At 41.7% G+C, this 68310-nt stretch overlaps 8 protein-coding genes across 19 annotated transcripts in view; 4 read left to right on the top strand and 4 right to left on the bottom strand.

The window, feature by feature from the left end:
• Nucleotides 1–1302, top strand: part of LOC119221852 (F-box only protein 6-like) — a 2247-nt gene extending 945 nt beyond the window's left edge. The window contains 3 exon segments of the mRNA XM_062565829.1: nucleotides 73–168; nucleotides 423–558; nucleotides 633–1302. Of these exon segments, the coding sequence (XP_062421813.1) occupies nucleotides 73–168; nucleotides 423–558; nucleotides 633–779 (379 nt within the window). The 3' untranslated portion in view covers nucleotides 780–1302.
• On the bottom strand, nucleotides 1196–5459 carry LOC119221854 (cell division control protein 42 homolog). 2 transcript variants are annotated; one of them, XM_037477990.2, is made up of 6 exons: nucleotides 5317–5459; nucleotides 4589–4730; nucleotides 4401–4473; nucleotides 4217–4326; nucleotides 3371–3568; nucleotides 1196–2556 (listed from the first exon to the last, which is right to left on the bottom strand). In XM_037477990.2, the coding sequence occupies exons 2-6, from the start codon at nucleotides 4691–4693 to the stop codon at nucleotides 2467–2469; spliced, it is 576 nt and encodes a 191-aa protein (XP_037333887.1). In that variant the 5' UTR covers nucleotides 4694–4730; nucleotides 5317–5459; the 3' UTR covers nucleotides 1196–2466. The 2 variants fall into 2 exon arrangements, with proteins under 2 accessions (XP_037333887.1, XP_037333886.1); XM_037477989.2 differs by having other exon boundaries at nucleotides 1196–3210.
• Nucleotides 5460–6061: 602 nt separating this feature from the next.
• On the bottom strand, nucleotides 6062–8684 carry LOC119223477 (CMRF35-like molecule 3). Of its 2 annotated transcripts, XM_037480805.2 has the most exons (4): nucleotides 8615–8684; nucleotides 8177–8536; nucleotides 7578–7614; nucleotides 6062–7438 (listed from the first exon to the last, which is right to left on the bottom strand). In XM_037480805.2, the coding sequence occupies exons 1-4, from the start codon at nucleotides 8643–8645 to the stop codon at nucleotides 7282–7284; spliced, it is 585 nt and encodes a 194-aa protein (XP_037336702.2). In that variant the 5' UTR covers nucleotides 8646–8684; the 3' UTR covers nucleotides 6062–7281. The 2 variants fall into 2 exon arrangements, with proteins under 2 accessions (XP_037336702.2, XP_062420186.1); XM_062564202.1 differs by lacking the exon at nucleotides 6062–7438 and having other exon boundaries at nucleotides 7568–7614.
• A 2107-nt stretch (nucleotides 8685–10791) lies between these two features.
• LOC119221851 (acidic mammalian chitinase-like) lies at nucleotides 10792–13513 on the top strand. The gene is made up of 11 exons (XM_037477986.2): nucleotides 10792–10884; nucleotides 11060–11089; nucleotides 11181–11382; nucleotides 11508–11564; nucleotides 11654–11819; nucleotides 11976–12100; nucleotides 12249–12372; nucleotides 12464–12649; nucleotides 12738–12857; nucleotides 12985–13126; nucleotides 13203–13513. Exons 1-11 carry the CDS (start codon nucleotides 10836–10838, stop codon nucleotides 13481–13483), a joined length of 1482 nt encoding a protein of 493 aa, XP_037333883.2. The 5' UTR covers nucleotides 10792–10835; the 3' UTR covers nucleotides 13484–13513.
• Nucleotides 13428–16879, bottom strand: LOC119221849 (major facilitator superfamily domain-containing protein 4B). The gene is made up of 10 exons (XM_037477984.2): nucleotides 16623–16879; nucleotides 16323–16512; nucleotides 15900–16142; nucleotides 15659–15821; nucleotides 15429–15544; nucleotides 15146–15319; nucleotides 14896–15043; nucleotides 14735–14805; nucleotides 14483–14603; nucleotides 13428–14379 (listed from the first exon to the last, which is right to left on the bottom strand). Exons 1-10 carry the CDS (start codon nucleotides 16850–16852, stop codon nucleotides 14165–14167), a joined length of 1671 nt encoding a protein of 556 aa, XP_037333881.2. The 5' UTR covers nucleotides 16853–16879; the 3' UTR covers nucleotides 13428–14164.
• Nucleotides 16880–20676: 3797 nt separating this feature from the next.
• Nucleotides 20677–31103, top strand: lemd1 (LEM domain containing 1). 10 transcript variants are annotated; one of them, XM_062566119.1, is made up of 13 exons: nucleotides 20677–21212; nucleotides 21815–21935; nucleotides 26382–26506; nucleotides 27924–28020; nucleotides 28134–28280; nucleotides 28680–28720; nucleotides 28978–29025; nucleotides 29130–29273; nucleotides 29456–29554; nucleotides 29672–29779; nucleotides 29884–29973; nucleotides 30181–30239; nucleotides 30447–31103. In XM_062566119.1, exons 4-13 carry the CDS (start codon nucleotides 27939–27941, stop codon nucleotides 30712–30714), a joined length of 1086 nt encoding a protein of 361 aa, XP_062422103.1. In that variant the 5' UTR covers nucleotides 20677–21212; nucleotides 21815–21935; nucleotides 26382–26506; nucleotides 27924–27938; the 3' UTR covers nucleotides 30715–31103. The 10 variants fall into 10 exon arrangements, with proteins under 10 accessions (XP_062422103.1, XP_062422107.1, XP_062422108.1 ...); XM_062566123.1 differs by having other exon boundaries at nucleotides 21876–21935; XM_062566124.1 differs by lacking the exons at nucleotides 20677–21212; nucleotides 21815–21935 and adding an exon at nucleotides 24212–24902.
• A 72-nt stretch (nucleotides 31104–31175) lies between these two features.
• Nucleotides 31176–35612, top strand: pm20d1.2 (peptidase M20 domain containing 1, tandem duplicate 2). The gene is made up of 13 exons (XM_037480902.2): nucleotides 31176–31498; nucleotides 31670–31756; nucleotides 32652–32887; nucleotides 32972–33058; nucleotides 33149–33282; nucleotides 33418–33537; nucleotides 33683–33758; nucleotides 33838–33899; nucleotides 33980–34058; nucleotides 34127–34198; nucleotides 34279–34444; nucleotides 34534–34633; nucleotides 34962–35612. Exons 1-13 carry the CDS (start codon nucleotides 31279–31281, stop codon nucleotides 35089–35091), a joined length of 1569 nt encoding a protein of 522 aa, XP_037336799.2. The 5' UTR covers nucleotides 31176–31278; the 3' UTR covers nucleotides 35092–35612.
• A 2623-nt stretch (nucleotides 35613–38235) lies between these two features.
• LOC119223730 (oviduct-specific glycoprotein-like) lies at nucleotides 38236–55685 on the bottom strand. Its single transcript, XM_062566171.1, has 26 exons — nucleotides 55626–55685; nucleotides 53470–53501; nucleotides 53233–53259; nucleotides 52930–53134; nucleotides 52783–52839; nucleotides 51927–52092; nucleotides 51695–51819; nucleotides 51483–51606; nucleotides 51207–51389; nucleotides 50961–51077; nucleotides 50714–50846; nucleotides 49966–50014; nucleotides 48819–49716; nucleotides 47172–47300; nucleotides 43787–43899; nucleotides 42763–42794; nucleotides 42526–42552; nucleotides 42223–42427; nucleotides 42076–42132; nucleotides 41219–41384; nucleotides 40987–41111; nucleotides 40775–40898; nucleotides 40499–40681; nucleotides 40253–40369; nucleotides 40006–40138; nucleotides 38236–39306 (listed from the first exon to the last, which is right to left on the bottom strand). Exons 1-26 carry the CDS (start codon nucleotides 55646–55648, stop codon nucleotides 38726–38728), a joined length of 4131 nt encoding a protein of 1376 aa, XP_062422155.1. The 5' UTR covers nucleotides 55649–55685; the 3' UTR covers nucleotides 38236–38725.
• Between the last annotated feature and the right edge of the window lie 12625 nt (nucleotides 55686–68310).

The following is a 68310-nucleotide window of genomic DNA, read 5'->3' on the forward strand; positions in this document are numbered from 1 at the left end:
CTCCAGAATGCAGATGTCTGTTCTGTTACATTTGGATTGAAATGACATTACATTTCAGTCCGTTCTCTGCAGGATGTGCATGAAGTCTTAGCTGATTGATTTGGAGGAGGAAGGTTACAACCCATCGTTCATGGATCGGTTTCAGCCAGAAATCAGAATTTCTGATTGGTGAGAAGAACACACATGAAGAACTCTCCCTCTCCTCATCATGGCACCTGCAAAGCCTGAATACATATGATCTTTATGCATCTAATACACTTGCATGAGTCATTTTTTCCAAGCAAGGATTGACAAAAGATCCTTTAATTGTTATTCCGTAATCCCTATTAACAGCAATAAACACATTTAAGACTAAATGTGTTTCTACTTTTTTCCCTAATTGCAAATTCCTGATCTCTCTGCGCATGCTCTTTTTTAATTAGGTATGCCCCACGACGGGATTGCGGCAGTAAATATGAGATCTGTGTAGAGTTAATGAATATAAAAAAGAAGCCCGTCAAGACGTTTGCTCCTGAGACCATTTACTTCGATACGTGGGACAGTCGCAATTGGACCCAGGTACGTGCAAAGCATGATGCATTCATTAGGAAGTAAAAGGACAATCATAGGACTTCCTATTATCTGTTTGTCAGATGACCCATAGATTCCAGAACTACGGGCCAGGAGTGAGGTTCATCAGTTACACCCACGGAGGCAGGGACAAGCAGCACTGGGGACGATGGTTTGGAATTCATGTCACTGACAGCTGTGTTGAAATATGTTCTGCGATGGATCCATAGAACCCAGACATACACGGACCACCTCCTTCCTACGGAACATTTTCAAAAACGGAACCTTTTTCGTCACATCCGTTGTCAACATTGAGTCTGTTTTTAAATCCTTCCAATAACCCTTCTCTTTGTGGTGGACAGCGGGGGCTCAGCGGCTCTTGGAGACGTCGTTGTAGTCTCGTAACACAATAACACCACAAAACTTTTATGCAGGTGCCCACGAGGCCAGAATAAATGCCCTGTTAAAGTATCTTTGATCTTGTAAATATTTAAACTACAACACTATTAGCAACCAGCCATAAGGTCATTTCTATTAATATTGTCCTTATATGTACATGTTTGACTTATATTTAAAAAACAATTCAGTGGAAAATGTATACATTTTTGGACCTTTTTTTTCATGGAACATAAAGTCAGACAATATGTAGCATTTGAAGTTAAGTTTATTCATAATACTGTTTTATTGTGGTGCTTTATCAGAAGATCGATACAACTTTAATGTCCAATTAAATAAAAAAACAAAGAAAACTGATTTCAGTGTCACCTTGTTTCCTTCAAATCACTATTTTTAATGCACACATTGTTTTCAGTCAATAAGTTATTCTATATTTACAAATCAAATTCCAGCCCGTCACAATTCAGGCGTTTGTACTAAAAGACCAATGTAAATCGAGCCGGTCCAGTAACTCTAAGACCTTCACGGGTTTCCAAACTATAAGATTTCAGTTTTATGAGAACAAGTATGTTCAGTTTATAAAACATTTCATTAGCCTGTGGTTACGGGCTGGAATTCTCCCGAGTTCATCTACCGAAACCTTTAAGTATTCAAGACACACATCATATTCTTGTTAATTCACTTGTCACAAAAGGTAAATGTCTTGGAAATTGTGCTCCAACTTCTTGCATATAGTTTGTTAAATTGACATTTGTAACATCCATTTCTCACTTGTTATTCGGCTTCTGCACATCTCTCCTCTGACAGGCGTCGACTTATGACGTTAGATTTTGGCAAACCAGAAATACGGCCTAGAAATGTCATTATGTCAAATGTTTCTTAGATTTGCTCCAAGGCTATGTTGACTTTCAACGTAAAATTATGTATATATAAAAAAAGTAAACTACGGCACATTTTACATTAAGAAGCGAATCAGTCTTTAAGAATTTTCTGACAATGCCATGTTACCAAATGCAGTGTTGTGCGACAGTGGTGAACATGTGATACAAATAAACTTTAAGGAAATTGCATTAAAATAATAGATATAGCACAGACTCATACATAATTGGAGCAGTTCACTAACCCAACATTCTCAGCTCTTACTGGGCCGTCCAAACAGTTTCTCTATTCAAATTACCTATAGTGTTTTCTTTTGGGATTGCATTTCTACAAAATGTTGTCAAAGTGAAACAGCATTTAATGATGTCACCAACAGCTTGTTGACGTAGCTGAAGTATTCAGTGTTCCCGTCACGTACGACCATCTATTGGCATCAAATCGCCCCCAAACAGCATCAGCTGTCACTCTATCTAAACACCATGCTCAACACATTAAGTACGTCTTTAGCTCAGGCCAAGTCAGTCAGAAGGCAAATATTTCACAATATCTTAACTCATGTTGGAATGTGCTTGTGCAACAAACCCTCTTCAGTACTGTTAACCTAGATTTGGAGAGTGGTGTGGAGAAGGCTTGCGACGAAACCTAGAGCAGAACACATTTACGCCTTTTCTTAGGTTCAGGAGGCTCCAGGGCCGCCAGTATTGCCTCATCAAACACATTCTTTAATCCTTTCTGTGGAAATAAAATATTAATATTCAAAACAGGGCTGTGCTCCAATTAAATATTATCATCTTCAGGGAACTAATTGCAAAAGAAGGCTGGGTAGAAATGGAGCAGGGCAATCAAAAGTTTATTCAAATAACATTATACAAGACTCCTTTGTGATCAAGTTGTCTGAGTAAAGACAAAAGCCCATGGGAAATTTCTGATGCTGCAGTAGAAAAAAAAATTAAATAAAGTTTTTCACTGTCTAAGATTGCAGCATAAATGCTGCGCAGGTAAAATCGATGCTGAATAACAAACAAATGCAGTCATGTCCAGTTTCACAGACTTACACCCAGGTTGCAAACAACAGAAAAGAAGAGCTAAAGATTGGCACCATTGTTAAATCAGGCAGCATGGATAGTTGTGATTAGGCCGAGTTGAAAAGAAAGCACGCATGAACAGGAGGAAAAAGTTAATGGGCACAAAGTCTTGTAAGATTAAAAGAGCGTTGTAGTTATTCTAGTGACACACATCTCTTTACAATGAGTAAGCAGCAGACAATCGAGAGGCAAAGCTAGACGCACAAAGACATCAGAACAAACAGCACTTTCTCTTTCTCTGAGTCTCAGGGGGCTCTAAAGCAGCTAGGATAGCCTCGTCAAATACGTTCTTCAGTCCCCGCTACAAAATGAGGAAAAGAAAGGAGAGAGACAGGCAACACACAGTTAGATGACGTTTTTAGCCAAATGCTGTTAGCAAGAGACGAGGCAACGCACGCCGCCACAGCTAGGACACCGACATTCGTGCACATGCTCGGGCGCTGTTTAACCAAAGATCTTACCTGCGTGAGGGCTGAACACTCGACGTATTTGACAGCCTTAAGGTCCCGAGCCAACTTTTCTGCTGTCTCAGGGGTGATTGGCTTCTGTTTGTTCTTGGCTAGCTTCTCCACTGTGGAGGGGTCATCGCGCAGGTCGATCTGAGTGCCTACCAACAGGAACGGGGTCTTAGGACAGTGGTGAGTTATTTCAGGAACCCACTGGAGGGGAAAAAAGGGAAGGAAAGAACACATGCTAACTCATCTCGAAAAGGAAGACATACTTCTTCACAGGAGATTCTACATGTAGGTTGTTAAGCATGAAAATACGATGAATTAAATGACACAGTGACGGCTGTAGTTTGAGGACAGGGGCTATTGGTAGATAGAGTGACAGGGCTTCTAAATTTCAGGATGGAAGAAAAACCGAAGTTTTACATTAGTAGAAAAACACAACTTTACACTACCACAACATGAAATGATAACTAAAATTCCTATGGGCCAGGCAGAGATGCACCAATACTGATCCATTGCTGTCTTCGATGGGGTATCAAACCCGTAAATAGGCAATATTTCCAAGTTAAAAAAAGTAGTGACAGAAGCAGTAAGGATACTTAACTGTGCTGCATTTAGAGTCTAAACAAATATAGATTTAACTTCAGTACTTTGTCTGCTCGTCTCAACAAGAAGCAGATTAACCATTAAGTACAGCTAATCAATTAAGTCTACCGTGTTTTAAACAGCATGTGGTCGCTTCCTTTAGAATCAGTCTATCTGTACTCTACTTTGCAAGCAGTTTAATTTCAAACACGTGTACAGAAATATTACGTATGTGGGCGAGCAACCATCTGGTAAACAAGTTGTACTCACCTTTTCTTTAACATTCTCAAACGAGGAGGGTGAAACTACTGAGAAACAGACTAAGAAGACGTCTGTCTGTGGGTAGCTTAGTGGCCGTAACCTGTCATAATCCTCCTGACCTATAAAGAGACCACACTGCATATTAGGGTTATCTCCAAACGATTAAACTACGAGTAGAAAAAAAAGATCTTACCCGCTGTATCAAATAATCCAAGGGTGTAGGGTTCACCCCCAATCATTACAGTTACAGCATAGTTGTCAAAAACCTGTGATACAAGGTGCGAATGGCATGTTATGGTCCGTTCATGAGCACTTTTCACACGTTTAACCAAAAGGTGTCCGTCGGTTTGCATCGGACTCAACACATCAACACTGACTTACTGTAGGTACGTATTCAGACGGGAATTTGTTAGTGGTGTAGGAAATCAACAGGCAGGTTTTTCCCACGGCTCCATCACCCACCACCACACATTTGATAGTCTGCATCTCTTAGCTTTTTCGATACTGCAGGGAATGCACTTAGCTGTGGGGAGAGGTAAAGACTCGTTAGGACGTTTAATGAGTTTGGGTTGTTGTTGTTACATTAGCCCTGAATCCATTAACTTATCTCAGTGTCCCCACTTATCGACATATAACGACAGCTTTGATTAAGCTAGGGGGTCCAAGGCTAAAGGCTTTGTAGCCGCAGCATTAGGTTAGCTAGCGCTGGTTAAATGTCACACCCCATCAACAGAAATGTCTGGATGCTAACGTCAAGAATTGACAACGTTAACTCACTTGCATTAACAATTTCCACCCCAGCCCCAGTTCATTAAGTAGCACTTTTAAATAAGATTATAGACGAATCACACAATATCTCACTACCCATCTTATTAACGCAGAATGAGGGTGAGAACGTATTTGTTATCGGTTACCAAACTAAGCTAACGAAGGGCTAGCTATCAACTGACAATACTAAGCTAGTTAGCTAGCTTAGCTAACATTAGCTTGTAAATGAAGGCTAGATGCTTGCTGTATCTCAGTCCCGGCTTACAAATCGAAGTATGGGAACCATATCCGAACTTCTATGCATATTCGACATCGGTCGGGTAATTGTTTTCGTTACGTACCAAAGTCCCTCCACTAGCTAACGTTAGCTGTCTATTTCGCCGGGCGTTGGCACCAGCGATCAGCGGCAACTTGCTACAGAAGCTAAGTGAGATACTAAGTCCAGACCTCGACTACGACTGTCAAGGTGGAAAGGATAACACCGGATATCACTTTCAAATTAAAAGAATTAGCATTCAGCGAAATGTTAGCTTTTTATTATTACTATTATTATTAATATTGTACGAAGTCGAGAAACAAACTACAAATAACCTTTGTTTTGTATTCAACTGTATTTACACAAGACTAATATCCCAAATCACGAATTTACATCAAAGGGATTCACAAATTGTCGGCTACGACATTCATTGTCCTTTTATTTTGAAAGCCAACGTTCTCTGGTTATGGCGGCTGTCTTTACGAGAGTCCGTGCCTGGGGTTCCTGCAGCAGAACTGATGACATCACCTCCTAAATCACTCACACTTCCTCATCCTCCTCTGAATCTACACGCTGAATGCCATTCGGTATCTTAACAAGAAGATTGATAATTTTATATTTGATTCATATATTTCAATTATTTGAGTATAAAACAAATGTTTTTGTATGTGCATTATATTGTATGTTTTCAGCTTCGCTGGTAAAAACCTACAGAAAAAAACCCCATGTAGAATAAAATATAAATGACCTTACACGAATATGCTTTACTGTTGTGATCCTTTGCTGTTGTTTGTACATTGAAACAATGCTGATATTGACATGTAATTTAATGTAATGTATTTGAGACATTTTTGCAGTTATTAGAAAATGCGCAGATTAGAACTAATAGAATGACAGATAGCGAAATTCCTTTATTGCATGCTGGCTCACTGTCACACTGATTGCTTTACTGGGGCACATGAAGAGAACAAAGTCATAGTTAATGGTATTTGTAACAACTGTGAAGAAGACCTCAAAGGCGTTTCTCATTTACATTCATGAGGCTGACAGAACAACAACAACAACAACCTATAATGCAGTCTACAGCACCGCCACAGACTAAATACTGTGAACATTACATTCTTTGCAAAAGCTAGATTAATTACATTCGATTGTACATTTTGTCTAATAAAACTGTGAATATATGCGGTTGTATGTGCCATTGTCTGAAAGCACAGACCAGCAGACACAATTATCCAATATCTTGCCGCTACAACCAGCAAGGTAATGAAATCTGCTCGACAAGGTTCACAAATCAACATGGCACCTTTGAGGGAATAACTTGCATTTTAACATAATTTAGATTTGTTGGTGTCTATTGAATAGTAATCAGTTACATGTGCCCGCCCCAGGCCCAATAAACCCCATGTTGTGGCTCTTGGTGTCTTTGGCCTGTTGTTTAAAGTGCAAATGCAGCTTATTTTACAGATCAAATCCTTCTATCTTTCTATCTGTTGCACTGCATATTGTGTTTCTCATGGTGTAGACCCAGTCTGAGAGCCGGGCTGCGAGAAGGGAGAAATATTCCATCTCAGCTGTAGGTATCCCATAAGATTTTCTAAGGAAATATCATCTACCTCAGTAATCCTCTCTCGTTTAGGAAGAGGTGGTCCTTCATTTCTGTGATATTATTCTGCAACTTTTCAGATCTTTGGAGGACTACATCGCTGACAGATTTGATTAAAAAAAACAGATAAACTGGTGGTTAAAAATATAATTTAAATAAAAAAATGTAATGTAAATATACCCATCTCTATTATGGTCCATATAAGAAATACAAATATGTTGAATGAAAGCCAATAGCCTCACTTCTCTAGAGGCAGCAATTGTAAGATAATTTGATATTCAAAAGTCTGGACTAAAGTGATCTTGGGTCCTTGCACCAAAATTTACTACGGTTTCAATAATTTATAATAAGACACGTAGTTTAATTCACCCACTGATAGAATGTCCACTGAAGAAATATTTTTGTAGACTGAGCATAAAACACCCAATAAATCAGAGACAACTTTCAAATATAGGTGTTTGACTCTAGATGTTGAAATTGTTGAGGGGGTTGTTGCCGCTGTTTTTCTCTCACGGCCGTTTTCCTCCACGCAGCAATGTGTGTTGATACCCAACAACACAACATTAGAATAAAGGTGATCCAACGCAGCGTCATCCACCAACTGCTTCAAACCAACAAAATCATTTACTTTTGTTTGTGGCACGTACCCTTCAAATGTTTATTAATGTGGGCTTTTCATCAATATGCCATTGACAGGTAGTTGTAAACTTATGTAAATGATCCTAGTGGACTCCTCTCACCTTACATCCGGCTGCTGAGTTGTTGGCGTTGTCATCACTGTGGAAATTAACAAAAATTCCTTTTATTGACTAATCAATCCTCCCTCCAACTCTAACGTCACCATGACAAACAAACAAAAAAATTCTTATAAAGTTATAAAATCTTTGTTTTGTAAATGACTTATATTCCAGAACTTCTGTTCCATTGAGAAGTCAGACTGCTGTCATACAAATTTGATTTTTAAATTATATTTATAATTTATTATATAATATATTTTCTAAATGCTGTTTCAAATGTGTTTACGTCATGCAGAGATATGATGGGTCTCATAACTCATATTTTAGTTTTCTGGGAGTGAAGAATACAGCAATCTTGCTAGTTGATGCAGAAACTTTTTGTCCATAATGTGGAAAATTGTCTTTTACTTCACAACTTATTTTAAGAAAAAAGATATTATCTCAGTTGCAAAATACAACATATTTCACAAGTTATTTTAAGAAAAAAGCTATTTGAGTTACAATACACACTTTTAGTCAAGTTCAGTGCCCCTCAAGATGTAGTTAGTTTAAACTTTTGTGATTTCCACGGTGAGTAAAACCTAATGAAGGTATATACTCACTTGTGTGGGCGACGCGGAGCCTGACGCCGGTGTGGATGTTCCTTCCATAACCGCCAATGACACACCAGTACATCCCGTCATCGGCCCTTGTGAGGGAACTCATGGTTACAGTGAAGACTCCGGCCTCCTTATCATCCACGATGGAGCCCCTGTCTTCTGGTCGCCTGCGGGGTGTCTTCGCCACTATTTGACACAGATCATAGATCCATCCTTTGCACCAGTATTTTGTGTTGTCTCTGAAGTTACTGCCGTAGAGGCAAGGGACAGCCACGGACCCCCCGCAGGCGCCTGTCACCTCCTCTGGGGCCGACAACTGGCCCGAGGCGCGCTGCGTTAGCCAGAGGAGACAGAGAAGTGGAGCTGTGAAAGGCAAAAGAACACAGGTGAGTTTCTCTCCAACCGTTAAACAACAACAGTATTTTTAACACTCGCTCTAACCGGTGAAGAGAGACATCCCAGACGTCTTCATGATGAAAATAATAAGCAACAATGAGAAGCAGAAGACCAGCGAGCAACACTTACTTCCTCTTATGTGTCCTCTGTGGTGAGGTTACGCAACAATGTGATTCATTTCGTTTATTTGAGTCGGCTCTGTGTTCTGTTGAGAAATCTCACAGACCGTTCTCTTGTTGTGTGTCTTGTCCATCTCGTGTGGGGTACCGTAGAGTGGGAACTGTCCAGTCCAGATGATCTACTTTTAACAGCAGGTGGCACCAAAGACCATCAGAGGCTCCATCGTCCTCGGCCTGTTTCTTTTGTGTATTTTTTAGAGGAAAAAAGATTAATGAAGAAAATCCAAAGACTGCTCCTGTTTAGTCGCAGAGTTGCACCACAGCGGTGTTGCTGTTGTTAAGCAGAAGTTGCTGCTGGTCGTATTTCATCAGGCTTGCCTGCTTTCTTCTGCTTATCTCATGTATTATCATAAAAGAATGATGTTTTTCAGATTTATCTCCAGAGGCCTTTTTATTCTATGTGCATATCATATATACAGCGCCCGACTGTTCTCTGAGATGCAACTCCGTCAAATGTTAAATTATGCAACAGTCCATTTAATGTCAGTCAATTATTTGCATTATTTTAGTTGACAGCTAATATTGAGCTTTATATAATAAGAATGAATCGTGTTGTTGGAGTCCGTTGGAACAACGCAGTTCACATTTCGCAACCGAGAATATGCTGAAGTTCATGCACCATATATTTAAAACGTTACGTTTAAATACCATCTAGGACAATGTACAGTCAATTTATTGCATTCATATTTAATAATTTAAAGCAACAAAGATTCTCTGAGTTTATGAAGAAGCAGGAACGACGCTGATGGGTCCTGAGAGGTTAAGCCACATGTAGACGTGAGCCGAGTAACCATGAAGGTTAACACACACGTGGACTAATCAGTTTTTGAAAGCTTCCTTCATAACTTCTGCTTATTAAACCTATCAAAAACCTGTATGTAATGGATAGTTTTATTTGAAACAAATAGCCTCTACCACTTATTCTGAAACTCATTTCAAGTTTTGGCTGCTGTTTGATGAGGTCACAGGGACTGAATTCTTGTCTTTTCAACTGAGCAGATGTATAATTCAAGGACATTCATGATATGTGACTGAGGGAAAACAGTCTGAAGCGCTAAACTTTTCTGAGATGATGGAACAACCTTGGTCAAAAGTTAAATTGGATTTTTTTTCTCGCACTAAGTGAGAAAATCAGTCAGTAAATGAACCACTTTCAGTCTCCACAACATTTGTTTAGCGCTTTTTAAAACATGTGCCACGCCATGAAAGCAGATTGGTTTGTTTTGGAAAAGCAAATGTCTTTACTTATGTCTTTAACTTTGGCTTTGCCAAGGTGTTTTCTCGCTGACACCAGCATATCTTTTTTAAATATTACCTAAACTGTTGAAAGCTGACCTTGTAATGGAAGTGAAACGATAAGATTAGTTGTCCATTTTCTTTTTGAATGCTTTTGATAACAATGCAAACCCCTGTTCATGACATATCACCATCCCCCTCTTCAGCGTGATTGAAGTTGTCAAACATATTTATCATCACATATCTGCAGTCTGAATAGTTTTCCAAAAGCAATTTCGCCCCGTTGTTAAGGCGAGCCGATGTCGAACGCTTGATGTCATCCCTGAACACAGATGGTAAATTTACTGCGTGACATGAAAGGCGTATTTGATATGATGTCATACATTCATGCTCAGTGGTGAAATAAATAAAAACACTCTTGTCGAGCTGCTAATGCATTTTATAATCCACTGACAACATTTAAATGTTTATCTTTTGGACATGAGTTCAGAATATTTAATGTCCAGTCCAACAGAATTGATGAAATTGGAGATATGCAATTGCAAAAAACATCAATGACACCTTTTTCAATGTTCTTTGGTTGTTTGGGCAACTCTAAAAAACACCACAACCCTGTATTCTTTATTATATGACTTTTCTTTGGCTTATGCATGAATTAGTCCTTCACACAAGGAGAAAGTGGGCCCGTGGTAAACATGTCTGGTAGTGTGATAAGTAATCGCGTATCACTCTTAAGGGGAGCACATTTGATAATCTTCTCTGAAACAATCTTTTGCTAATGAAAGCCTTTGTGGCATGCGTCCCAATTTGGTTTGAGGCCACAGGCAGCGTATAAAAGCGAGTGCACTTAGATGACCTGCTTGTACAAGGCAATCATGGGCAAAGTACTGTTTGTGACGGGTAAGTCGCTGCGTTCTGAAACATTGTTCTCTGGTATGTGAGCATGGTCTTCTGATAATTGATTGTACCAGGATTTTGATGTATGGTTCATTGCAGCCATTTGGGGGGGCGATTTTGACGACTATTATGAAATGCCTTATTACTAAAAGACAACATGCGACTTTTCATTTGACAGCTCTGGCGCTGCTGCTGCACGCGCAGCTTGGTAAGGCCTCCGGGAACACCGTGGGACACAGTGTGCATGTTTCATTTTGCATTTGTTGGTGTAATAATAATGAGATTCCTTTGAACCGAAGGCTCATCCTTCATACTGTCATGCTACTTCACCAACTGGGCACAGTACAGACCCCCTCCAACCATATTCATGCCCAACGACATCGACCCATGCCTGTGCACCCATCTTCTGTATGCCTTCGCCACCATTAAGAACAACCAACTGGCCACCTACGAGTGGAACGATGTGGAGCTTTACAGCCAGTTCAATGCCCTAAAGAACGAGTGAGTCACAGAAACTGGTCTTGTGTAAAAGAAAAACACAGAAGTTCCATGAATAAAGCACGGTTAGGTAAGAGAGTGTGATGTTAGTTACGATTGCGCTGTAAATGGCCTGTTTTTTTTTTCAGAAACGGCAACCTGAAGACGCTGCTGTCTGTTGGAGGATGGAACTTCGGCTCTACAGGGTGAGATGATCCACAGATTTCGGCAGACCTGCCTCTCTAAATGCGGGAGACCTTCTGATTCGACACATTCATCTCCGTTCCCACATCAGATTTTCGCAAATGGTTTTGAGCCCCACCAACCGTCAGACTTTCATCAACTCCGTCATTTCGTTCCTGAGGAAGTATGAGTTTGATGGGCTGGACATTGACTGGGAGTATCCAGCCAACAGAGGAGGCGCCCCCCAGGACAAGCAGTACTACTCTGTTTTCCTGGAGGTTGGTTCCTGCATAGTTTCCTTTTTGTTATATTCCCCTACAATTTAAATCATTCCATACCGTATAGCAAATCTGACTATTATGTTAGGAATTATGGATTCTGAATCCCGGAGTCCAGTGGATACTAAATATTTGATATGTGTTGACATTTAACAGGAGATGAGAGCGGCCTTTGAGAGTGAGGCCAAGCAGAGCAACAAGGCTCGTCTTCTGATGTCTGCTGCTGTGGCGGCTGGAAAGAGCAACATTGATTCTGCTTATCAGATTCCCCAGATGGGCCAGTGAGCATTTACAGCAACACAGCATTAGTTGTGGGTCCCATCTGGTCCACAGTAAAATTAAAGACTCACAGTGGAACAAACAATTAAACTAATCCTGAAACCTTTTAAATTCAAATCATCAATGTAAGCTCATTGATGTTGCCTACAGGGCCCTGGATATGATCAACGTCATGACATATGACTTCCATGGCTCCTGGGATCCCATGACCGGTGAGTGCAGTCCCCTGTTTCGAAGCCCAGACGACCAGGGTGGTTTCATTTATTTCAATGTGGTGAGTACTTTAACGAAATATCGATAGTGTTTTCTGCAGCTACCGTTTCCACTTCCAGAGCCACGCTTATTCGCCTCTTCCTTTGTTTTAGGACTATGCCATGAACTACTGGAAGAGCCAGGGAGCCCCGGCTGAGAAGCTCATTGTTGGTTTCCCTACATATGGCAACACATTCACTCTTAGGAACCCTGCTAACAATGGTATCGGAGCATCCATTGCCGGGGCTGGAACCCCTGGAAAATACACCCAAGAGGCTGGAGAGCTCGCATACTTTGAGGTGCGTGAATGATGACAGAACAGCTTGGTTTTCCACAGCGTTAAACACTCTTGGCTGTCATTGATGCACTGCTTAATTAATATTACAGATCTGCGGCTTTTTGAAAGACGGAGCAACTGAGGTTTGGAACCAGGCCCAGGACGTGCCATATGCCTACAAGGGAAACCAGTGGGTGGGCTATGACAACATGAAGAGCTTCCAGATCAAGGTAACAGAACTGTTCTGAATCTGTTTTGCTGCAATAAATTAGTCCCCAGCTATAAATGGAACAGGAGCAAATGTGTTAAAATATGAATGTCCTTTAATCTGGCCCCCCTCCACCTGGCCGGTTGTAGGTTGACTGGCTGATAAAGAGTAACTTTGGAGGCGCCATGGTGTGGACCCTCGACATGGACGACTACATGGGCACTTTCTGTAACCAAGGAAAATATCCACTGATTAATGTTCTCAAAAAGGGCCTTAATCTGGAACAAGCATGTAAGCGCCTGGGATCAAGGTAAAACACGGATGAGGAATATATTTAATCAAGTAATTGATTCAATGCGTCCTTTAGCCTGCGCCCCTCCCGCCACCCCCCTGCCCCCGATCGCCGGTGTGAGCCCGGCAACCAGCGGCGGCTCCAGCGCCGGCTCCAGCGGCGGTAAATCCTCCGGTGGGAACTCCGGCACCAAGGGCATGGACAGCGGGTTCTGCGCTGGAAAGGCCAGTGGCATGTACCCAAACCCATCAAACAAGAACCAATTCTACAACTGCAGCAACGGCAAGGCCTACTTTGAGAATTGTGCCGCTGGTCTGGTCTTCGATGCTTCCTGTTCTTGTTGTAACTGGGCCTAAAGCTGACGTTACAGATTGACTGGTTAGCTGTGAAAACGCTGGATGACTCTTTTTTTACATTTGTTCTTCATTCTAAGAGGCCAACTTCTTTAAGTACAAAGTCCTTTCTTCAACATTTGATGTTTAACGGTGTAAGACTTGAGGCTGTCCCCTTGACTAGTTCATTCTGAGGGCAAAAAAATAAACATTTAATGGTTGCATGTGTGTTGTATGTATCTACAACGTTTCCTTTGTTCTTCATAAAATGCAAGGACAGAGTTGTCTTCATCGATCAAACCCACACTGTTCACTTTATCAGTATAAATGTTTAATAAACATTTTATATAGGAATCCACGTGCCATGTGCAAAAACACATGAAACAGCATAAAAACAAAATGACAATCAAAACAACACATAACATAATTCAAATAGAAAAAGCATTCAAAAGTACAGTTACTCCCTGAACAAATATGAAACAAAACCAAAATCCTCAATTTGACAAACACTGACTTTGATTTACAGAACAAAAGGAATCCAAGGGTATGAACTATAACAGTAGCATGCTATCGGAAAACATTTTTTAATCTCCAGTGCATTAACAATCAAACAGTTCAGTTAGGTAGGCTTTAGTAAAAGACATTGTTGTAATACTTCATCCCCCACAGTAGCCACTAAAGGACAAAACAGCGCTGCTTCCCCTCTCAGCTGCTCTCTGCCTCATTTTTCTGCCCAGTTATGGCCGATCCATTGATCTCAGTTATGGCCGATCCATTGATCTCAGTTATGGCCGATCCATTGATCTCAGTTATGGCCGATCCATTGATCTCAGTTATGGCCGATCCATTGATCTCAGGTATGGCCGATCCATTGTGCTCTGTTGCTGGTTCCTCCACCATGGCCGACTTTTTTGTTGTTCCTGTTGGGATGCAGAGGGAGCGTGAGTGGGGGATGATGGGTGTGAAATAAATGAAAGCAAAACTGTTGTCAGGAGTGTGTCGGGCTTCTTGCTGATATTGCACCTGTGAGGTAATTTCTGTGCATCCGATGGAACAGCAGGAGCCCGATGAAGAAGATGAATCCAGTGCAGGCGATTATCATTCCGCACAGTAGGAAGCTGTAGCTGCCCAAGGTAGGGATAATCTGGGGATGAGGTAGCAAGAAACTACTCAACACAAACCCCAAATCTCCGATGGGCTCGTTTTCTCAATCGTAAAACTATTTCTCAACTTCTGCAATTTGTCTACAACAATGTTGATAATCATGGGACTTACTGAGCCAACCAGAACCTGCATTACCATCTCTCCCATCCCTGCACACGTCACCAGCACTGGCGTTGCACACCCTGCAAAAAGAATGGCATGGTTTAGTCCCTCTCCTTGCTTTCATTCCTATATTGTGTTATTATTGTTGTGCTGTAAAGACATCTTTATACCCTGATAATCAAGGATGTCTTCCGTATAGGCGAGCATACATGGGAATATGCTACTGAGAAAAAGCCCGCACAAACAAGTCCCGACAAAGAGAAAGGTGCTGCTGGTGTAGAAAATAAGCAGCATCAAGACAGTTACAATGGCCCCTGCCTAAAAAGGAGAGAGAGAAACATCGGTTAAACCTTTGACCTTCAAAGTTTCTTTGTGCATGTCCCATTTACAAGGCCACTCTCAAGGTTTCCTAGGCCTTACCAGGTTGAAGATGAGCAGTTTTACAGGCTGGAAACGGTATGAAAGTGGAATGGACAAAAGACGGCCGGCAGTGATCGCTGCCCAAAATATACTGGCCAGGTAACCAGCCATCTTATTTGGCAATGAAATGGGTGGTGCAACACCATAAGTGTAGACGAAGCCAGCATATGTACCCTGGAAAGAAAGGGTATATTCTGTCATCTGGTCTGCTTTGTGAGGTTTTTGTTTTGAACATAGTAAGTGAAATGCTCATTATCTTAATTATTTGCACCCCTTTACTCACCACAATGCCATCGGTCATGAACAGCACCAACCCACCGAGGATGTGAACCATGAAGAAGGATACTGGCAGCCCGCGCAGGTTACCATTCTGACAGCAGCTAAAGATGTTCCCATGACCTGTAACAGAGCGCAAGGGTCTCAAGTAACCGCTCAATGCCAGCTGAAAATACCCCAAAACATGTATGACTCATCCTGAAATGTATATATAGAGCACTTCTTCCATATCTCTACCTCCAGTCTCGTGTTCCTTCAGATCCACGTCGGAGCATGCGGCCTCCTGCTGGTCCTCCATAGCTAATTCATCTTTGTCCAGGAGACGAGGCGGGCCTTTGGGGCAACACGGGATCAATTGCTCGCAATACATCAGGAACAGGACAGCGATGGGCACGGGGAGCTGAGGGTGCAGAAATCAATTATATAATACCATAATGTCTCCTGCATGTTCTGCTGTACATCTGGCCACACATCTCACATTGATAACAGCCATGATCCAGAAGGCGGAGTGCACATTCGACTCCACTTCCCCGCCCCCGTGTGGCAGGTAGGTTTGGTTTATGTTGTGCTCTGCAATCGGACTGTGTCTCAGCATGTTTCTGAAGTGATGCATGATCTCACTCCCGTTCCCTGTGTGATTCCCACAGCCCGTCTCAGAGAGGAAAGGGTCTGCAATCAGTGGGCTCACCAGCGCTCCGAGCCCAATGAAGAAATGAAGAGCCTGGGAAAATGTAGAACAGCACAAAGAGAAACGTAAACTACTGTGTTTTCATATTGTACAATACAATTAGCATCTTGGGAAATTAAACCTACGAAAGCCTAAAAACGTTTCCATTATTATTCAATACAAATGCTATCAGACTCTTACAGATAAGACACAGGTGCCACAGGCCTTTTTTACCTGAAGGAAAACAGCCGAATCCCTCTGATAGATGGTCACCAGTTGGATGTTAGCAATGGTGTCAATGATGCCCATCGCAAAACCAGACAAGGCCATGGCGATGGCCAGCACGAGAACATTATTGCACAGAGGGATGATGGCAAATATTAGCGAGATGGTGAGAGTACAGACAAATAAGGCAGCAAGAGCACTGAAAAAAAACAAGAAAAGAGACATCAAGGTTACATAGTATTGAATTCATTCCAGATTATTCACACACCGAACACCAGCAAAAGGAGTCTGGGCGTCTCTTAAACTTACGTCTTCTTAAAGATGCCAGCGATAGAGCTGCCAATCAACAAGCAGAACTGCTGGGCAAAGAATACCCAGGTAATCTGACCAAGTGTGGAGTCTGTTTGGCATTGCAAGTCCAAAATTGTTGGTCCAAGGAAAGCAATGCAGAGTCCAAAGCTGAAGAACACGCTCCAATAGGTCAGCGTGTGATGGGCATTTCTTTTGAATAGGGTAACGATACGCTCGTCCAAACCCATCTTTGCCAAATGTCGATGTCACTCAGTGAAACAACTGGATGTGTGGCGTTGTGCGGATGTTTTTAGTGGTACAATGAGTTTCTGGATCTTTTTTAAAGCCTCAAGGGTCCTCCTCTTTGGATTGGTTAACTGAAAAGGAAGTCCTTTCAGTTAATGGGTGAAGTGGAGAATCTTCCAACAAAAATAAGACTATTTGAATGATGTCAATGATTAGCAATGGTGAGGAATATGTGTTAAATCGCTAGCAGAAAATGTGCATTCATATTTCAGGGCACTTCCAACCCTATGAATGTGTCATCAAGGAAGCGATGACACACAGGTGGTCTTTTCTCTCCCTTGACGACCTTGCAGGGATCATTGCAAAAGGAGCTTGGAGGCTAAATGTTACACAACGTGTACATCTGTGAATGAGACTTGAATTATCAGTTGTCATTAACTCTCACACACACACACACACACACACACGCCTCTTTCTTATCAACCGACCGTGTCTGTGTTTTCATTCTTCTTTCATTCAAACAACTTTATTCAGTGTATCCAACATGTTTCTAAGAGCCACTTTGGTGAAGAAGCTCTTCTGACGCCAATCAGTTATAATGCAATTTTTGGTCAAGACCGACAAAAACTATTGATTGGAAAATATCATAACATTTGGTACAGATATGCAGGGTACCCAGAGGATACATCTGATTTATGCTAGTAATTCCTAGACTTTTAATCTAATGCCATAATCACGTCAAAAACGTAAATGTTCCCAAAAAACATCCAAAGAAATTCTTATTAGTTTGTTTTTTTGGACTTGGTAAACAATCAGTGTGCTTCGATTGTCATCCTGTCTTTATATATAGTATTTGGTGATCTACTGTAGACTGATGTAACGGAATTGTATAATATTTGTCATCAAATTTGTTCTTGCATCTTCTTGTATTCTCTTTGCCAACATGTGTGTGGGTGGTTCCGTCTAAAGTTCAGGAAGGCCTCTCAACATGTGCAAAAGGACACGACAATGTTCAGCTTGTCCCCGTTTAAGACTGGATGTCGAAAAATGGCAGATACTTTGCATCACAATGCTACAGCATGATTTAAATATTTGCAATAGTTGTACTTAATTGTTCCGTGTTCAAATAAAATGTGTATCTGATAAGCGTTGTCTTACTTGGCCCTCGGTAGGATGAATAAAAGAAAGGACTTAATGCCTAATCCCTTTAATGATTGCACGGGGGAAGCAAAGCTCTACTGGTTATGGCCAAACATGGGCTTCCGGCAAGGTTGGAAGAAGGTAAACTAACGAAATCACATTAGTCTTATTTTTAAAACTGAAAAAACTTAAAACTGTAAAATGATCTGTAATACTCTGCCACCATTGAATGAGTAATATGTTGTATACATTTACATGATGATCACACTAATACTTACCTTTTAGACATGCATCCATATGTTTTTCTGCATTCTCTGTAACCAGTTATCTTAAATAAATGTCACATTCCTGGATCTTATTTGGCTACTTTGTAACTGACTGTTTCTGCATAGACAAGCATGATGCATATCCATGTTCTCTGTCTTACTCAAATACCTTGTGACACACTTTCCGGTGACTGTGTCTGTCTACACAGTGGTTCATGTGTCAGAGATCCCAATCCCAAGCTGAGCTGTGTAACTGATTTGCGTGGCGGAGATGTTGGACAGGCACTAAACCCTGAGAAATAAGTTTGTTTATACAAAAGGCATTCATTAACATCCACTTCCTCTTCTGGAGAGATAGCAACACAAGATGACTTCTCCAGGTAATTGTCAACTAACAGTCTACGAGACGTGCAAAAGCCTGAGGTCACTGAAGTAGGACATCTGTTTTTGAATGAACACATCATTTACACAAGTTAAGATGAAGAGGAACCGTGTGTGGCAAACTCTCGAACATGTGGCCACTGCATGTTCGAGAGTGAATTGATCACCTACATTTTGAGCTCAATGCTCGGAACAATCATTGGTGCTGCCCAATGAGAACGAATTAGTAACAATGAAAAATAATCTTTTCTAGTCCAATACTTTATTCTCTTTGACGATTTTGCAAATATTGCTGCTGTCAAAAGATGTTCCTCCTTTCTTGGGAACAGTGAATATATGCTCCAGAGGCTTCAACTTTCCACATTGCGCTTGGTTTGCGTTGTCTGCTGCATTTTTCTACACATAGTTTCGACACTAGATGGTGTAAAAGTCTTGCATTCGTCCACGAGTTAAGGAAAAGAAATCATCCTCGCCGCTGTGTATCTCTTAAACAGACCGAGCACCACACATCTCTGACACACGGTTTGCTGTCTGCAGCCACAAGCGTTATAGAAATCTTTGACAAGCTTTAAACCCAAACCAAACTGCCGTTGCCCTGCACCTCTTTGTGTCATCGCATCGGCTGACGTTCTGCCAAGACTCGATGAGACGGTTCCAGGACAATGTGACAGGAATTATAATCAGGTATTTCTCTCTGCTCTTCTGCTAGTATCCACTTATTCTTTCAACCAAACCTTTATTCAACATGATTAGAACATTTCTATTCCGAGAGAGCCAGGGTGGCAGCAGTGTTTAAAGCGAGATACAAAAACCTTTAAAACACATAAAAACAAACACAACTCTCCCCCCCACACCCCCCCACCCCCCACACACACACAGAGTCACATTCCCAATTCAAAACGGTAATTGGATTAGCCTCCAAACCAACGTTTTTTGCGTTCTGACTGGGACCGACCTGCATAGCTGCATGTCTGTCCGCCATAACTACCAGACTTTAGGGGCAGAGAGCTCGAAGGCCCCAAAACAGTAGGATGGTGCTACTACTACAAATAGAAATGACTGGTTTAACAAGGAGTAAAACGTGAAATATGATGAAATCATTGCAAGCGCCATGGGTTACCTGCTAATGCCGCCAAAGGCCAGTACATTTCTTCTTAAGCCTTCCGGATGTGAATATGTAACAATACATGCAAGTGTTTGAGAAGAAGGAAGTCAAAGTATGTTTGTTTAATATTTCTTGTCAAGTCGGACAGGCATACGAGATTTATTCAGTACGAACTAACACAAGGGAGGGGATTAGCTGTAGTTGACATGATACAGACTGCTCTTAGACCTGTACCTGTCACATGTCTTTTCTTCCCCAGTCAGTCCCTGGCAGCCCTGGATAGGAATGCCCTGCCGTGCGCCCCTCACACATCTCCCCAGGCCCAAAATAGAGCCCAAGGACATGTGGTATGCAAACAGACATGGCTGCAGGGCCAAGCGTGAGGCCGCAGTTAAAACACAATTAAGAGTGTCGGTAAAAGAGCAGATTAAAAAGTCATCAAATTAAGGAGTTTGAGAGAGACAGAGAAAATAAGGTGTCACTTTCTGTGAAATCATTTTTGGGGAGAGGGGAGAATTCTCTACACGGGAATGTAAATGTAACTTTGTGCCCGTTTCCATGCATGAAATGTTTTGTCAGTGCATCAGCACCAGTAATAACTTGAGCCCAGTGGATTGAATGAAAGACACATTTTGAATTCAAAACCCCACAAAGACAAACAGATGTCTGTGGTAGGGACGTGAACCTGCTTTGTTATGCTGATGATATTTCTGTGCATGCGACTCGTAATGGGCCTGTACACGCTCAACCGGACACAGAAAACAGCACTGGGGATTTATTCTCGTCTATCACGAGACGCCTCTCGCTTCTGCCTTCTTCTCCCTCTCCCCCCCCCCCCCCCCCCGTTACCCTCCCTCGGCAATGATGCGTGTCCCGGTGAAACCTGGTGAATAGTAATGAACCCAGCCTGGGTGTTTCTTTGAGAGAGAGAGAGAGAGAGAGAAGGAAGGGTTCGCAGGGAAGGAGTGAGGACGGGAAGAGGAGGAAGAGGAGGAAGAGGAGGGCGGACTGTGAGTGAAAACCAGGGCATCTCTAGCGCCGCTGCTGCAGCACAAGCAGCGCTGAGAAGGGACAGTTGTGACGGACAGGGAGACGCGTCAATCCTTCCCTCCCTACACGCCGGCGCTCGTTAAGGGCCAACAAGCTGTATCTTTTGGTCACATGGGGCTCCATCATGCAGTTGCTCGCACGGCGGCCTTTCTATCCCCCTTTCCTCGCGTAGGAAGCGGATCGAGGGGGAGAAAGCTGGAGGGGGGGGGGGTGAATGGGAGACGGGCATCTGCACCTGCTGTCTTCTTCCCATATTCATTCTGCCTGTACTAGTGGACTATTGAAAAAAACAGTCCTTCCAAAGACCAGGAGACCGTGAAGACACCAGGAACTCTTCCCATCGGGGTTGACTTGAAGGCACCCTGGTCATCATTCTGTTCATCTTTAAACCAGCCAAATTGTCAACACTTTATGTGCAAGGTGACAAATACAAACTTTGCATCATTTGTTGTCCAGATGTAAATGCAACAAAAATGCTTTTCTGCTTCTGGGGATAAGTGAGCGGAATATTCAGCAACTGGCTGCAAAGATCAACTGGAGTGCCAGGACTGAAAGGAAAGGGAACAAACACAATGGGGAGCCCCCCCCCTCAGCCCCTCTTTTATCCTTTTCCATCCAGGACCCATGGGCACTCTGCCAACTTGGAATCTTAAGAACTCATTCAGCAAAAGCAAAAGAAAGGGACTTGTTTAAAGCCAGGACCCATTCGCTCACAGTCTCTGGTTTTTCTTTACATTGCGCACGTGAAGAGGGATTTCTGGTTACTGTTTTTTTCTGACATTGCATCAGAGGGGAGGGGGGGGGGGGGTATGGAGCGGGGCGGAAGGGTCCGGGGGGGGACCATTCATGCAACGTTTCGTCAGATTTGTGGTTTTTGGAGAATTGTGAGCGAGCGATCTGCCCTCTGAGCCCCCCCCCCCCCCCCCCCCCAGCCCCTTACCTCTCTCTCTATCTCTCTCTCTCACACACACACACACACACACACAGTTTTCATCCTGCTTTTACTCCCCCTATCTCCCCAGTCTCGCTCCTGCTCACGCAGTAACTCCTCCTCCCCCCACTACCCATTGTCTCACCATACAGTATCAGGCTGAGGGGATGCTGTACTCATTCCAGCGAGGGAGGCGGGTGAGGAAGAAGGAGGTAAGAGTCGGATTTTATTCATGTGAATACGAGCAGCACTAAATGCACGTCAACGCTACTCTATAAAGTGGACAAATATAAATTTGTTCCATCCCAGAATGACAGTGATGCTCTTAGGCTTTCATGTGTTGTAGTCAGTCTCTCAGTGTGTGTGTGTTGGACGTCTTGTCCGCCGGTGCAAGGTGGGTTTGTAATAGATGAAAAAGGAGAACAGCATAAAAAATGAGGCGCCATCGTTCTATCTTTCATTTTATGATACAATATCTAAATGTCAAATTGTGTAACATCATTCACTTGCTGTACTGTTATAGCCTTACATCATTTTTTTTTTCTTAGAGAAGATATTCACACTTTGCATATTTGTCCAAAAGGCTAATAACTAATAAATCTAAATCCAATGAAAACATCTGGATACTGACTATTCCCTTAATTGGTTCCTATCAGTCAGTGGACCGTGAATGATGTTTACGGATAAAAGCTGATGGTCCCTGTGGCTGAGATTCACCTTCTTGTCAGAACGGGGCTTTCCTAATTTATGCTGAGACATGCATGAGCCTCCCTGGAGCTTAGTGGCAGTGTTTTTTTTTTCAAAACCTCCGAAAAAAGGCCAATCGAGTGAACATTTTCCTTTATTATGTCCTCTGTCAGAGCTTATGTAAATGCCAAGCATATTTGAGGCCAACGAGATACACGCGTGATAACCGCTGAATGTTTGTTTAGGCTTCCAGACTTTTTTTTAAATCACACCCAGCTTCTTTTTACAAAAAAGTTTGAGGTCTCAAGAGGAAGTTCAGACATCTCGCAACTTCAGGAATTGATAAAAAAAAGCCAACTTAACATAGCCACGCTACAAGAAAAGGACGAGCATCTTTCAAAATAAGTGCTTTCCCAATCCTGTTGCAAGAACAACTTGAAACAGGTGCATAAAAGAACGACCAGAAGTGGTTCCCAGGACTGGACAGCCGGGTACAGGAAGCTTTGTGTGTGTGTTTGGAGAAAAGAAAAAAGGAAAAAAAGTCTTCCTCAATGGGTCTTTTGTTGTTTGAGTTGGAGGCAGCAACAAGCACAAGAAACACTGACTGACAAATACCTGGCCCCTCTGGGCCTCAAATATCTCAGAGTCACACTTATACAGTGTCAACGAATGCCTCCTCTGTCCTCCATGGCAGCCCGGTCTCTGTCCACGAGCTGTTTTCACAGAGGATACTGTTTTCTGAGCAGACATGTGGCTGTGCAGATTTCGCCCGCATTGCCGGGACTGCGGAGTCTGAAGGGGTCGACCAAAAGGTGACGAACGGTCTGCTGGGTGATGTGATTTCTATTCAGCTATTAAATCAATAAGGCAGTTTTCTATGCATTACTTATGATCCACTCTTTGATTCAATATGCGTGAGTGTTGTACTGCATGGCGTCTTTGCACACTTTAGATGTCACCATAGACATAACAACACTTCCGGTGGCCACAAGTAGAATCTAAAGGCTGTTTCAGAGAGGCAGAAGGCGTTTGATTACAATTGAACCTTTTCCCCGTGAACTGGAGTTTAAAACAGAATTCTTAATGAAGGAATATTGTGTGGAACCCCCGGAGGAATTTAACAGCTTGCAGGATATTGCTGTAAAATTCAGGCGTCAGACAGGGGTCAATGTATTTGCGTCTGTGCTCTGAAAAATAGACTAACAAGACAGTTTCCTCTTAGACCCTCGGGCCTCAGATGAATACTTACAGTTTCTTTGGTTAATTATTCATGACAATGTAAGTTATAAAAACCTGGATGCTATCTGCAGACTACGCCATTTTTTTAAACTCCTTTTGCCTTCACGCGGTCAGCCTTTCTCAAACTGTACCAGTCACTGATTTTGTATTATTCTCTCCCAAATCAAGCCACATTTGTGTCTTATGGCTTTCTATTCCTATGTGAGTTGGTTCTGGCATTTCATGTAGGGTCTAAAGCCATCGGATACTCAGTGGACAGTCTAGTGGGTTTGAAAGATTTCTTTGCTATAGTTCTCTTCTAATTGCAAATGTTATGTATCCCCACTCAAACAAGAAAATTAACAAAATAATCAAGAAATGTAAAATGAATGTAATTAAAGTTTAGACTATTTCTTTAGCAGCTATTTGTGGCATCTACTTTATTATCTAATGATATCAATATAATCTGTAGTCAACAGCATCTTCCCTGACATCAAACCTTTGCAGTAGGGGTTTTTACACAGATATCCTATTTTATATACACACTGTAAAAGAAAATCCTAATTTGACAAAAAATATTTTTTTACACTAGCTTTTCTGTTTTTTTAAAGTATTTACAAAACTCTGTAAAAATAAAGATAAAGTAAATTAACAGTCCAACCGTACATTTAAGTACTATGCTAATAATATTGTGACTTAGCCGATCAATAAACAGCTTCGAGCTCTCCCCCTTTTGAACGTTTCTTTGGAGGCATTCAGGGATGTGTTTTATCACTAAAATCATTAACCAACATCACAGCCTGTTTTTGTTGTTAATTCAAGATGATTACCAACAGCAATGACATCATAGCATGTGAAAATTTAAATATTATGCAACAGCTGTGATAATCTATGGATTTTTTTTTAAATTAAATTAAATCAAGAGAAGATTCTGGCCACTCTCATTGCCTCCAACTTTTTAAACCAACACCACTTTGAAACATCCCGGTCAAAGTCACATCAAAAGTCTTTTCATTCATCTTGTCATCTTATTTTATGTTGATTTGTCAAAGAATCGGTTATTCATCATTGAACTATCATTCAAGTTCACATTCAAAATCTTTTTCTTCATCTTGTTTCCTTCGCTAGAAGATCGCACCCTGCGACCAGAACCATAAACTTTGAGCTGCATCTTCACAGGAACTTGGTGTGCATCTTAACCAGCGGAGCCCCCACAGCTATTTCATGAATCCCTCCAAATGTTGCCTCTCAAGGGTCCTACCCCCTCCCTGCAGGTATATTTAAAAAGGATTCCACGAGGATTCAAGCATTTGACTGCAATAACTCTGAATATCTCAAAGTGAACACGAGCGAGTCAGGACTCAAACCACTTGGATTTGAGACTTTAGGAGATCTCCGTCCACAGTTTTCTGTGACAGATGTTGGGTTCTGAAGGCCGAAGGGGAGACCACCTTCCCTTTGTTCTCGTCCAGGCAGGATACAGTGAATCAAAGAGTCTACTAGCTCAGGTTTTAAAAATCCAAAAGTATTTAATAACTAAACTAAGAGTAAGGCCTACAATTACAAATACAATGTGAATAGTAATATATTTCGCGAAATAGAGAATTCTCCGACCAAGTCCAAGGTGACTCATCAGAACGGCTGCAGAAAATTCTAACTGTTCTTCTCCCGGTTCAATGATTCGAAAGCTCCCGGGGGGGTTGTCTTCTGGGTGTATTTGAATGTCATTGGCTCCTTCTGCAAGTATCTCCTTCTGGTCCAGCCTTTTCACATCCACGTGTGAATCTGAAACCCCTCTCTGCCTCATCTCTCCCTCACATTCCAATGCATTCTATGTAAGAACATTTTGGCTTTATGCCTCAATGAGTGAATATAACATAGTATACATAGTTTGTCTTCATCTTATAACTAGTATACTTCAATTACAACACAACATATAAAATCACAGTACTTATCACAGTTTATCTGGTGCAATACATTGCATCCAATTGCTTAACTAATACCTGAAAAAACTCCCAACAAAAACCCTCTCTGGGGAAAGTTGGGAGAAATCTATAAAGGACGGCGATTAGCTTCTGTCCCCAAGTTTTAACATTACATCATGACAGGATGTTAATGTGACTAAAACTTGTTATTGACTATAATGCATTCACTTCGTTTAACATACAAATGTAATATCTACTATCTAACATCACACAAACTATAATTCCACACTAAACATTGAGACGTGTAACATACTTCTCACCGCTAGGGGTGCACTTCTTCTTAAATTCCTAACACACAACGCATGACTTTCAATCGACCATATAATCTGTCTCCTTTGCTTTGGAATGTTCAATACGGTTTCAAACCAACAACATTCATTGATACTCAGCAAAAGGCACAATACAAACAGAGGTAACACGCTACAGTATGTTCTGGCATGTCAGGTGCTATTTCTACGACATTGGTGTGAATCTCAAAAAGGTGTGCCAAAATTGTGAAAATACCGTTTCCTGCATTACATCGCTTTAAGTGAAAAAAGAGTTGAGTTGCACCATAAAGAAATCAAAATAAAACACCACTTTAAGTTTTGGGTTTACCGGTGTATCTTGACTGCTGATGATTTGAGGTTTTAGATAATCAAGTAGTTTATTGAACAAGGTGTTTTGTTTGGGGAAAAGTCCTCAATAGAACAATTCTGCATCTCCTGCTTAACAGACAATCACCTGAACAAGAGATTTTCTTCTATTCTTTTTATAATATGTCAACAGATGTTAGGGGGGGAACCACTGGCCTACATGGATGTCCATCGTTCCAGTAGAAAAGCCACACGGACCAGACCGACCACAACTACACCCACACCAACCACAGCCTGGGTCACACCTGAAGGTCGAAGGTACACTTTTCATTTCATAATTGAGACTTTCATTACTCCGGGGGTTCACGCAACACGTTTCGACGCGTCAGAGGGGCAAAACCTCACATGTAAATAATAAGACGGGGTTTAAGCAATTAAAACCTTGCTGCGACAGGTAATATAACCTGCATTTATAGTTGTTAGCACAATTATAAACAATATGATATTAGCAAAAATAAATAACAAACAGTAACAACAAATACATTCCGCGTTCACTCGCTGTAGCCGGAATTGTCAAATTGCTGTCAATCAGGCGGTCGGTGGCAGCTGTTCATCCGGCGAGGTCCTCAGACGCGTGGCCGAGAAGGTTCCTTCGAGGCACCGGTTTTGTGTGTGTGCGTGCGTGTGCGTGTGTGTGCGCAAATATAACCAACAGCCGCAGAAGTTGAACTAACTTTGCTTTATTTTCGCGCGTCGTGCTGTGCGGACATGTCGCTTTCTTCGGAGAACCCCGCTCACTTCTCCAAATCGAGACTAAAGTCGGATCTGGTCGCGCACAACGTGGCGCTCCCCCCCGCCAAGAGCAGAAAGGAGGTTTACGTGGAGTTGCACCTAAAACACATCCAGCGGAAAAACGCAGCGGAATTCTCCAGCGACGAGGAGGATCGAGTGGAAAACGCGGAAGTGAGTCGATCGCTGGTTTGTGTTTTTGCGGCAGGATACTTTTATGGATACGTTTTGCAATCCCAACTTTCTGCAACTTCGCCTGATGATGATGCAATCTGTTCGATCAGTGTACCTTTTTTTGGTGGGAAACCTTGCAAAGAATGCTTGTTTTTTTATAGAAGTAATAAACGGTATGAACTGAATTACACCGATGGTGTAAAGCTGTTTATGGATCTGAGGATCTGGGTCACGGCTTCCAAACGGGCCTCTCTCTCTGCTTGCTGCAGCATGTGTGCCAACAGCTGCATGCCGGCAAAGGTTAACATGAGAGGCTTCTGCAGCTTTCGCTCGTGCCACTGCAGGTCCGGTGCACGCGCTCGCTCCACCTGTCGCTGTCACACTGGTTTCTGCGCCGAGTCTCGGGTTTAGTGTGTTCGTCCAGGCTTCTTAATCAACACCACTGCACCTAATGCAGCTTTTTAGAGCTGAATGAATCTGTTGGAAGAAAATACATCTCCTCTGATTCAACTAAGCAATGCCGTCTTTTACTGGTGGCAGTTTTTACCAGTAATTTGCAGCTAAATACGTTTTAGATTGCAGGCAAGTTGACTATCTTGCCGTGTGCCTAATGTTGGTTGAAACTTTTTCTATTGATTGAAGATAATAATTGGCAGATTGGTTGATCTGTTTTTTGTGTGGCATATAGTGCCAAACCAATATGTCATCAGAGCTGCAGTCGTCTTTGCGTCTTGAACAGCTTTTTAATGTATTCCCGTTTTGGTCGGACAAGGAGGAGGATGAGCGGATGCCCGACCTGAGTGGATTGACTGATGATGACCTCAAGGCCGCCCTTCTCCGACACGGGGTCGAAGCTGGTCCCATCGTTGGTAAGTGTACACGTCGTCACCTTCTCGGCAGTGTGTTTTTTGTTCATCTACACCGTTTTGCCCCCCTGTCTCAAAATGATCCAACTGCCGTTTTTGTTTTTGTCTTTGCTAAGCCTCCACCAGAGGGGTGTATGAGAACAAGCTCAGGAAACTGCTTCAGTCTGATGGACAAGGTGTTCTGAACGGAGCAGAGCGAGGTGTGTTGTACTCTGACAGTGAAGATGAGGAGGAAACGGTGGAACAAGACGTCGAAGAGTCAAGTATGTGTTTTTTTTTTTTTTTTTTTTTAATCTTTTTTTATTTACACTAGAAAAATAAAGATACAATTTTATAATTTGACTGTAAAAGAGCCTGTGTCTTAAAAAGTAGCTTACATTAATGTTAAATATAATTTGCCTGGATCTATCAATAGTTGCCTCTGTATAAAACAGAGGCATAGTTTAGCAAACACCCAATAAAAAGAGATGCTCTGAGTAATGTTTTTCTTAGTGACTGCATTTTGAAGAGCGTAGTTTGGAAGTCTGATGGATGGAGCTCCATGATTAATAAGCCATTCAATAATATAACGTGGTGGCTTGTTGTGTGTTGATCGAAGGGATTGCTTTTGCATACAAGGCCTTTTCTTGTGGTCATGGCCTGGTTTTCTGTCACTTTCACAGGTTCCAAAAAGGGTGACCGGCCACAACAAGGGAGCAGCGAGGTGAGACAATCGTAGTTCTGGATTATTACAAATCCTGATTTAATGACCTGTACCACTTGATTTGTGTGAATTTGGGGGGGGCGCTTACACCATCGGTACCTCAGCTGTTGAATAGATTTTCCTGCGTTTTCCCATCACACGATTTTGATGATACAAACCTGCCCTGCAGTGCCACTTGGTGGTTACCGGCGGCAACTGTTCTACCTGGAGCTGTTCATTTTGTTGAGTGAGCGCTCGTATTTGTGTTGTGTTTTCAGACTCGTGGCTTTGTTTACCCGCAGTGCTTTTTGCCCCAATCAAGGCTGGTAAATACTACATTACTTTGGTACAAAATTCTGTCAAACTGGATTCTCGGGGGGGAGGCACTGATGTATATTTTTCCGTGTTTGATTGGGTTGGCCTTTTGTAGTATGTTCGTGCTTCTAGAAACGGGGAACTAAGTCCCAAGCGGAATTCAGGGAATGCGATGAACTCGCTGGAACGAAGCTCACAAATTCCGGTAGGAATTAGCAGAGCATCCCCTGTAGATCAACGCTCGGGATTAGGATCAGGGGTAGGCTGGTCTTCTTTCACTGCTTTCATTCCTCTTTTAGACTGCAAATGTATTGAGTGTCCTCCTCAAGCCACCAATGGGATATGTGTTTGTCTTACAACAACGGGTGTTGGTGTTAAGGTGGTGTGATGAAAGATGCATGCTTGTGTTTTTTGTTGATACGACAATACTCATCTTTGCAGTTTGCATCTGGATCAGTTATGCCCAATGGGGACTCGACAATTTCCTCTCAGGCCTTCAGCATCACGCAAATGGTCGAGGAGGAAAGTTTATTCTTGCATGTTTGTAAAACCACAGCTTCTGAACTTTGATAAATGACCCTGTCATCTTTATTTTAAAGGTTGTACGTCATCGCCGCCCCCAGTAATGTGTGTCGTGTCATTCACTTCGAACAACAGATGGAGAGTTCGAGGTCACACTCTGTGGACTTGGCCACTGAGAGGGATGTGAATGGGTGCAATGTGCAGCAGCAGCAGCAGCAGCAGCATTGGTCGCGGTTCAACCGGGTCAGTGGCGCTCACACGCGGTGGTCTGAAATGTTGATGTTCACTGGAAACGGGAGGAAATTGATACCATGTGAATCCCAATCTGTTGTCTTCTGTTTTTGTAGCTGGACATTCAAACCCCTAAAGGGGGCAACCTGAAGAACCAGTCGATGTACTACACTCCCAAGGAATCCACTTATGAGTCTGAAATCAAGGCATAAACATCATCATATTTTCTCATGTGCATTTGGAAATTCAATTAGAAAAAAATATAGTTAAATTATGAGTTGCTCTTTAAAAAAAAAAGTTGACCATATGTGAATCTTTATTGCCACTTGACATGCTCGGCCTCTTACTTATTTCTCTTTTCCACTGATTTACTTTGAAATGGATTTTCTGCTCTTGTTTCATGACTTTCTCAGGAGCCTGTGAAAGACACTTTCAGTCTTCCAAACACTACTGCCACACCCACAGGGATCTAGTGAGTGACACACACACACACACACACACACCATTGCAGGGTGCCACCGTTTTTTCAGTTGTTGAACGACAATGAGATTTGATAAAGTGCAAGAATTATACAGGAATTGTTGGTGGCTGACACACAAACCTCTTGCATTGTAAAACTCCAACGCAAATCGGACTGTTGTGTTTGGGTCATCACCACACGTACTCTGTTGTATTTCAGTGCCACTTGCCGGAGACCCATCAAAGGCGCCGCGGGGAGACCTGTCCAGAACACTTACCCGGTCACGCCCGCCAGTCCCACGACCCAGGCGAGGCAAGAGGTCGAGCGGCGCCTCGTGCCGGTCCAGATTCAGATTTTGTTCTTCCTCGTTGTGGTGTGCCTCATGTACCTCGTTTATGTTTGTGTTGAGGACGATTCATTTAGTCCATTTGCAACCTTGCTGGACAGTGCAGGCAGTGACGGGGGCCAGCTCTCTGAGCTGGAGTAACCCGGGGTTCTTTTAGTCGGCACCTTGACTTAAGGTTGCAAGGGTCACATTTGTTGGTGATAGGAGCCATAATGACCCTACCCTGTGAAATCTTCAGGAAGCATACATCGCATTACTATTGACTGTGTCTTTATGGGAGTAAAACTTCTAGATGGTGTTCTTATGGATGTTATCAAAGTGCTTTTGTTGTTGGAAAAAAATGTTAAACACAGAAATTTAAACTTTAAAAGATGTTATCTAATGTATAAATGATAATTTTATATTTCCTAACTCAAATTGTGTATGATGTTGGGATGCCTTTTCAAACATTGCCTCAACTCTACTTGTGTAATGTTCATGTGTCATTTTAAAAATGTTTTAACCATGTTTGAATAAAGAATTGCTTTATACTTTGTCTTGTGCAACTAATTATACCAACGAAACCGTGAGTGCATGCAGCTCCACAATCTAGTACGTTTCACTTTAAATAGATCTGAGGAAGATGACACGTGTCATGTCGATGTGCGCCAGCAGGGGGCGCTCCTTCAAACACGTTCACTCTGCACACGAGCTCCGTGCAGCACAATGACGGACTCGGGGTCGAAGTTTAAAACGCTCAAACTTCTGAAGCTTATTCTGAGTGGTTTTCTCGTTGCGGTCTCGCTGTTATTGACCATCGCGTCCATCCGGACGCTTTCACTGGACGTAAATGTCGGAATGCAGCTCGCACGTTGGGAAAAGACTAATAACGTCTCGCTCGTCATAAGCCAGCAGCAGCGCGAGGAGCTCCTCGCCAATTTTAAAGGTATTTTTATTTTATTTTATTTTGTTTTGCCTGCCTCTGGGAAGTTTAAATGCTTGTTAAACCGTATCACCGTAGCTGGAAGAACGCCCCTCTCTCTCTCTCTCTCTCCCCCCCCCCCCCCCCGGTGAGCGACGTTCATCAGCGTTAATTAATCCCTGTTTGTCCGTCCAGAGGCGGTCCGGATCCCCACGGTGTCCTTTTCAGAAGACGAGAGCAACACCACCGCGCTGCGAGAGTTTGACCGGTTCCTCCGGAAAGGTAAAGTTCAATGAATCTCTCTCTCACACACACACACACACACACACACACACACACACACACACACACACACACACACACACACACACACACAGGTGACGTTACGTGTCTTATCTTAAAACCAATGACCCGGCGTCCATTGAGCTCTTCTCTACTCGCTGAACGTTAGCAACGTTGAGATAACATGAGCTAGCTAACTTAACGTTACGTTAAGCTAACCTATGTTATAGCTCGGATTAAGCTGACTTAACGTTGACTAACATAACTTTTCAATTCTATGTAAATTCGGTTTAACTGTCAAGCTTGCGCAGTGCTCATCAGCACTATCCTCACGAAGTAATCAATATGGTGACATCACATTATTTAAATTAGCGTTACAGGTGCCTGCAGTATTTGTACGTGACATTTAACATGCACTGTTTTCATCAAGTTAAAACTAGTAGTAAAAACACCAAAAAATATATTCAGTTTGCTTTCAGACAAAAGCTGTATTTAACACAAGAAGAAACAGTCCCAGCAAATGTTTGGCTTTGTTTCTTGAGAAATTAAAAATAACTCAATGCTTTTTTTTAAACAGATCACGTGGTTTCAACGTATTGTATCATACAGTTTTACATGTAAAAAAATGGTTACTAGGATCGAAAGGGTTGGTCTAGAAATGTTGTATTTGTTACTTTTTGTGAGCTCAACATTAAAGCTACAAAGGACTTCTGGTCTGTTGTATGCGTTACGCCCTAAAGACTCTGGACCCTGCTTTTGCCATATTTTTATTTAAATGTTTCAGAACGCATGCCACACGGTCACCTTTGTTCACTCTCATTTTGGTATTAAACTACGTAAATGGTACAAACATGGTTTGCACCGTTTTAAGCTTGTGCTCTTCTTCCCGTGTCAGCTTTCCCCACAGTTTTTTCTTCAGACTTGGTTCGTCATGAATTGGTGGCAAACTACAGCCACCTGTTTTGGGTGCAAGGATCCCAGCCGGACCTGGTGCCATACCTGCTCCTGGCCCACATAGACGTAGTACCTGCCTCGGAATCGGATGGCTGGGATGCCCCACCATTTTCTGCCAAGGAGATAGATGGATTCATCTATGGGAGAGGAACCATAGATGACAAGGGCTCTTTGGTGGTGAGAGGACGTGTAACATCTTGTATGACAAATTAACTTCTCATGGGGCAACCAGACTAATCCAAAATGATTTATTTCTTCCAGGGAATTCTTCAAGCACTGGAGTACTTACTGATGAAAGGCTATGCTCCACGCAGAGGATTTTATATTGGTCTAGGTCACGATGAAGAAGTACTTCATCCAACGTTTACTCTTTGAAATTGTGAAGTTGGATACGATTCAAACTCTTATTGATGTATTTCTCCTTTTCTTTATTTACAGGTCAATGGTAAAAAGGGGGCAATGAACATAGTACGTGTTCTGAAGCAGCGTGGCGTGCGGCTTTTGTTTGTCCTGGACGAGGGCCTGGCTGTTCTTGATGGAGTCATCAGTGGCCTCCAAGGACCTGCTGCACTGTGAGAGCCTTTTATACTCTGGTAGAAACATGAGCATTGCACAAAATGACATGTCTCTCCATTAAATTGAATAATTACATATATATGACATTTTTTTGATTTTGTTGTCGTTTTTCTCTTCTACGTGTTTTATAGGATTGGGATAAGTGAAAAGGGTTCAGCGACTGTAAAGCTTAGCGTGTTTATGGCCCCTGGTCATTCCTCCATGCCCCCCAGTGAGACCAGCATCGGGGTCTTGGCTGCAGCGGTCAAAAGGTAAGAGTTTTAACCTCTTCTAATTCAGATTTCTTTTCTATGAATTGTTGTTAGTCTTTGTGTTTTTGCAGAACTACATTTTTTAAGCACTCTTCAAACAAATGGCAATATCTAATATTTGTATTGGGGCGTGCTAACGCCTCAGACTAGAGGACAACCCTATGCCAAGATTATTTGGTCATGGGCCTGAAAAGGGAACATTTGAGCATCTGGCGCTCAAGGTAAGACGAGCCAGCTACTTTGAACATTTTAGCACTTTTAATAGTATATTAAATTATTTCTGTTTTTCTTTTTTTTCAGTTTGGACTCCCAATGAAGTTCATAATGTCAAATTTGTGGCTTTTTGCGCCACTCCTGGGCAGGTAGATACACCCTAAAATTAATTTGTCAGGTTTCCTTCCGATTGAGTCTAAAAAATGGTTCGGCATGTTTTATATTCCAGGGTACTTGAAAGAAAACCAGAAACAAATGCTTTCGTAAGGACAACTACAGCAGTCACCATGTTTAATGCAGGAGTTAAGGTACAGTTATTTATTCTCTATTAGATGGCAAGTCTTTCATCACCAACCTAAATTCTCCCAACATGTAGGTGAATATCATGCCGTCCCTCGCTGAAGCTTATGTGAATCTGCGAATCCATTCAGCACAGTCTCTACAAGAGGTAGTCAGCAGTTTGCTTCTCCTTTTTTCTATATTTCTTCATATATGTATTATGAGTTAGAGGTCTGCTGTCACTTGTAGGTCCTGGACCTAGTGCAGTCCACAGTGGGGGACAAACGAGTGAAGATAGAGCTTGTTGATGGATTTGACCCCTTGCCTGTGAGCTCTATGGATGACAAGTCCTTTGGCTTCCAGATCATTAAGAGGACTGTGTTGGAAATGTTTCCAACCGTCACAGTTGCTCCAGGTAGAATTAAGCCGGACGTAAATGTATAAAAATGTGGTCGCTAAGGTCCAAATATTCAATGACTGTTTGATCATTTCTTTTATGTTCAGGTATCTGCATCGGGAACACAGACAGTCGACACTTTAAAGACCTGACGAATGATATTTATCGCTTCGCCCCTGTGTGGTTTAAAGCGGGCGATGCTCAAAGGTGATGATCCGTTTTATCTAATGATACATACAAATAGCTTAATAAAGGCTACTGCAGTCAGTATATTAAACTACGTGGCCAAAATCATTTCTGGTAAACAAGGAGGTGAACAAAAGAGTGTTTTGTTGTTAACACTTCTCTCATAGACTCATAATGTTCATAATTATGGTTGAACAACTATTAACTTTACTCCAAGTTAAATTTATGGAAATAATCCTAAGACAAGTTTGCCACTCTGCTTTAATTATTAAAAAGCTAAGTGTGCTACATGAAAAGCACAAGGAAATGTATAAGCTATAGTTATTTTTTTTCTCTTTTTCTTTCTTAGATTCCATGGAATCAATGAACGGATTTCCAAAAAGAACTATGAAGAGCTTCTAGTATTCTACTTCAGTCTTATTCAAAATTGTGACATTGTGAAGCTCCCAGAGCCTCACAGCTCTGTCCATGAGCTCTGAAGAAGAGACCACATGGGTAAAATGAAATAATCGGATCAATGTCAACGTCACTAAGCGGTTGATGTGATTCTGTATTTTAGAGCCAGACAGTATTGCTTTACATTAAAAGACTATTTTTAATCTTGTTTGATGACATACAGTATTGACCATGTTCTGATGAATGATGCTCTGTATTTGTGATAATGATTTTGTTATAATGTTGAAATGATTTTCTTTTTATTAATTTATTGATACATTTATTTTGTGGGGCTGCTAATAGGAATGTATAATAACAAACTAAGGGTACATATACAATGTATGAATACATATTGATAACTAAATAAAATCAAGGCTTTGGCACGATTACAACTGTATTTTAAAAAGTAATTGGGATTTGTAAAAGCAGGTTGAATTTGCACGCAATTTTGAGGCATTTAAAATGATAACGTGTGATATTTTATTACATTTTGGACAGATGCACATGAAAAAGACTATTTTCCCCAAAATGTATGAAAAAACAAAACCGAGTTTACTCTCCAGACTTGAGAGGCCTTGAAAAAAACAAAACAAATCTATATTTCCTCTCATCTAAAGTAATGTTATTGAAACAATGCTCATTTCAGGCCGTTTAAAGCATTTTCAATCATTTTAAAAGACGTGTGTGTTGGGGAGCACATTAAAACTAGTTTGTGTCTTTAGGTCAATGTTGAGGACCTTTTGGGTCTGAAAAGCTTACCCAATGTAAAAGTGCCTTAAACTTTTATTCTTTGTAATAGTCAACAAGTGGTCACTTATGTGGTGCAAAACGAAGTCTGTTTCTATACAAGTCGATGATAAAAAAAAAAATACAGATTCTAATTTCATTTATTACCTCAATAACCGGATCGCAGACTGAGGCTGGACCTAAAGGCCGTTGTTTCACGACCGGGACCTATAACTGATCAATAATTCAGAAATGTAGAATTTGTATAGAGGTCACAGCTTTTCTAGCCCTCACACCAACCAATTACAAAAGTTTCTATACAAAGAACATAATGTCATGGCTCTCTTGAGTTTCTCGTTATTTCTACAAGTCTGATTGCTCTCATAGAGTGACAGAAACTTCTTTGTCACAAAAAAGATTCTTGAAGTTTGGTTCTTTTATGACGTTATTATGGTTTAACAGAAAAAGTGACAAAATCTGCTGGGTCAAAAATATACATACAGCAACATAAATTACAGCAATATTGGTGAGTTGTGTCAATGAAATGAGTTTCATAGCATGGCCTCTTGTGAGTTATTATAAGTGACTTCTTTGAGGCCATTTGAATAAGGCTCAGTGGAAACAAACGCCCACAAATGGGAAAGTCAAAGGAGCGCAGCATGGATCTGAAAAGGCAAATCATTGACTTGAACAAGTCAGGAAAGTCATTGGAGCCATTTCAAAGCAGCTGCAGGTCCCAAGAGCCACAGTGCAAACAATTGTAAGTATGAAGTTCATGGCACTGTTTTGTCACTGCCACCATCAGGAAGAAAACACAAGCTATCACCTGCTGCTGAGTGAAAATTGGTCAGGAGGGTGAAGAGTCAACTGAACAACCAAAAAGCAGATCTGCCAAGAATTAGAAGCTGCTGGAACACGGGTGTCAGTGTCCACAGTTAAGCACGTTTTAAATCTTCGTCGACCAAGAGGCTGCCGTGCAAGAAGGAAGCCCTCGCTCTAAAAGTGGCACCTTAAGGCTTGACTGATGTTTGCTGCTGATCGCATGGACAAAAGTAAGACCTTCTGGAGGAATATTCGGTGGTCAGACGAAACAAAAATCTAGCTGTTTGGCCCCAATGCCCAGCAATTGGTCTGGAGGAGAAAAGGCGAGGCCTTTAACCCCAAGAACATCATGCCGTCAAGCACGGTGGTGGTAGTTTAATGCTGTGGGTGCTGTTTTGCTGCCAATGGAACTGGTGCTTTACAGAGAGTAAATGGGATCATGAAGAAGTAGGATTCTGTTCAAATTCTTCAAGATAACCTAAAATCATCAACCTGAAGGTTGGGCACAGTTGGGTGTTCCAACAGGACAATGACCCCAAACACGCATCAAAAGTGGTAATAGAATGGCTGAGTTAGGGTTTTAGAATGGCCTTCCCAAAGTCCCGACTTATATCACATTGAGAACATGTGAACAATGCTGAAGAAACAAGTCCATGTCAGAAAGACATCAAACTTAACTGAACTGCACCAATTCTGTCAGATTCAATAAGAAGCTTGTGAATGGCTGCCAAATGCGCCTCTAGAAGTGAACATGACCAAGGGACATGTAACCAAATATTAGCACTGCTGTATGAATATTTTTGACCCAGCAGATTTCATCACTTTTTCTGTTAACCCATAATAAAGTCACAAAAGAACCAAACTTCATGTTTTTTGTGACAAAGAGTCATTGTAACATACTTCTATCAGAGAAAAATCTGACTTGTAGAAATAAGGGGAAACTCAAGCCATGACATTATGTTCTTTCCAAGTGTATGTAAAACCTTTGACCACACCTGCGTGCATTGTAAATCATCTCATGTGACGCTGCTGGCCCAATCGAATATCTGTATTCTGGTAAGCGTTGCCTATGAAGTTAATTCACATGTCGTTCCCTCAAAAGGAAAATGTGGACAGCAAGACAACACTCATGGACTCCTAGACAGTACCAGTCAAAAGTTTGGACACATTCTCCCATTGGTTTAAATGAGAAATTTAGTCCAAACTGGTCCTAAGTTTTATGTTCTTCATTCCAATTATTAAATGCGACACCACAAAGTGTCACTACGAGATAAAGCATCATTCCTTTAAGTAAACCTACCAATTAAACCCCCAAATTAAAGAAAGATTTACTTTAGAACCAATTAGATAGGAAATAAGTCCTAACACTGTTTTAACCATGCAAAATAGACATCCTCGAACTTTGAATTTTATCTGAATAAACCTGGGTTACTCAATTCAATTTCATTGATGGCTGGCAACAGCAAACTTACGAAACTCTTCGTTACATTGAATACAATCATTTGATTGTAAGTGTTGTGTGTCTATCACTTGAATGTTGAATAAGGTAAAAACAACAACAGGAAAAGTAAAACCTTTAGGGAAATTAAGTTGTTGTCAGACATCTCAAGAAAAAGTGTGGAAAAGAGGAAGTCTTTTTTTTCTCTAAAATCATTAAATTTAATATTAACGATGAGAAAGTGCTCCTTTTGTACTGTTGATCGAATTCTCAACCTCTCAAACCCAATCAGACACCCTGCTGAAGGAAGAATTCAACACAAAGTTATTGACAGATTAGTACTAAAAATCCTCTATGAAACTTATTGTATGATACTTTCAACATTTTATTTGCTTTTACATTTCGTAACATGTGCAAAATCCGTTTTATCATGGAGGACTAATCTTTCAATATCCTAAATTATTACATGAAAATATAAATTAAGAAAAAACCCATACAATATAGTTTGATTCGCATATAATAAAGTAATTCTGCAACAACCACATGCGTGTATATATCTTATATCTGTTTGAATAAGAAATTGTGGCAGTGGAAAAACAAAATTCACACCAGGCTGATTTAGATACACCTTGAATTAGAAGAAAATCATTGTAAATACACTGCAAGATGTATTCATACTTTTGACTGCATTTCTAAAAAGTACAGGCGTTGACGGCTTCATTAAAGGTCAAACGTGTTGGGCATGAGAGGATGAAAAATGCTCCTTGAATGCCACATTGGATGAATCTTGTTGGCTCATTCGGATTAGCAAAGTAGAGTCCTGGATTTCCCAGACATCGTTCTGCAAATGATGGAGTAGGTGGGACTGGGGTGGTGGTAGTTGTAGTGGTAGTGGGCTTGATTGTAGTTGTTGTGGTGGTAGTGGGAGTTGATGTCGTGGTGGTGGTAGTGGGCTTGATTGTAGTAGTGGTGGTGGTAGTCACAGGAGTTGGGGAAGTGGACCCGATTATATTTGTTGGAATGGTACAGGCGATGACGGCTTCATTAAAGGTCAAACCTGTTGGGCATGAGAGGATGAAAAATGCTCCTTGAATGCCACATTGGATGAATCTTGTTGGTTCATTCGGATGAGCAAAGTGGAGTCCTGGATTTCCCAGACATCGTTCTGCAAATGATGGAGTAGGTGGGACTGGGGTGGTGGTAGTTGTGGTAGTGGGTGTAGTTGTTGTGGTTGTTGTCGCAGGGGGAGTTGTACTGCTGAGGCCAGGAAAACCTGAAAAAATAATGAGAGTCACATACTGTGTTACATGCTTTTTACACCCTGTTTGATCATCTGATAATATTCTTATGATGCTGAGCATGGCTGCAATTCTTCCTTCATGAGATATCTAATATAATTACTGGATGATAATTCAATCAAATACACATTAAAAACACACATCCATTCTCTACAGCAAGTAATCTCGGTTTTGAGGTCATTGGAATATAACTTGCAGTTATGCTATAGGAGAAGTGAACATTAAATATGGTCTTTATGAAAATCTTTGATGGGAAGATAGCATCAATACTTCAATTGGCCAATCCCGGAAAAAGCTTCATTGTGAACGACAAATCCATTGAAATATTTGTTATTTGTTTTCTGTTAACGAAACTCTTGTGTTGCCAGCTGCTAAAAACAAGCAAAGAGCATAAAGACATGTGGAACTACTAATTAAAGATTAGTACAGAATATTCCACATCAGTATAAAATATATTAAATGGAATTCATTATTATTTTTAACTTCATAAAGCTAGCTCTAAGCAGCTCATAATACTTTAATAAAATGAATAATGTCCTTTACCTAAATGACATAATGTAATAAGTTACTTTGGCTATCTGGCCATTCAAATTCCTAAGCATTAGTAGCTAAAAAGCTGAAAATCAAGTCCCGTCGTGATTGGATTTGATTGAGATGTTTTGCAAAGAGATTACCTGGAACCAGGAGGTCATGCAGTTCAGTGATGAAAGGGTTTCCCCCCATTTTACAGATTGCTCCAGTTTTGTCATCCAGGTCCACAGACCAGACAAAGGCTCCTCCAAAGTTATTCGTTTTTAGGTAAGTGACCTGAGATGATGAGAAACAACGCATTTCAACAGCTGACGTCATTTCGACAACATTTTTATTTGACTAAAAATGAAAAGGAAATGATTGAATAGTTTGAAATGAAGAGATGAATACCTTTTTAGTAAGGCTTTCTTTGTCGTCATATCCAACCCACTGACCTTCTGTGACAGCATATGGGACTTGCTGGTCACTGATCAGCTGGGGAGTAACCCCTTCAGTATAAAGGCAAATCTGAGAAGAAGGGTCAAATATCACATTTATTCAATCAGACAGAAATAAGTCACACCAAATGGAATAACTGGTTAGCTTATAATAAAGGCTTTTGTATTTACCAATAATATTCACATTATGTTGTTTTACCTCATAAGTGGCCCAGAATCCTGCTTCCCCGGTGAAGCAGCCTTCTTCACCAGGACCACTTGCTGGTGCACCGACACCACTGGCGTTAGTGGAGAGGTCGAAAGCACGGCCATATGCCGCCAACCCCAAGTTGAGCTTGTCTGCAGGTGCTCCGAGGTCTCGCCAGTTCCTCATGGCAGAGTCCTACAATGTTGAGAGAGCTAAACAGTCAGGCTGAAAGGACATCTCTAAGAAGGAAAGTGTTCGGGCACTTGAAATATAACTCTCTGTACTTACAGTGTTCAACTCGATGTTGTTTCCAGTATCTTGGGATCCTCTGAATAAGGGGCTGTGATGTCCCGTGACGTTTTCCCAGGGGCCGTGAAAGTCAAATGTCAACACATTGATGAAATCCAGATACCTTAAAATGCAAAGGGAACCCCGTTAAGCAAAACATGACAACAGCTCATGATTGGCGTCATTTCAAGTATTTATTTTAATGAGCTTACGTGGAAATCTGTGGAACGTCGTAACTGACATCGATGATTGCTTTCTCTGCAGAGACACTGGCGGTGAGGAGTAACCTGTCACGACCAGCTGATGCTGCTTCAGCCACAAAGGCCTCTTGGAACTCCTATGAAACAAACACAGGTCAGTGTCTTTCCACCATAATGTTATATATTTTATATAGGTTTATTCAGTATGATACATTTCGGACAAAAGATACATTGAGGAGCTGACCTTGCACAGCATTGTGAAGCTCTGCTTGTCCCCCGGCTGGCTTCCAGGTCCTCCAGGGTACCTCCAGTCCAGGTTCAGCCCATCAAACCTGTTGTTTCTTAGCAGTGTGATCGCAGACTGGATGAACGTTGATCTTTTTTGTGGGCTTGCCCCCATTGAACTGAATCTGGTAAGCATTCCAAACAAAATAACCTTTAAAAATGTAGCTGATGCAATGGAAATATTAGAATGTTTAAGGCCAGAGTGTTTATTATATGTCTGTGTTAAAAACAATACTGATTTCTGATTACATTTATGCTGTGTGGAGTTTGATAATGATGATTTAACGACTGTCCCTTTAAGGGGTAGATTTGGGCCCATTCAGTTACCATTTTTTATGTTCTTCTTCATTCTTTCAAACCTTCTTGATTTTCATTTTGTTGTATTTATCAAATTAAAACGATTTTCTCTTAGATTGATGATTTTCCTACAAACACAAATCCACGAGGTGTTTGCAGATGACATGAATACTCACCACTTCCTGTGCACCTATTTACAAGATTATTCGAAAGACGTCTTTCACAGTAATGAAAACATCAGCAAACGTCAAATTTCTTACATTTCTTCATCAGTATGTGCTTGTGTTTTGTAGTTTCCAAATATTTCATCCCAAATGATATTTCACTTATCCTGAATATTTCTTAATCTCTTCAGGTTATCAAGTTTAAGAATCTCTCCTTGTGGTACCTCATTTGTACAAAACAATGCATCATCCAAAACCCAAATAACGGCATTGGACAAAACATGGTTTTTTTTCTAAAGCAAAATTGAAGTGGTGCTTAAAGTCGTCTTTGCTCGAACAGACAAATGTAACTCACTTCTGTCCGCTGAGGAAAAGGCCTCCAACCGCCAACAGGGTTTTGAGCTGTGGATTGCTGTGGGAGGATAAAGGTTGTGTATAGATTGTTTGACAAAACACAAAATCACCATCATTTCACACAAAATGATTATGTTAAAGCACTGACCGTGCTTTGAGTTGATTGAATGCCCCATAGGTCCCTAAGTCATTTAGTTGGCTGGGCACCAGCTCATTTTGATCGTTAATGCCGGCGAAGGCATATATCAGATGCGTACACAGGTTCGGATCAATATCGGAAACCGTGAACATCCCGTTCCCGCCTCTGTTTGCAGCCACACTGTTATAGTAACACACCAGCCGGGTGGAGGAGGCTGAGACGTGGGAGGGAAGGATGATGGTTTTAATTAGTCATTATTTATCTTCTAATCTTCTAAGTCTGTTGATTATGATTAATGCATGTTTTACTTACCAAAGCTGGCGATGATCAAACAGAGACCTTAAAAATGAAAGAATTTATTAGTACAAGTATTTGGTTAAAAGTCAAGCTGAACAGATCATGTAACCCAAATTACAATTTCCATTTAATCTGACTCTAGTTTGAGGGGCAGAAACATTAGTCAAGAAAAGAAAAAGTGTCTAGATAGAGTTAGGTGAGAAAATGTGTAGATGGAAGTAAATCAACCATAATTAGAAGAGCATGCCTTACCTGCAACAAGAGTGAGCTTGCACATGTTGGCGCTATGTAAAAGCAAAAGATAAAGACAGAAATGTTTAGTATGCAGCTGCTTTACTTTGCACTGATATAGGGGATATCGCTTTTTACGCCCTACCAACGCACAAGGTGTCACGGTTTGGGGTCTTGTCTTGTTTTATTTTGTAGTTTCATGTCTCTTGTGTTCCTGGGTAACTTCACTTCCTGCCTTGGCCTGTCTTCCCCTGTGATTGTCTGCCGTGCCTGATCGTTTCCACCTGTGTCCAATCACCTGCACCTCCTTTGTATATTTAACCTCTGTGAGTCTCTTGTCTTTTGTGGCGTCATTACATGTCGATGTGCTGTGTCATGTCAAGTCTGTTTGTGTTTGCAAGTCCAGGTCCCAGTTTTTTGTCTGTTTTGTTTGCGCCTCCTTCTGGTCCTTTTTTGGTTGGAGTGATTTTGATTTAGAGTTTTTTGACTATTAAAGTCCTTTTATTTTTACAAAACTCTGCATCTGAGTCCTCCCTTCTTGCCCTCGCACCAGCGTTCTGACACGAGGAAGACGACCGCAGCCTGCCACCCCGATTGACCCGTCAGGGTAACCTTTTAGCTTCCAAGATGAGTCAATGCCTCAAAGGCATGCGTTGAGTTTGGAACTTGGTATCTTTAGCTGTTGCATGTCAAATATTTATTTAATTTCTGATCATTTTCCAAAACATTTCACTTCATCAGGTAAAGTATTTTTTTTTGTAATGTAGATCTCATCGTTTGTATTGAACATTAAGTTGAAATTGAAGTTGAAATTAGCATTTTGCCTGACATTTCCTAACAAACAGTAACAAAGCCAAAAATACCGGTATACAAAATGATCCCCACAACGTTTGTACATTAAAGACACATCACATTTTCAAGTCCGACGTGACACTTCAACAAGGCTGGACAATATTGCCTTGAATGTCCTCCGACACAATTAGCATGGCGCAGAAGTAAAAGTTAAAATGTGACACGTTAAATCCAAAGTTAAAAAGATACTTACATATATAGCTGTGAAGAAAACATATACTGTCTCTCAATTGTGGAATGAAACTGACTGACGTCTTGCTGTGCTTTTTTATGGGAGTGATCTGACAGCGTGTAGTGGTTGACCCACTTATGCCCCACCCTGTCAGTTCACTAATTACAGCAATGTTCCAATGCGCTGATAATTGCACACTAATGGAATGTAAGACAATAAGACAACGTCACCTCGTGCCAGGCCCTTTACACCATGTACAAACTTTTGCTCTATTAAGGAGGTCCTTTCTCTTTAATAGGCGGACTTAGAGTTTATAATTATAAATGTGCAATTATTTCACGTCATTCAAAACTTCTTTCAAAGATGAACGTCTCCAGTTACGTATGTAAACGTGGTTCCCTGAAGGGAACGAGACACTGCATAAAAACGCTGTGGGAACGCCTCTGCCTGACGGAACATGAAGCACGTGTGAAATTTAACCAATGGCGAGCTGGTACGTCATAGGCGGAAGACGTTACGCAGCGTCTCGTTCCCTTCAGGGAACCACGTTTACATACGTAACCAAAGACGTTCCCTCTCAGGGAACTCAAGCTGCGTAAAAACGCTGTGGGAACGCCACTCCACCATACGAGCAAGGCACCGTGGTGTGAAGTTAGTGTGCACACTCAGACGAGAGCCCCTGTGCTCAAGGCGATGGTTAAGGTCCGCGACAGAAGGGCTTTCGAAGCCGCCATACCCCAGGTAGAATGGGCCCGGACAGCCAATGCGCGGGCTGGCCGGCCGATTCATACGCAAGTGCGATGGCCTCAACCACCCACTTATGCGGCTTCTAAATTATTACGTCTGGTCCGACGTCAGAAACGGGGGAACAGGGTGCCACAAAGGAAGCGAGATACCTCGATAGCAGACGAGGATAAACTTGTGGGGAAACGCGCTGTAGGAACTCCAGTACTAAACAAACCGGGAAGTTAACTGGGTTCGGCTGTCGTTCCCCACACCAAGTTGCACCATCTACCGGCATACGCCCTCCTTGTGGCGGGGGCTCTGGAGTGGTAGATGGTCTCCACGACCTCGATCGGGTGACCGGATCTTAAAGGGGGGGTCCCCTCAAGGGCCACGCCCATAGCTTCCATAGCTCGGGGTGGGGGTGAACGATGGACCCCTTCGCTTGAGACAGCAGGTCCGCTCCAACCTCCAATCTCCAACTGGGGACCTGCGAGGAGCAAAATCAGGTCCGCAAACCATACTTGGGCTGGCCAGAACGGGGCTAATAATAGTAGGCTGACTCCGTCCTAACGGACCCTCTCCAGAACCCCTGGGAGCAGAGCAACCGGGGGGAAGGCGTACAGACCTACTCTTGGCCACGCCTATACCATAGCATCCAACGAGAGTGGTGCGGGGTGCGGGAGGGACAACCACAGAGGACAATGAGAAGTCTCTTCGGAGGCAAATAGGTCCACTTCGGCGCGGGCGAAGTGTCTCAAAAGGAGCTCCACCACCTCAAGATGGAGTTTCCAGTCTCCGCGCCTCGGCCCCTGCCTCGACAGGGTGTCTGCCCCCTGTGTTTCAGAGCCTGAAACACTGTCAACATCTTCAGCTGTTTTATGTGCCAGGACTGGATATGATGCTGCCACAGCCCCGAGGCTGAGTGACCACTCATGATCGCACCCCAGCCCGTGAGGGAACCGTCCCGACGATACAACGCTCCTAAAACAGCCCTTCGGATAATAACCAAGGGTCCCCCAATATGACCAGGGCCCTCAGGCAGCGCAGAGTGACCTCGATCAGACGGTGCTGGTTTCCCCTCGGGGGGGGAGCCCTTGGCTCTGAGCCACCACTGTAACGGTCTCATGTGTAACAGGCCGCAAGGGATCACATTGGATGCCGCTGCCAGGAGACCTAGTAGTCTCTGAAACTGTTTCACAGTGAGTGGCTGGCCTAGCCTGGCCTGCTTAACTGCAGAGAGGATCGAAACTACTCGAGCGGGAGAAAGATGTGCTCGCATCGTGGTCGAATCCCAAATAACGCCCAGGAAGGTGGTCCTACGTGCTGAGCACAGCACGCTTTTCCTGATGTTGAGTCTCAGCCCCAGACGGTTGATGTGTGCAAGCACAACATCTCGATGTTGGGCCGCCAGCCGCTCAGATGGCGCTAAAATCAACCAGTCGTCCAAGTAGTTTAAAATGCGGATGCCCTGGAGACGCAATGGCGCCAGAGCGGCATCCACGCATTTGGTGAACGTACGAGGTGAGAGGGCTAGGCCGAACGGAAGAATCTTGTATTGGTAAGCTTTATCCCCAAAAGCAAACCTCAGGAACTTCCTGTGTAGTGGGAGGATGGGGATATGAAAGTAAGCGTCCTGAAGATCCACCGTGACAAACCAGTCCTCGGACCTGATCTGTGCAACGATCTGTTGGAGAGTGAGCATCTTGAAGCTCAACTTCGCAACAGCGCGGCGGAGATCTAGTATCGGACGCAAACCCCCATCCTTCTTTGGAACAATGAAGTAGCCCGACTCTTTGTCTGGGGGGAGAACTCGTTCTACGGCTCCCTTCCACAGCAGGGTCTGTACTTCTCGCTCCAACACCAGAGCCTGCTGGGGGTCTACCACAGTGGGTAGCACCCCCCGAAATCGAGGCCACCTAAATTGGATGGCCAACGTCGATTGTGCGCAGGACCCATTGAGATACGTTGGGGAGGCTTTGCCACTCACCCAAAAAGCCAAAAAGTTTCTCGGGCTACGGCCCCTCGGGGCCCTCGGGCTCACGCTCGCTGAACCCGGTCGTGCCCCAAAGCGGCGGCGGGGACAACGGAACGACTCCCGGAGAGTACTGGGGAGAATAGAACACCGAAAAGTGCGGTGGCACCCTGACCCTTACGGTGTCAGGGCCTATTGGACGAAGCCCTCTTCAGTCCAGCTGTGAGAGAACCCTGTCCGAGCGTATCCTGCTGCGGCCCAGCCTCGACGAGGGGGTGCGCGCAGCCCTTGAGCAGCCCCGGAGACGTGGCGTTGTCGGGGAAGGAAGGAATCGAGCGCCTCTGCCTGCCACCTCTCTGCGTGGAGTTTATCCGCAACGGCCCCAATAGAGTGGCTCAGCCAAAGGTGCCACTCCGTAGCCACCAGGGCTCCCATGGATCTGCCGACAGACTTCGCCGTCTCCTTCGTGGGTCTCAACGCGAGGTCAGCCGTGTGCCTCAGCTCACAAACTGCCTCCGGAGTTAGCTCGTTCCCCTCGGCCACGTCGGCCAGCAGCCCTGCCTGATACGCCTGGATAAGCGCAATTGTAAGCAGGCAGGAGGCCGCCTGCCCCGCTGCCGAGTAAGCCTTGCCCACCAGAGCCGAGGTAGTTCTCAAAGGCTTGGTGGGCAGCACCGGTGTCCTCAACGACACGGCCGCGGGGGAAACATGGTCTGCCAGGGCCCCCTCCGTGGCCGGCATGCTCACGTAGCCATGTCGCTTGGCCTCAGCTAGAGACGAGTACAATGCCGTACGCTGGTTGTACACGCGGGAGGACACCAGCCTACCCCAGCCCGTCTGGAAGGAACGGAAAGCACCGGCACGGAAGAACTCTGCGGGAAGGTAAAAACCGCTCTTGCAGCTTACCGGAAACAGGTTGCTGTTGATCCGCCGGCCAGCTGATATGAAATCTGTCAGCGGCTCGGGTGAGGACCTCCAGCAGTTCTTTGGCGGCAGCGGGGAAATGAGGCGCCTCTACGTCAGCCTCCGCTGCCTCTACGCTTACCACGTCCAGCTCCTCGGAGCTGGAGCAACGTGAGAGCGGCGTCTAATCCGGGGTGGAGGAAGCCGCAGAGCGTGCCTCCGACGGAAACGAGCGCCTGGGTCTCGTGGTGAAGGGCTGGGAAAAGGCCTCAGCCGTCCCGGAATCCTCCGCAAGATCCATTTCTGATCCCCATGAAGACATCCGGCACTCTGCCTCAGCGTGAGCTGGACCGGAGCCGCGGGGAGCAGGCCTCACCGAGCCGTCTTCAGCAAAGAGGACTCGACGGGAGAGACGGGAGTGCCATGACAGGCGCTCACAGTCTGCACAGCTAGCCCCCTCGATGTGTTCTCCATATGTAAACTTTTGACCACAACTGCGTGCATGGTAAATCATCTCTTGTGATGCTGCTTGCCCAATCGAATATCTGTATTCTGGTAAGCGTTGCCTATGACTTCAGTAAGATATTTACACACGGGAGAGAGACATGTGTTGTGTGTCTATCACTTGAATGTTGAATAAGGTAAATACTTAAAATTGTCCTTGATAGTATTGATTTAAAAAAAACAACAACAGGAAAATAAAAACCTTTAGGGAAATTAAGTTGTTGTCAGACATCTCAAGAAAAAGTGTGAGCAGGTTGTCAGTGAAGAAAGAGGAAGTCTTTTTTTTCTCTAAAATCATTAAATTTAATATTAACGATGAGAAAGTGCTCCTTTTGTACTGTTGATCGAATTCTCAACCTCTCAAACCCAATCAGACACCCTGCTGAAGGAAGAATTCAACACAAAGTTATTGACAGATTAGTACTAAAAATCCTCTATGAAACTTATTGTATGATACTTTTAACATTTTATTTGCTTTTACATTTCGTAACATGTGCAACATCCGTTTTATCATGGAGGACTAATCTTTCAATATCCTAAATTATTACATGAAAATATAAATTAAGAAAAAACCCATACAATATAGTTTGATTCGCATATAATAAAGTAATTCTGCAACAACCACATGCGTGTATATATCTTATATCTGTTTGAATAAGAAATTGTGGCAGTGGAAAAACAAGATTCACACCAAGCTGATTTAGATACACCTTGAATTAGAAGAAAATCATTGTAAATACACTGCAAGATGTATTCATACTTTTGACTGCATTTCTAAAAAGTACAGACGCTGACGGCTTCATTAAAGGTTAAACCTGTTGGGCATGAGTGGATGAAAAATGCTCCTTGAATGCCACATTGGATGAATCGTGTTGGGTCATTTGGATAAGCAAAGTAGAGTCCTGGACTTCTCCGACATCGTTGGGAAATTGATGGAGTAGGTGGGACTGGGGTGGTGGTAGTTGTGGTAGTGGGCTTGATTGTAGTTGTGGTGGTAGTGGGTGTAGTTGTAGTTGTGGTGGTTGTGGGTTTGATTGTAGTTGTGGTGGTAGTGGGTGTAGTTGTTGTGGTAGTGGGCTTGATTGTAGTTGTTGTGGTAGTGGGCTTGATTGTAGTTGTAGTGGTAGTGGGCTTGATTGTAGTTGTAGTGGTAGTGGGCTTGATTGTAGTTGTTGTGGTAGTGGGTTTGATTGTAGTTGTAGTGGTAGTGGGCTTGATTGTAGTTGTAGTGGTAGTGGGCTTGATTGTAGTTGTAGTGGTAGTGGGCTTGATTGTAGTTGTAGTGGTAGTGGGCTTGATTGTAGTTGTTGTGGTAGTGGGTTTGATTGTAGTTGTAGTGGTAGTGGGCTTGATTGTAGTTGTTGTGGTAGTGGGCTTGATTGTAGTTGTTGTGGTAGTGGGCTTGATTGTAGTTGTTGTGGTAGTGGGTTTGATTGTAGTTGTTGTGGTAGTGGGCTTGATTGTAGTAGTGGTGGTGGTAGTCACAGGAGTTGGGGAAGTGGACCCGATTATATTTGTTGGAATGGTACACACGTTGACGGCTTCATTAAAGGTTAAACCTGTTGGGCATGAGTGGATGAAAAATGCTCCTTGAATGCCACATTGGATGAATCGTGTTGGGTCATTTGGATAAGCAAAGTAGAGTCCTGGACTTCTCCGACATCGTTGGGAAATTGATGGAGTAGGTGGGACTGGGGTGGTGGTAGTTGTAGTGGTAGTGGGCTTGATTGTAGTTGTAGTGGTGGTAGTGGGAGTTGATGTCGTGGTGGTGGTAGTGGGCTTGATTGTAGTTGTTGTGGTGGTAGTGGGAGTTGATGTCGTGGTGGTGGTAGTGGGCTTGATTGTAGTTGTTGTGGTAGTGGGTGTAGCTGTAGTTGTGGTGGTTGTGGGTTTGATTGTAGTTGTGGTGGTAGTGGGTGTAGTTGTTGTGGTAGTGGGCTTGATTGTAGTTGTGGTGGTAGTGGGTGTAGTTGTTGTGGTAGTGGGCTTGATTGTAGTAGTGGTGGTTGTGAGTTTGATTGTAGTTGTGGTGGTAGTGGGTGTAGTTGTTGTGGTAGTGGGCTTGATTGTAGTTGTGGTGGTAGTGGGTGTAGTTGTTGTGGTAGTTGTCGCAGGGGGAGTTGTACTGCTGAGGCCAGGAAAACCTGAAAAAATAATGAGAGTCACATACTGTGTTACATGCTTTTTACACCCTGTTTGATCATCTGATAATATTCTTATGATGCTGAGCATGGCTGCAATTCTTCCTTCATGAGATATCTAATATAATTACTGGATGATAATTCAATCAAATACACATTAAAAACACACATCCATTGTCTACAGCAAGTAATCTCGGTTTTGAGGTCATTGGAATATAACTTGCAGTTATGCTATAGGAGAAGTGAACATTAAATATGGTCTTTATGAAAATCTTTGATGGGAAGATAGCATCAATACTTCAATTGGCCAATCCCGGAAAAAGCTTCATTGTGAACGACAAATCCATTGAAATATTTGTTATTTGTTTTCTGTTAACGAAACTCTTGTGTTGCCAGCTGCTAAAAACAAGCAAAGAGCATAAAGACATGTGGAACTACTAATTAAAGATTAGTACAGAATATTCCACATCAGTATAAAATATATTAAATGGAATTCATTATTATTTTTAACTTCATAAAGCTAGCTCTAAGCAGCTCATAATACTTTAATAAAATGAATAATGTCCTTTACCTAAATGACATAATGTAATAAGTTACTTTGGCTATCTGGCCATTCAAATTCCTAAGCATTAGTAGCTAAAAAGCTGAAAATCAAGTCCCGTCGTGATTGGATTTGATTGAGATGTTTTGCAAAGAGATTACCTGGAACCAGGAGGTCATGCAGTTCAGTGATGAAAGGGTTTCCCCCCATTTTACAGATTGCTCCAGTTTTGTCATCCAGGTCCACAGACCAGACAAAGGCTCCTCCAAAGTTATTCGTTTTTAGGTAAGTGACCTGAGATGATGAGAAACAACGCATTTCAACAGCTGACGTCATTTCGACAACATTTTTATTTGACTAAAAATGAAAAGGAAATGATTGAATAGTTTGAAATGAAGAGATGAATACCTTTTTAGTAAGGCTTTCTTTGTCGTCATATCCAACCCACTGACCTTCTGTGACAGCATATGGGACTTGCTGGTCACTGATCAGCTGGGGAGTAACCCCTTCAGTATAAAGGCAAATCTGAGAAGAAGGGTCAAATATCACATTTATTCAATCAGACAGAAATAAGTCACACCAAATGGAATAACTGGTTAGCTTATAATAAAGGCTTTTGTATTTACCAATAATATTCACATTATGTTGTTTTACCTCATAAGTGGCCCAGAATCCTGCTTCCCCGGTGAAGCAGCCTTCTTCACCAGGACCACTTGCTGGTGCACCGACACCACTGGCGTTAGTGGAGAGGTCGAAAGCACGGCCATATGCCGCCAACCCCAAGTTGAGCTTGTCTGCAGGTGCTCCGAGGTCTCGCCAGTTCCTCATGGCAGAGTCCTACAATGTTGAGAGAGCTAAACAGTCAGGCTGAAAGGACATCTCTAAGAAGGAAAGTGTTCGGGCACTTGAAATATAACTCTCTGTACTTACAGTGTTCAACTCGATGTTGTTTCCAGTATCTTGGGATCCTCTGAATAAGGGGCTGTGATGTCCCGTGACGTTTTCCCAGGGGCCGTGAAAGTCAAATGTCAACACATTGATGAAATCAAGATACCTTAAAATGCAAAGGGAACCCCGTTAAGCAAAACATGACAACAGCTTATGATTGGCGTCATTTCAAGTATTTATTTTAATGAGCTTACGTGGAAATCTGTGGAACGTCGTAACTGACATCGATGATTGCTTTCTCTGCAGAGACACTGGCGGTGAGGAGTAACCTGTCACGACCAGCTGATGCTGCTTCAGCCACAAAGGCCTCTTTGAACTCCTATGAAACAAACACAGGTCAGTGTCTTTCCACCATAATGTTATATATTTTATATAGGTTTATTCAGTATGATACATTTCGGACAAAAGATACATTGAGGAGCTGACCTTGCACAGCATTGTGAAGCTCTGCTTGTCCCCCGGCTGGCTTCCAGGTCCTCCAGGGTACCTCCAGTCCAGGTTCAGCCCATCAAACCCGTTGTTTCTTAGCAGTGTGATCGCAGACTGGATGAACGTTGATCTTTTTTGTGGGCTTGCCCCCATTGAACTGAATCTGGTAAGCATTCCAAACAAAATAACCTTTAAAAATGTAGCTGATGCAATGGAAATATTAGAATGTTTAAGGCCAGAGTGTTTATTATATGTCTGTGTTAAAAACAATACTGATTTCTGATTACATTTATGCTGTGTGGAGTTTGATAATGATGATTTAACGACTGTCCCTTTAAGGGGTAGATTTGGGCCCATTCAGTTACCATTTTTTATGTTCTTCTTCATTCTTTCAAACCTTCTTGATTTTCATTTTGTTGTATTTATCAAATTAAAACGATTTTCTCTTAGATTGATGATTTTCCTACAAACACAAATCCACGAGGTGTTTGCAGATGACATGAATACTCACCACTTCCTGTGCACCTATTTACAAGATTATTCGAAAGACGTCTTTCACAGTAATGAAAACATCAGCAAACGTCAAATTTCTTAAATTTCTTCATCAGTATGTGCTTGTGTTTTGTAGTTTCCAAATATTTCATCCCAAATGCTATTTCACTTATGCTTAATATTTCTTAATCTCTTCAGGTTATCAAGTTTAAGAATCTCTCCTTGTGGTACCTCATTAGTACAAAACAATGCATCATCCAAAACCCAAATAACAGCATTGGACAAAACATGTTTTTTTTCTAAAGCAAAATTGAAGTGGTGCTTAAAGTCGTCTTTGCTTGAACAGACAAATGTAACTCACTTCTGTCCGCTGAGGAAAAGGCCTCCAACCGCCAACAGGGTTTTGAGCTGTGGATTGCTGTGGGAGGATAAAGGTTGTGTATAAATTGTTTGACAAAACACAAAATCACCATCATTTCACACAAAATGATTATGTTAAAGCACTGACCGTGCTTTGAGTTGATTGAATGCCCCATAGGTCCCTAAGTCATTTAGTTGGCTGGGCACCAGCTCATTTTGATCGTTAATGCCGGCGAAGGCATATATCAGATGCGTACACAGGTTCGGATCAATATCGGAAACCGTGAACATCCCGTTCCCGCCTCTGTTTGCAGCCACACTGTTATAGTAACACACCAGCCGGGTGGAGGAGGCTGAGACGTGGGAGGGAATGATGATGGTTTTAATGAGTCATTATTTATCTTCTAATCTTCTAAGTCTGTTGATTATGATTAATGCATGTTTTACTTACCAAAGCTGGCGATGATCAAACAGAGACCTTAAAAATGAAAGAATTTATTAGTACAAGTATTTGGTTAAAAGTCAAGCTGAACAGATCAGAAAACCCAAATTACAATTTCCATTTAATCTGACTCTAGTTTGAGGGGCAGAAACATTAGTCAAGAAAAGAAAAAGTGTCTAGATAGAGTTAGGTGAGAAAATGTGTAGATGGAAGTAAATCAACCATAATTAGAAGAGCATGCCTTACCTGCAACAAGAGTGAGCTTGCACATGTTGGCGCTATGTAAAAGCAAAAGATAAAGACAGAAATGTTTAGTATGCAGCTGCTTTACGAGTCAATCCCTCAAAGACTTGGTATCTTTATCTTTATTTGCATGTCAAATATTTTTTTAATTTCTGATCATTTTCCAAAACATTTCAAGCTTTGAATTCACCTTTTGAAATAAGTGACTTTCTTTTTTAATCTTACTTTAATCACAAACCAGCTGTCTAATCGTCATCACGGTGAAATTAGCATTTTTTCTGACATTTCCTAACAAACAGTAACAAAGCCAAAAATACCGGTATACAAAATGATCCCCACAACGTTTGTACATTGTAGACACTTCACATTGTCTACATTTTCAAGTCCGACGTGACACTTCAACAAGGCTGGACAATATTGCCTTGAATGTCCTCCGACACAATTAGCGTGCCGCAGAAGATAAAGTTAAAATGTGACACTCCAGATGGTGGAATGAGCTCTCTGATGACATCAGGACCACAGAGAGCCTCTACATCTTCAAACTCAAGACACACCTCTTTAGACTCTACCTTGACTAAAACACTAGCAGACCGTCGCACTAACAAATGGTAGCACTTCAATTGTACTTATAATGGCACATTTCTATAACATGTTGTGAAACTGCTTATTTGATGAAAAATGTACTTTCTTGTTACTTGTTCTTCTGAGTTTGTATCTATGTGGAAATGCACTTATTGTACGTCGCTTTGGATAAAAGCGTCAGCTAAATGACATGTAATGTCATGTAATGTAATGACACGTTAAATCCATAGTTAAAGAGATACTTACAAATATATACCTCAATTGTGAAACTAAACTGACGGATGTCTTGCTGTGCTTTTTTATGGGAGTGATCTGACAGCGTGTAGTGGTTGACCCACTTATGCCCCACCCTGTCAGTTCACTAATTACAGCAATGTTCCAATGCGCTGATAATTGCACACTAATGGAATGTAAGACAATAAGACAACGTCACCTCGTGCCAGGCCCTTTACACCATGTACAAACTTTTGTTTTATCAAGGAGGTCCTTTTGTCTTTGATAGGCGGACTTAGAGATCATAATTATAAATGTGCAATTATTTCACGTCATTCAAAACTTCTCTTTCAAAGATGAGTATTGCATAAGAACAACCGAAAGACGGAAGCAAAATACACCTTACATTGTCAGCTGTCAGTTGCTTGTAGATACTAGAAAACAAATCCAGTTCTATATGTGACCAGAGAAATAGGAAAAATAGAACAAATCCGATAAGACACTTCAACAGGAACACACAACATAGCAATAGGTTTCACAGGGCATATACAGTCAATATAGCTGTACTGGATTCAGGATGTAATTAGGTCTTCTATTAATATGACTTTTGAGATATACTTTACATTTTAAATCTGGCGACGTCTGTCAATATGCAATTTTAGTCATTATTTTATTAATACTATGTGTAAAATGAGAAGCATGTTGTCTGTATTTACAATTGTTGCTACCTTTTATAAGGTAGGTTAATTTAAAACCATTGAGTGCCACTCCCATCCTTCAATTTGACCTGCCTGGAAAATAAGTGCCATGTCTGTGTAATTATGGGTGTTTCCAGCTCTATACAGTCGGGTGAGCGTTGCATGTTGAGACCTGAATATTGACATCTTAACAAGTTTTTCCTCGTTCCTTGTGATAGATAGATAGATGTTGAATATAATCGTCTCTAAATCAGTCAATATTCAGTTTCCTACTCCATGTGTGAATGTGTGCCACCACACATTCACACATGGAGCACATTCACACCTTTAGTAACATTTAAGAGAATTAAGTATTAACCCAGATAAGAAGTTAAGTTGTGATCCTTTCCAACACAGGAAGTGAAAAAAGGAAATTTAATGCTTAGCATATCTTAATGTCTGCTTTAGCAAAGCTGATTTGAATGTAAACACAACTGTGCTTTCAAAGTCAAATCAAGGCCTCTGCTTTGGAAATACATTCCTTTTTTCCCATGAGCCATTAGATGAACCAACACGTGAAACCAGCATCGACATTCAGCTATTTCATGTTAAAACTATGAGTATTAAGTGTGTAAGATGTTATTGATAACAATGGTTTGTTAAAATTGAAATAAAAGAGATACTTACAAATATGTTTGAGAAAAAAGCATTTGCTGTCCGTCTGGGGTGACTGACGACAAGTGGGTGAGCAGCTATTTAAGGAGGACAGCAGCAAAGGGTTTGGCAATTCTTTAGGGTGGGAATAATTACAGCAGTGTTCTATTGTCCTAAGCAATTGTATACGGATGGAATATCAAACTGGACAGAACAGTCACATACTTCCAGGCCCTTTACAGGATGATCAAATTTCTTTCTGTTAACGAGGTTCTTTCTTTCAAACCAGGGTACTGAGAGATCATCATTATAAAAGTGCACGAGATACCGATTCAGGGACGGGTGGCACCCTTTCTGTGCTTTCTATTGATCAAAAATACCCTTTTGATTTTAATGATAGTGAAGTTAAAAATTCCCAACACACATGCACCAACCAAATAAAGTTAGCTAGCTGTGAGAAAACATTCATCCCGGGGAAATTATACAATATACAAACACACAAAGTTTGGGGGAAATAACACTTATTTCAAGATATTTTCATCTTGGACTGAATTGGATCAATTTTATTTGATTACATATTGTTTCATAAAGCATTTTGTCTGGGCTGAAAAATTCAGCAAAAATCAGCTGTCAAATTTAGTAATTCCTAAATACTGGAGTGATTATAGCTTAGCTTCTTCTGTAAATCTATATATATATATATATATATATATATATATATATATATATATATATATATATATAAAAACACAGCAAAGCTGTAACAAATACAACTGGGATATCAACTCTTTAAATCTCTCCTATCATAGGATCCAATTTAATCTATTCTCAATCTAAAGCAAAAATCTTCAATGATTGAAATAACTAAATAGTAATTTCAGACAAAGCTCTTCCAAGTAGCTTTGAGAAAGTTAGTCATGTAAAGGATGTGTACTTGTCACCAGGGGGACATTGTGGTTTAATAAATTATTGGTTTTACATTTTAGCATGTTTTGTTTTTATAAACATTTTAGCATAATTTGTTTTATTACATACTTATGTTTCCTACTAATGTAAGTTTAAAAGAAACGATGCACATCTGCCCTCACTGAGCACAGTCCGAGGAATCAGCTGGTGAAGATCTTTTCGCGTGACTCAACAACATATCACATTGCAGTACAAATGATTGACTGTTTGACGAACAAGTTTTGCTCTGTTGACTTCTATTTCAAACCACTGTTTGTGTGCCAGAAAGGCAGCTTGTTTTCCCTGTTTATATCCCAAACACCTGATACATAAAAAACAACTGAGAACAACTAAAGAATGCAACAAAAGAAATGTGCCAAATATGTGTTTCTATTGTTGACTTACAGATTGTATGCTATTTCTTTGCATTTATCAACCAGTAGACACGTATTATTGTGGTGGAAATTTGTGGATTGAAGCCTTGTGAGAAATCAAAAGTATCTTGAACTTCCTTCTCCTTCACCCCTGTCACCCCCCCTTAACCCTCAGGACAGAGTTAGAGGAAAATTCCCAAAGGTCGTAAGTCAACACCCCTGACCCCCCTTGATGGCGCACAATCAATCACCAACCCAAAAACAGATAACACACAGGATATGGATCAATTAAGGCATCTGTTCTCTGTTTAGAGGCGGAGGCGACCCTAAACTCGGACAGGTCACAGGTCTCCAGAGAAAGGTCACCCCACCGTCCTGAGGGACTCACACACAAATGCTGCTCATCAAATTCTTCCCCTACAATTATATATAATGGATGTACGTAATACACGTGCGTGGCAACATTTCATGACATTTTAATCAGGTGACGATAAATTATGATGACCTGTCGAAGTTCAAGGTTGAGACTTTAATTTTTCATTCGTAAGTGGCACGAGTTTTGTTGCAAGGCAAATAGCAACAATACAATTTACACACAAAAACACACACATTCATAACCTTATTGTTATATACCGTACAACCATAAGGACAGGCCTTGTTTTTCAGATACTAGCTGTACAGATATTAATAGTTAGATGCTGGCAGAAGGTACTAAAGCTCTTTTATAAACGCTTGTTAGAAAATGTTTAGTGCTTTGGTTGGATACTGTGAAATATAATAGATTCTCTTTTCTTTCTCCTCTAGGCATAGGAACATATCTGATTAAATGAAAGCAAACATTGATTAAATACAAAAATGACATCAAGTAAATATCAACCTGGAACTTAATTAGCTTCCCGCGACAAAACCGACAAAGCTGGTTTTTCTGAGTCAACTTGTTTTCAATACTGATGCACAAATACCCCATTAATTATAGGGTCTACAAGAGTTGGGTACAGACGTCATTGTTGCAACCAATACGAGGACACACCCTATTGTTTCCAACCCTACTGTATAGACACCCATAATTACACAGACACGGCACGTATTTTAAAGGCATGTCAAAATGAATGATGGGAGTGCCATGAATACAAACAGATACTCCCAATTGTTTTAAACCTACCTATAATAATTCGACTAATATTGTATATTGACAGACATTACCCCATTAAGAGTATATACTGTATACTAGATAGAAAAAGGGTAAAAGAAAACAGAACTATTTGGTCATTGTTTGGGCTTTTGTCCGCCCCCTTTCTGTCAAAAAGGAAAAATGTGAGCGAGCAAGTAGCTTGCGCTCAAGACGGAAGAATGTGTGAGTTGGGTGCGTGCATGGACCTGATTAGTGCTGCTAGATTTCACATTGATTTTCCTTCATAGATTTAGTCATATATTTGTTCGTGATGTGTACACAGTTTGGTTCTGGCTCTGAGATGTGTCCTGTAGGGGGGCCCTTAGGGTGGAATGGACAGAGTACACCATATCTATTTCTAAAAAGACAATGCTCTGCTGCATACTTTTACACTGGACTCAACGGATAGAAATGACAGTCAGTTTGTCGGTGTCGGTCTGCGGTGGTGCTCAAGTGGACCCATAGTTAAAAATGTTAATCCGTACCATTACTCTTTCTTACATGTTGGGAGCAACTAGACATGGAGCATGACGGATTCAAAATTCTTATAAGGAAATAGACTTTTTTGGACATTCATACACTAAAAGCAGTACAAGTCCAGTAAAAGATGGAGATACCAGGCTAAAACCTCATCTGAAGTGATAGTCCAGTGTGTGGACAGTAATCCTAAAAAGGTTGCTACTCTAGGACAGGCTTTCAGCCTTTGTTAGTTTGATCCGCCTCTTTCAACCACTTTTTCGAATGATCTGATCCCATTGGATTGAAACTTGCGTGTAAATGATCGAAATCTTTCTAAGCCCAAATGGGTAGAGCGTAAATTACGCTTTAGAATGGCGTCTGCCTGTGATATTCGGACCCCTAAACCACCCAACTTCATTCAAACCCAACAAGAAGCTATGTGAGTCATGCAGGATTCATTTCAAAACGCCAAAGGTTGGGGCACCGATGGAACCTGAGGGACCCTAAGAAATATAATTTTCCCCCAGATATCACTAGGAGAGGGGCAAGAAATACCCCTAAAATTTCCTCTGATAACAAAGCTGATTTAGTGAACTTGTCAAAAACACTATAGCCTTCGAGTATGTACGGCTCCTATGCTAGATGTTTGGTGGGTATTTTTGCCCTGGTTTGGGCAAGGTTTGTCTGAGAGAAATGGTGCCTATATATGCATCCTCCGCTTTGTCCCAGTTGATTCTGTTGGGCTTTTTTTCTCTTATCACAGTCCTTTGCTGAGAAACGTTGCACCGCCGTGTGCAGATTTCTGGAGTCATTTCCACATCTTATTTTATAACTTGTCACGAGTTGTGTTTGTGCTATTTTTAAACGTATGTGTGTAAATTGTAGCCGAGACTAATGTTTCAAACAATGTGAAGCATTTCTATATTGTGATAATTCAACACGATAATGTCAGGGTTGTTACGAGGCTGAATGCAAACGCAGGACGACACGGCAGTCAGATAGCGAGTGAACAAAGTCTGTTTTATTGAATGATGCGATGGTAGATGAGAGGCAGGAGCAGGTGAGAAGTGCAGGTGATGAAGGTGAATCCCAGGTGACCATTTCCCGGATGGTGTACGGTGTCCAGTGATGAACAGACAGGTACAACTGGAACAGAGGCGTTGAAACGAGATGTAAGTAACGGGACACTGACTGACATGAAACGAAAACAACAAACTGCTCTCGGCTTGACTCGATAACTCTCCAGACTTGACAACGACTGAGGGTGACATAGGTAACGGTCCGACGTCTGCTGGTTGTCAGGCTCTCCATCTTGTAGATTCGGTGCAGGTGTCTGAATACGGCAACAGAGCCAGGTGCGTGCAAATGCCAACCTCTCCCAAATCCACCAGAGGGAGACCTAACCCAGCCTTTACCCGGGTCCTGAGGGGGGAACTCTGACAGATAATCCTGTTCTGACTCAGATCTGGCTCATTTTGTACGAAATACAGAGCCCCTCGACTGCAAGGGAAGAAGGCTTTTTGACATAAATCGAATAGCTTGGAAACTATGATGAATGAGTATTTTTTTTAATATTACTTTAATTGAACACAATAATTCTGTTCTGACTCTGCTCTGGCTCTGCCCTACAATAAAAAAAGTTACATTTAACTTTACACCAATGAAAGTAGAGGACACATACACCTAATTAGGGGAATCTAGGTCTCCATAAAGACACTAGTTCTTTTGTTTAAGGGTTAGAGAAGCAATGATCACTAAGACATCTTTAGAGGGTAAACAATGTTTTTATTTTTAAGATAAAACCCATCAAACAACTGCACTTATTTTCAAATATATATATATATATACACTCACCGGCCACTTTATTAGGTACACCTGTCCAACTGCTCGTTAACACTTAATTTCTAAGCAGCCAATCACATGGCGGCAACTCAGTGCATTTAGGCATGTAGACATTGTCAAGACAATCTCCTGCAGTTCAAACCGAGCATCAGTATGGGGAAGAAAGGTGATTTGAGTGACTTTGAACGTGGCTTGATTGTTGGTGCCAGAAGGGCTGGTCTGAGTATTTCAGAAACTGCTAATCTACTGGGATTTTCACGCACAACCATCTCAAGGGTTTACAGAGAATGGTCCAAAAAAGAAAAAACATCCAGTGAGCGGCAATTCTGTGGGCGGAAATGCCTTGTTGATGCCAGAGGTCAGAGGAGAATGGCCAGACTGGTTCGAGCTGATAGAAGGGCAACAGTGACTGAAATAACCACCCGTTACAACCAAGGTGGGCATTAGAGCATCTCTGAACGCACAGTACGTCCAACTTTGAGGCAGATGGGCTACAGCAGCAGAAGACCACACCGGGTGCCACTCCTTTCAGCTAAGAACAGGAAACTGAGGCTACAATTTGCACAAGCTCATCGAAATTGGACAATAGAAGATTGGAAAAACGTTGCCTGGTCTGATGAGTCTCGATTTCTGCTGCGACATTCGGATGGTAGGGTCAGAATTTGGCGTCTACAACATGAAAGCATGGATCCATCCTGCCTTGTATCAACGGTTCAGGCTGGTGGTGGTGGTGTCATGGTGTGGGGAATATTTTCTTGGCACTCTTTGGGCCCCTTGGTACCAATTGAGCATCGTTGCAACGCCACAGCCTACCTGAGTATTGTTGCTGACCATGTCCATCCCTTTATGACCACAATGTACCCAACTTCTGATGGCTACTTTCAGCAGGATAATGCGCCATGTCATAAAGCTGGAATCATCTCAGACTGGTTTCTTGAACATGACAATGAGTTCGCTGTACTCAAATGGCCTCCACAATCACCAGATCTCAATCCAATAGAGCATCTTTGGGATGTGGTGGAACGGGAGATTCGCATCATGGATGTGCAGCCGACAAATCTGCGGCAACTGTGTGATGCCATCATGTCAATATGGACCAAACTCCCTGAGGAATGCTTCCAGCACCTTGTTGGATCTATGCCACGAAGAATTGAGGCAGTTCTGAAGGCAAAAGGGGGTCCAACCCGTTACTTGCATGGGGTACCTAATAAAGTGGCCGGTGAGTGTATATATACATATTATATTTATAGAAAAATTTAAAAGAATTAAACAAGTGAAAAGTCGAACACCACAAGGTGTTCTCTTGTCTTCAATCTACTTTAATGAGGTGAATATAAGGTCCAACATACGCCTGGAAAAACTAAGTTATAAATTATTCTTTTTTTCAAATGCTAAAACCAATTAATGAACCTGCTAAACATATAAAAACAATGATTTACAGCAACAAACTCAATCTAAATCTACTTCTATTCTCCTGTCTCTTACAGCAGAACTCTTCACGTTTCACTGAATAGCTTTCATTTCCAAGAGCACTGATACTTCTGTTCTTGTTATTAAATGGCTGCGACATCTTAAGGCAGCTAAAAGAAAAATAGATGTGCAAAGGGTGGCCAGCAGATGTCACCAATAGGGCAGGTGGACGGTGCATTTTGTGCAACCTTCCATGTTAAGTTTCTAAAAAAAAAGGAACAGGAGCAAGGGAAGAGAGTATTTTTTTAGTTTAGGTTGAGCAGTATCATCATGTTGTCATATTGTAAGAACAGTAACAGGGCTCACGCATTATAACCTTGCATTTAAGGAGTCTGCTGTCGTTGTTTAATGCATCATGCCCTTATCGGAGAAAAAAATACTGTATGTTTCACAACCGGTGTGTAAAAATCAAAGGATTCCACTTGTAGCCATCATGTCACGGTGTGGAATTGTTTCATGGTTTATTTTGTAGTTTCATACCTCTCGTGACCCTGGATTAAATTGACTTCCTGCGCTGGTGTTTTCTCTGTTGGGTGATGGTTTCCGCCTGTGTCCAAACACTGGCACCTTCCCAGTGTATTCAAACCATGTGTGTCGATTCATTGAGTTTCCTGTGTCGCTGGTGGTGCGTTGTGTTACTAGATTAAGTGTCTTTTGTGCTAAACTCTGCGTTTAGCAATCTAGTGTCTGCACAGAATACCAAAGTCACAGTTTATCATCTCAAATGTATGTAATATCAATGCTGTCACACAAACACGCCAAGACAACAAGCTCGATACTCTGAGGTGATTTGTTCTTCACTGTATTCTTTTCTTCCAGTTAATACTGACACGATCATGACACTGGTTTTATAGAGGTGTATTATGTCTTTATTGTCACTAATGGCGGATAGGCAAAGAGTAATCAATACAGAACAACAAAACTTAAAACAAAACCCTTAACATGGCAATATTAATCATTTCTCCACAGAACACACCTAATATATGCCATAATGAGGGTCCAATCAATCCACCAATGGCTACACATAAACCAAAGAGAGCACCCGTAGGATTAGATACACCGACAATGTAAAACAACCTCATACATAACAGCATTGAAGCGCTTAATATTAGATTACACCCCCACTAGATTTTCAAATGATCCGGAAGCTGATAGTTTACCAAGCGTAATAGTCGCAAGCCCTTATGGCATGTTTGTACACCAGATTTCCTGGGCAGTATTGGAGGGTGCCTTTTCCCCAATCACAGTTGGAAAACGAATGTGGATCAGCAGGGTTGGGGTAAAGCCCATTTTGTCCATAACAGTGGTTTATAGTTGGGCCTTTTGTTGTTTGTGTCGTGGTAGGCGGACGGGTTGTAGTATGTGGAAGGGTGGATTTTATAGTCACACCCCTTAATGGCATGATTATACACCAAATCTACTGGGCAGTATTGGAGGTACGTGTCCCCAATCACAGTTGAAAAACGAATGTGGATCAGCAGGGTTGGGGAAAAGCCCGTTTGGTTCTGCACAGGGTGATGGTCCTTGGTAAGCTAATAGATTTCTTTCAAGGCCAGGTACACCTAGAATAAACATTGTCAGATATGTATTAATTGCTGGTTAATCATTGAATTTTTCCACTTAAAATTACACCCATTTTTAAATTTAATCATAGGGGATTACATCAAAGATGATGGCATTGAATCATATACATACTTAATACTACTAATCAACTATTCAACTTAGTTAAAGACATAATTGATTAAACAGCGCGTCTGTCAAATTGTTTTTTAAATGTCGTAAACTTACCCAAGCTGGCTATGATCAAACAGAGACCTGGAAAATGACACTTGTTAGTATTGGGTTCAAATTGTGGTACCACAAAGCATTTTAACTAGGGCCGGGACTTTAGCGCGTTAATTACGATTAATTAATTACAATGTAAATTAAGATTAATTAATTACACAAAAAAAATAACGCATTAAACATTTTTTACACATTTTTACACTTATTTTTTGCACCGCGGAACGTTTCTCACTGGATGAGTTTCGGGGGGACCGATTATACTGGAGCACCAACTAGCGTCCATGACTTCAGACAACAACAAACCACAGTGAACATGAACGAAGAAGCTGACGAGACCGTGTCGGGTGGCCCCGTGAATGGGAAATCTTCTTATAATAAACACACGGATGGAAGCGTCGATAAGAGCGTGGTTGTGTGCAAGCTGTGCAACAAGGAATTCACATCGAGCCTCAAGTATCACCTCAACGCAACACAATTAGCAGCTAGCGTGGACGTACAAGGACCCACACCCAACCCACACTGCACCAGATGACTGGTTTAAGGACCAGGGTAACTAAGTCCACGTCTGAAAAAATAACCAGTGTTCTGAATGTACTTGAAAGTATTGGTCTACTTAAAAAAAACATAGTTTACAGAAGGTCTACTTACCTATAGGCTACCTGAATTTCTGAAAGTACTATATTTCTAAATATGCTATTTCTACACTTGTCTGCTGAAATTGGTTGAACAAAAATAAAAATCCATGTGAAAAAAATTACTTCTCACTGTTCTCAGGTCAAATATTTATGCAATTAAAATGCGATTAGATTAATATTTTTAATCGAGTCCCGGCCCTAATTTTAACATACCCAGGGTATAAGTAACTACAATCTAATCCATTTATTTCAGTGTGAAATGGACTGGGAGCAAATCAAAAACAATTTTCAGCAGAACAGTTTCCTTTTATCTATTCTAATCACCTAGAGGGTACAGAACAGTAACGTGGTAAAAAAAACACTGTATTCAACGTGTGGCTTTAAAACACGACTACAACATTTCCCACTAAGACACACTGTTTAAGAAGCTGAACCCCAAAAGTGAATATCTGATGAATGTATGACAGGAGGATATACAGTATATTTTGGTTTGCTTTCTACTCTGCTTGGGTTACAACTGACAGAATGAGGCTACAAGGAACACACTTGCCTTAAGAATACAGTCACAACATATCATTTTGACATTATTGACATAGAATTATAGTCAGATCTATTGTGCCCTAGATGAAGCAGTAAATCAGTTTATTTACACTCGGCAAGTTCTTGGGTTTCTTTTATGCACATGTTCTGTTTTAACTAGATTACTTTTAGCCTGACGTATGACTCTAACTTCTTCCGAATTGTATAATATGAATTTACCATATTAATATAAGCATGAATCGGTCAGGATGCATTCCTGTTAAAATGAGTGGAGGTCTCTAATATAACTTGCTCTGATGTACGAAAGGTGTTCAGCATATGCAATCTATCGCGGTAAGAAGACCACTTCTGTCATATAACTGAAAAACCTTAGTCCAACACGTGAACAGCATATCATATCATATAAGTTTGTGCAGGTTATTATAATATTACACTCAGATTTCTAGTCACCAAGTTACATTGGAATTCAATGGGATTTTGTTTAACATTCTAAAATAAATGTTATCTACATTAATGATCGATAAACACTGTTGGTGGATCATGAAGAGTACAGTAAATATTTCATTCAAACTAAACTTTTGGGTAAGATCAGGCAAAGGAGCTTAATATTTAATATTCTTTGGGGCTGATCATGCAACTGCTTGGTAAGATACCACTGAGGTTGAGGTAAATCTTATGTTTAGTAATATGTTTTTGTAATTTGACTCTTTAATAAAAGAATTGATCAGCATGCCTTACCCGTAGTTAGATTGAGCTTGCCCATTTTGCCACCGTCCGGATGAGCTGGAATAGAAGCTTGTAATTAATATGCAGCGGAATAAATGTAAACACATGTATTAATTTGAGGTCCTCATACTGCGCTATTAATTATGAATTGGTCCCATGAAAACCACAGTTAAACCTGAGAACCTTACAGTAACAATACAACAATATACAGCGCAGAAAAAAATTCAAATAGAAGTGGTCTGTGGTTAGGATCTAAGTAAAAGTTATACTTACAAATATTCAAAGAAGCGTACACTGTCTCTCCAGTGACGAGTGAATGACAGGTCTTGCTGCAATGCTTTAAATACAGTTGACTGGGTGTGGCAGTTCCAAAATTAAAAGTGGACACTTAATTAGTTATGAGAAAATTGGCACTGGGGGCATCTGATTACGGGACCTTCCAGATACTTCCCTTTCGTCCACCGCATATTTAACCCATAAGATTGTAAAAAAAATCACAGATGACATTAAAAAAAAAAAAAACTCAAACAAGCTTAGGAAGCAACAACCCAGACACAGTCGGTCACATTTCTTCATTCTGTTTTTCAAACATTGGCAGATCCTGCACATCAAGGTCTACGTGATGTTTGAGTGCTGGGAAAAGAGTTTGATAATGTGTGAATAACTGGGCTAAAAGAATGTTATTGACTGCATTGTTTTCTTCAGTCTAAAACTATATCCCAATGGTCACAGCTCTGACTAATTAGGAGTGATTTTAATTTTAGTAAAGTCCTACAGTTGCGCTGGAATAAGACTGGTAATCCAACGCTGCCAACAGTGTTCTCTTTCTGGAGAATTTTGAACCACAGCGTCACCCGCTGTTTCCACATCTCAACAAGGAAATTATCCTTCCTGTGATGTCCTTTGTCCTTCATAATGTGGCATTACACATAATCTGATGAGCAGAATGTGCCATCAACAATGCATTCTGGGCCAGGCCTGGTCCGGTGATTTTTTGGACATGCCAAGAAAACCTCAGAAGGGAGGCATTCTCATCAGATACCAAACTTCACCAGCTGGCCCGCACAGCTACCTGAGCCTATTTCCTCATTAACTTAAGTGCACAATTAAAATGGAACAGTGTGACCTGCACTTTTCCCACACCTTGTCATCTTCTTGACCCGTTAAAGAATTGCTCCAAGTCATCGTCACAGACACAGCAGAGACAGTGTATCTTCTTTCATTTGATCCTGACCATCCACTTTTATTTCATTTCCTTTTTGTGCCGCCTATATTTCTATACCTGTATGAAAAGCAGGGATGATCGGGATTGTGCTGAGCACCATCATCTCCTTCCTACCTTAAAGGTATACCTTTGTGTGTACAAGCCTTTGTCTCCTTTCTTATCTCCTCCTCATGGCATTTTGTGCATTCTTTAGAAAGAGTGATCAAAGTTAAAAGCTTGGATTGGGGATATTTGCAAGAATTCAGCCAAACTATCTCGATTAGCTCATCTGAGCTTTTCGTTTGCAAAGTCATTAAGCAATTCTATTTTGAAATGCACCCCTTTTGATTTAGTTTTTGACAGGACATTATTCACATTTGCAGTCATACACATTTGTTCAGTTCTTTGTTACGTGACGATGACTAATGTCGACGAGTTTTTGTACTTAATTGTTTTTGTTAGTACCGTATTGATTAAATGCACATGTTGTTCTCTATCCCTCTATTTAATGACACTAAATGGTTACATTATGGTCTTCCGGACCTTTTGCTTCTAGAAATTTTCACGAGGACATCCCGAGTTCTTCAAGACCACACATGGAGGACATTATATGTCCCTTATATTTATTACAATTCTCCCCAAGCCAGTAAATTGCAAGGTGCTCACAGGTGCCAAAGCATGGACAAATACAAATAAAAACACCTTCAATGTACAAAATAATAACCTTGCATCAGGTCTACGACTTCAATCAGAGTACTGAGCAGAGACTGCCTGCACTACCACCAGGCGTAGCCACCCCTCCTGATCACTCCATTATGTGGGACTTTATACACCTAGGTACCACCATTTCTTAGCAAATAATCCCATGGTGATAATAAAGAACATGAACATGTGATAAATATCCAGACAAGTTATCACAAGATCACATACCCCATTTCCCTCTGTTGGCAGATTTTAAATATCACAGCACACAATACAATGAGTAAACTTCAACAATTATTAGGAAGCAAACATCAACAACTTCAAACAATTCCTCCCTCCTTTCCCTCCATACTTGGTTTCTCCCACTACCCATGATGCAACAGCACAGGTATAAAAATACTGAGAAAAGTCCAGTCGAATATTTTACTCTAGTCAAGAAGGCCGCCACCTTGAATGCTGAGGTCGGGTGATAAGGGAACAGAGGGTAGCTCTGTGACAGGACGTCTTTACATTTAAGTTGAATACCTCTGATGTATACAGCTCCTGCAGACTGCATTGTACTACTATTAAGACTCTCGAGTATGATATGACACTTTCACGAGAACAGCTACCCTGGCACTACTGCAACCACTCAGGCATTTGGCTGAAAGCACCAGTGCAACAGGAAATCCCAGCTCCCTTGCAAGAGACGCAAGCTAAAATAACCAAATGTATGTACTGTGTCCATCCATTTCACCCTGAATGAGTTTCGTTTGACGCTTTTGCTGATTTGTGATTTTTTGCGCTTGGGTCCTACTTTCGCCACTTCGCTGTGTCACAATTGGTGCCCCATCTTTCCGAGAAGGAGTTGTGAATCGGCTTCCAA

This window comes from Pungitius pungitius, chromosome 1 (assembly GCF_949316345.1).
Source record: "Pungitius pungitius chromosome 1, fPunPun2.1, whole genome shotgun sequence".
Taxonomy (NCBI): Eukaryota; Metazoa; Chordata; class Actinopteri; order Perciformes; family Gasterosteidae; genus Pungitius; species Pungitius pungitius.

What these genes read in the sequence shown, in the direction of transcription:
- LOC119221854 (XM_037477990.2), bottom strand. Translation starts at nt 4,693, where the DNA reads ATGCAGACTATCAAATGTGTGGTGGTGGGTGATGGAGCCGTGGGAAAA. An exon ending in CGTCTGAATACGTACCTACA is followed by an intron (nt 4,474 to 4,588) that starts GTAAGTCAGTGT and finishes CTTGTATCACAG; the next exon opens with GTTTTTGACAACTATGCTGT. An exon ending in AGTGTTCAGCCCTCACGCAG is followed by an intron (nt 2,557 to 3,370) that starts GTAAGATCTTTG and finishes TTATTTCCACAG; the next exon opens with AAAGGATTAAAGAATGTGTT.
- LOC119223730 (XM_062566171.1), bottom strand. Translation starts at nt 55,648, where the DNA reads ATGCTTTTTTCTCAAACATATTT. An exon ending in CCTGCGACAACTACCACAAC is followed by an intron (nt 49,717 to 49,965) that starts AACTACACCCAC and finishes TACCACAACAAC; the next exon opens with TACAATCAAGCCCACTACCA. An exon ending in TTTGATCATCGCCAGCTTTG is followed by an intron (nt 42,428 to 42,525) that starts GTAAGTAAAACA and finishes CCCACGTCTCAG; the next exon opens with CCTCCTCCACCCGGCTGGTG.
- pm20d1.2 (XM_037480902.2), top strand. Translation starts at nt 31,279, where the DNA reads ATGACGGACTCGGGGTCGAAGTTTAAAACGCTCAAACTTCTGAAGCTT. An exon ending in TTGGCTGCAGCGGTCAAAAG is followed by an intron (nt 33,538 to 33,682) that starts GTAAGAGTTTTA and finishes CTAACGCCTCAG; the next exon opens with ACTAGAGGACAACCCTATGC. An exon ending in AACCGTCACAGTTGCTCCAG is followed by an intron (nt 34,445 to 34,533) that starts GTAGAATTAAGC and finishes TTTTATGTTCAG; the next exon opens with GTATCTGCATCGGGAACACA.
- LOC119221849 (XM_037477984.2), bottom strand. Translation starts at nt 16,852, where the DNA reads ATGGGTTTGGACGAGCGTATCGTTACCCTATTCAAAAGAAATGCCCAT. An exon ending in GGATCATGGCTGTTATCAAT is followed by an intron (nt 15,822 to 15,899) that starts GTGAGATGTGTG and finishes CTGCACCCTCAG; the next exon opens with CTCCCCGTGCCCATCGCTGT. An exon ending in GCACAGAAATTACCTCACAG is followed by an intron (nt 14,380 to 14,482) that starts GTGCAATATCAG and finishes GCATCCCAACAG; the next exon opens with GAACAACAAAAAAGTCGGCC.
- LOC119223477 (XM_037480805.2), bottom strand. Translation starts at nt 8,645, where the DNA reads ATGAAGACGTCTGGGATGTCTCTCTTCACCG. An exon ending in TGGGATGTCTCTCTTCACCG is followed by an intron (nt 8,537 to 8,614) that starts GTTAGAGCGAGT and finishes TGCCTTTCACAG; the next exon opens with CTCCACTTCTCTGTCTCCTC. An exon ending in ACTCAGCAGCCGGATGTAAG is followed by an intron (nt 7,439 to 7,577) that starts GTGAGAGGAGTC and finishes GGTTTGAAGCAG; the next exon opens with TTGGTGGATGACGCTGCGTT.
- LOC119221851 (XM_037477986.2), top strand. Translation starts at nt 10,836, where the DNA reads ATGACCTGCTTGTACAAGGCAATCATGGGCAAAGTACTGTTTGTGACG. An exon ending in TGGAACTTCGGCTCTACAGG is followed by an intron (nt 11,565 to 11,653) that starts GTGAGATGATCC and finishes TTCCCACATCAG; the next exon opens with ATTTTCGCAAATGGTTTTGA. An exon ending in GTTTCATTTATTTCAATGTG is followed by an intron (nt 12,373 to 12,463) that starts GTGAGTACTTTA and finishes CCTTTGTTTTAG; the next exon opens with GACTATGCCATGAACTACTG.
- lemd1 (XM_062566114.1), top strand. Translation starts at nt 26,957, where the DNA reads ATGTCGCTTTCTTCGGAGAACCCCGCTCACTTCTCCAAATCGAGACTA. An exon ending in CGAAGCTGGTCCCATCGTTG is followed by an intron (nt 28,021 to 28,133) that starts GTAAGTGTACAC and finishes GTCTTTGCTAAG; the next exon opens with CCTCCACCAGAGGGGTGTAT. An exon ending in TTTTGCCCCAATCAAGGCTG is followed by an intron (nt 29,026 to 29,129) that starts GTAAATACTACA and finishes GGCCTTTTGTAG; the next exon opens with TATGTTCGTGCTTCTAGAAA.